Genomic DNA, 70,636 nt, shown 5'->3' with positions numbered 1-70,636 from the left:
GAGGAGAGGAGAGGAGAGGAGAGGAGAGGAGAGGAGAGGAGAGGAGAGGAGAGGAGAGGAGAGGAGAGGAGAGGAGAGGAGAGGAGAGGAGAGGAGAGGAGAGGAGAGGAGAAGAGAAGAGAAAAGAGAAGAGAAGAGAAGAGGAGAGAAGAGAAGAGAAGAGAAGAGAAGAGAAGAGAAGAGAAGAGAAGAGAAGAGAAGAGAAGAGAAAAAAGTTACAACCATGGGTTATAATGAAAGCAGAATTTGGAGCAGGCTGTAGCATACTGCTTGTTAAGTATTGTCCCCGAGCCAAAGAGAGTTAGGTATCTGGCAATAATTTAAACCTGTTCTAAAACTTCCTTCAGGAAAATTTACTAAAAGACCACCTTCTCAAACCCTGAATGGATTTGTGGAAAGATGTTTACTCCCAAGAAAGCCTCATCTTTTGCCTGATTATAGAGACAAAAAAAAATCAATAACATACAGTCCAACATTTTTCTCTTCAGGATTATTTAAAGCTATAGAGCTAACAAACCGAGTTTCCTCTATATTTTTGAGGCTGGTTAGTGGGGTAGTGACATGATTACGAGGATGCAACACTGAAAAGCTGAACGAAATGTCAGAAATATTTCCCAGTTTCTCAGGAAATCCCTGTGGTCTGTTGTTATGAACTTTTCTGTTTCCAACATAATACAGCATTGACTGCATCAGCACAGGGTTAAACAAGCTGTGGCAAGGTGACTAGGTACTTGTTCAGAATGGCTCAGACTCTGCACTAGGGAGGTAACTTACGCAGAAAAACTAAAGATAATGGTAATTTGCAAGGAAATGCTGAGACTCAGAGAGAAAACCATAGTCTCAACCTAAGAAAAATTCTCAACTATCTACTCTGGGGAGGGTTAGACAAAAAAAAAAATCTGTCTTCCTGCCTCTGACTTCGTTCTGTAGCTGCTGAAGTCAAGAGCAATATTCCCATTGACTGAAGATGTGCAATTATAAGTCTTGACTGCCTTAGAGATAAATCATCCATCTTCACTCTGCTAAAAAAGGAGCTTACAATACCCTTTCAAGATTAATAAAATGTATGTACCAAGAAACACCTGGCCATTTCTGGAATCAACAGAGAAGAATACAATGGTTTTTGAACAAATTGCATCACTCAAATGATTTGACTAGAAGTCAAAGGCATGGGTCAATGTTTTACATACATACCTTGCCAGAAAACCAGTTAGTTTTCCTTCAGTCTTAAATAATTCATAGCACAAGAATTAGATTCCTAAATAATACTGCCCCTTCTGAGTGGAAACTATTTTAAAAATAGGTTAAAAATAGAAAACTTTATGAACAATAAATTCTTTATATAGATTGTAAATGGAAACATAGTATTTAACCGGTCATCTGCAAGCAAATCTGAGGCTACTTGTATATTGGTGAATATCTCTACCAGTATGCAGCTTGCCACAGAAGCAAGATCCTAATATGAAAACCATGGATCATTTCCGTTGCCTTTTCTCCAGTAAGACTGCCATTTGCTTTCAATAAAAAGTCGTCTGAGTAAAAACAATAGAAAATACAAATACAAACCAGGAATGACAAAGAAGGAGTCAAAAATAAATAAACTGAAGGAAAAAGAGCAAGAGAAACAGAATGGGAGCAAGAGAATGAGACTGGGAGTATGGAGATAAAGACAATTTTCATGCTAGTTTTAAACCCAAATTAAGAAGAAAGTGATAAGTATTTTCTAAAAAAAAATCGGTAGACATGTTTTGGCATATCATGCTTTCCTCAATATGCATGGGGACTATCGCCCTGTTTGGTTTAGGAGGCCGAAAGAGATGTTCTTCAGTGTGAAAACATCTTTGAATAAATCACATTATCATATTTGCTAGACTCTGTGTTTTCTCCTCTATTTCTCCTCTACAAGTTATGGGCTGGGTTTGTGAGCCCTACAATCAGCCTCATGATACCTCTGTCTTCTCTAAAGCAGTAGCTTCTGAACACAGTTTCCATTTATTTCTTGAGTATTCTTGGCATGAGTGGGCAGAACTCTCTTGATTTTGGCAAATATTTAATAATGAAGACAGAAGAAAACATGAAGAGGCTGCAGAGCCTTTTCCCTACCTTAATCAGAACTACAGTCTCAGGCACTTTTCTAAGTGTATACTAAACCAAAAATCCATTAAGGACACACATGAACACCTTCCAAGATAACAGTGCCCACCCATCCTCTCTGTTTGTCCTTTCAATACAGCTGGGACACACTCACACTGCATAATTCCTCTCCCGGACAGAAAAAAAACCCCATAACAATAGTGGGGGAATGGGTATGAAACCAGCCCTGGAGGCAGGGAAGGAAGGAGGTGAAGAGAGCCTGAATTGAAAAGAAAAAAAGAGCATAAAGTCCTTAGGACAGAAAGAAAGAGCATAAAGTCCTTAGCATAAGGAAATTGGGGTCAACTGAGCCATGAGTAGGAAAAATGAGAGGAAGGCAAAATCCTTGCACTGGGTAGGAGGGTAGATGGCAAGGGAAAATGGTATGGACAGAGAGCTTTTGGTGTGGGAAGAGAATTGAGATCCTAGCAGAAAAATTGGGGTGCATTGGTGTGTGTCTCTGTGGCAGATGGGAGGTGGGCATGGTTATGGTACTTCTTAAGTAGGGAGCAGGTAAAGAGGGACACTGAGCCACCAGCAAGGTAGTAAAATAACGACTGCTTGATGTCTTAGGTATGAAACATGGGCCTGAGGGAACCCTGAAACTGAAATGGGAGGGAGTTTTTTTATGTACAGTATGAAAGGTGGCTTTAAAAAGAACAAATCTTACAGATTCATGGAGTGCGGCTCCAGCTCAGCTGGGTGTTTCCAGGAACCAGCTCCTCTGAGGCCCCTTTGCTTTGTCGTAAATTCCCCCCCATTACCTTAAGGGGACTGGGGACAGGAACCTGCTGTCCTCAAAGGGCTCTTCAGTCACTGAGGTGGGAACAGTTTTCAGGCAGACCCTCACGGAGGATGGTTAACTCTAGCCACTTCCACAGCCACCACAAACATGAACTTGCCTCCTGGCTGTCCATCTCCCCCAGGGAACAGTGTGTCACTTTGGAAGACGGTGGGCAAGGATGCGCTTTGCTGGGGCAGTGCGTCCTGACGGCCTGAACAGCAATTTTTTATGAGCGATGGCAAGTTGTGTTCAGTCTGTCCAGCACTTTGGGAGTGCATTCACACAACAACAGAATGAACGGATGCTGAAAAGACAGTTTACAGGGAGCAATTTCTCAGCACTCCACCAAACCAGTAACCCTGCACACATGGCCTGTCCATCCATACACCAGCATGCCCCATTTTTACCTCTCTGACAATGTAGAGGCATTAGTATCTTTTCAAGTTTCTTTAAGCTTAATGTTACGTTATTGTCACACAATGGTTTGTATATTTTTCTAATCTAACACATTCGGTTTGAGTATATACTTGCACTGTTACCAAAACACTTCCTGAACTGCACAGCTTCAGGCACCTTTCTCTCCACCACAGAGCAACCACCAAATACTCAGCGACACAGGATCTTTTTTTAGCTCTGTGGTTCTAACCACTGACTTCACCTAACAGGTTCATATCTGCCTCACAAAGCACCATCACAAGAGTGAGACTGTGCTCTCAGTACCTTCTCAAGCTGGCTGTTCTACGCTTGGGGAGAGACATGGGAAAGGCAGATCTGGCTGGGAACTTTTACTACCTGTATGTGCTCCAGGCAGAGGCTGTCCATTTGGGGGTGAAGCAGTAGAAATCTTTTGGGGTGGTAGGTTTGAGCAGCCTGTTACGGTGTGGCTGTAGCACTTTCATAGGCCTAGGGCACAAAAGTCCAGTGTAGGAGCCCTTGAGAAGGAGGCACGCTATTGTCCCAAAAATTAATGAGAAGTCAAGGAAATAGTTTTCATTCCCCATCCCTGCAAGGTTTTGCTGCTCTGAGTATAATTTCATACTCATTTAGGCAGGGGGAGTAGGATTACACAAAATATGATTAAACATTAGAAATGGAGAATAGCAATTAGGATCAATCAGATGATTGCATGCATTTTTAGAAACCTGAAGCGATGGACACAGGACACCATAGTGCTGCGTGCTGTACGGACACAAGACAGAAAGTCCCTACCTCTCAGGACTGAGCAGTTAAGCTTAAAACTAGAGACAACAGAGCAGAACAGACCAGCCAGACAGGAAAACGACTCAGGCATCATGACAGACCTGCATGACAGTCTAAGCACTGTTGTCAGCTCTTCTCACAAAGGATCGTTTTGAGGAATGCAATGAAGTACTTGAGTGGCAGTGTAAGATGACAAGCTTACTGATGTTTGTGGAGAAAGCCTTCCTGGGAGAAAGATGTGGGGGGCAGAAAGCACAGAGATCTCCGTCTAACTGAGCCATGGCATTAGCAGATTCAGTGCGTACGTAGCCTCTTTGAAGGACACCTCAACTAGCTTTGTGTTGGCCTGATCAGTTCAACTGATAAAAAAAGTGGTTGGATGGAGGGAAGAAGGAAGGAAGAGAAAGAAGAAAAGCCACATCTGCTGTGTAATGAGAGCCATGCCATGGGTTGGTTGGGAATCTGGCAGCGTATTGCAAGTGTGCGCTACTCCCCACTTTGAAGCAATCCCATTTTTTTCCTCTCTGGCTGAGATTAAGGTTGGATGGGGAGAGGGAAATGGACCTTTGCAGAAAGGCTGTGTTTTGCCTGTCTTGTGACCAGGCACATATGTAGCTCTGAATCTGAACTGTGTCAGTCAACAAAGTAGGATGTGTCAGTAAATCCCCCTCTGAAACTGCTTTTATTCAATCCTGTTCAAGTTCTTGCATGGCACCCATTGACTTGATGCTGAGTGGCTCTGTGGTAAATGAAGCATTTTGCATTTCCAACTTGGGACATGGCAGAAAATAAACAGGTTTTCTACTTAGAAAAAAAATTAACCTTGTGCAGGAAGGAAGGACAATCTGAGCAGTTCTTTCACAATATCTCCAGGCAAAGGGGGGACCCGTTTTTGTCCCTTAGCACTTCTCCCCTCCGAGCTGGAAACCAGCCTTGACCCATGGGAGCCCCTTTTAGGCTCCAGCTGTTGGTTAAGCTTGGATGGACTCTTCCCTCCCAGTTTTCTTGAGATGCCACGTTTGGCAACCACGTTTATTTCCCGCCTGCTATGAAAAGGTCAAAGACTGGTCATGGTGGGGAGATACTTGTGAGCCAGAGGTGGTGTGTGAAGTACAAAAGAAATAACAAAATATGTCTACATAGCACACACAGAGTATGCAAACTTTTTGACTGTCCCAGATGGATCACCTTGAAGCAATTTCCTGATGTAAATTAGCTCCCCTGAAACATCTCAGAAAAAAATGCCAGTCTGCTGCAGGGAAACTGAAATACTTCTCATAGATGAAGAGTAATAACAGAACTACAAACTGAAAAAAACTGTGATCTATACATGAGTATCAGGGACAGGAAAAATGTGGCTGTAGAGAGAGATTATAGATGAACTCATCATAGGAAGGAAATTTGTTGGTTTCTCAGATTTACAATCATACGTTGCTTTCTAAAAAGGAGAGTTTAAATTGCACAGAGTATTATTTTGCAACTGTAATATGAATATGTAATATCATAGTAGTGAGTGGTTCTGTAGCAGCAAACAAACAGAAATAAGGGAAAGAATGATCCTGGAATAAGATCAAAACCCTGAATCAAAAAAATGTGCCCCAGTCCCATATTTGCCAGGAAATTCCTTTATCTGGACCCCAGCGCTAATGGGAGTTTTCCACCCTGCATCTCTACTATTGTTGTTAACAGGCGATGTGTGGGGTACTATGGGTTTCATGGTGTGTCCCTCCTTTGTCCTTTCCTTTCCCTGTCCTCACTCCTGTTGTGATCCTGTGCCTGTCCAGATGGAGACCAGTTGGAGCACATTGTAGATCCTTCTTTTCCCATACACCTGAATTTCCTTCCAGTGGAAACCAGGATGCAAGAAGGGGAAAAAACTGTACATCAGAACCTTATCCCCATATGCCGTTACAACGTTGCCAGGGTACATTTTGCTAACTGAAAAGTCTCTGGTCCCACAATTTTAGACACACCCAGAGGGTGCAAGTTGCCTGATAACAGCTTTCAAAAATTAGGGCTTAAACTGTGTTTCTTACTGCCCTCCTCTGTAAAACAGGAATAATACTTTGCAGCAAAGCAAGGAATGCTGACAACATCAGCTCTTTTCATGATCAGATGAGTGCACCAAGAGAATGAATTTGTCTGTAAGCACTTGATTCGCAGGTGGCTTCAAAATGATCAACAAAAGGTTGTGTTAATATAGATATTCTGCACACCTAAATGTTAAATGGCTGCTGTTACAATTAAAAGGGCAAAGGAAGTCTACGGAAAATTGATAGGTAAATGTCTGGCTGAGATTTCTGTTAATTAAAGCATGTAATTTATTAAAACAAAACAAAACACGGTGAACTGATTCAAGACCATCTGTCTATGGTAATTATAAGTATATATTCCTAGCATTGCATCGTTTGAGTAATAACCATAGTTGAACAAGCAATTTGAAAGGAAGATAAACACATCAAACATAAGTTCTTTGTGTAAGCAAAATGAGGACCCTAGTCCTCAGTCAGGACTAGGCCTCTAGATGCCTTGACAATATAAAAAATATCAATAAGGAAAGGGAATGAAAAGTAATTGAGGACTAAATAGCAGGTTTTAACATTTTTACAACTGTTGACTAATACGCATCTATGACTAAGAAAAACAATGTATTGCCTTCTCAGTTACTCAAGTTTTGCCCTTTTTAAACAGCATTTTATTATTTTTACTCTTCCTCCATAGACTTCTATCAGAAGCAGAATAAACGATGATCAAAATATGCACTGGAATGTTTTCCTTTGGGGGAAAAAAAAAGGAAGAAAAGCATCTTTCTCTTATGACAGTGTCTGAATTTTAATGTAAAATGCATTCTGAGCTAATCCTCTCATACATAGGCTTGTTCTTGCACTGAGAGATGACAGGCTTTTAAATCTGCCAAAGATGAGTTCAGGCCTTTCTTTCTGGATCTGCATTGCTTCTGCAATACTTGCTGACATCGCTGCTACTTAGGGGAGCGTAAGGAGTCTACCTTAGTTTAAGGGTGAGATGTGGAAATGGGAAATGCTGGCAGCTGGGCCTCAAAGGTGAAGGATGAACTGATGTTAAAACCACCTTTAAAAGAACAAGATGGATAAGCAAGAGTAGCAAATAATTAGTCAGACTTTAAAGGAGATTCTCTCCATACTGTAAACCTCACAAATTCACATCAGCTGTATCCATGTTAGCAATTGCAAGACACTAAGGCTATGCCTGTGCTAGTAAATTAAATGTGCTCATGATCCCACTGGGGCCCACTGTGACTACCCATTTTGTTAAACTCTCTTATCTCCCAAAACAGGGTGGCTGCTTCCAAATTGCTTATTGTGAATGGTCCCTGACTGACTACCACACAGCATCTAGGAACTGTGTGGGGAAGGGTTTGCACGCCCTAAGTCAAGTGTCAGAAGATCCTTCTGACAGGATCCCTTGCCAGGGATCCTTCTCCAGTTTAATAGTTTGGATGCTCAACTTCCAGTTCCAAGGAATGTTCACTGTTTACTTCACCAGTATAGGGACGACAGTGCATTTGTCTACTAACAGGAATAAATGTGCTGAAGTCAACAGAATAACTCATAATAATGAAGGTATAGTGCTAGTACATTGTACTATATATGTAAAACTGCAATAGGATTAGTAATTATTACAACATCAGTCTCTGCATACTCATATGTATTTGTTCTGAGAAGCCACAGAGCTCCAAACACTTGAGAAGATCTGGTGGCTATTTATATGTGTGGAGTTACTTGCATACTTAAGGGTTTGACATACTGTGGCTGAGACAAAGAGAGACAGTAAAAGCCACCAGGAATGCACATAAAAACATTTAGTTTATTTCTTTTGGCAACTGAAATTTGTATTATATTTCTGTTAGTACTTTACCATGTCCTGCTTCAGAAAATTGGTAGTACGAATCATTCAGTTTTGGGAAGGTAAGGCCCTCACCACAAGATAGGAGATGTGTGGATTGTTGAAAGTAGCTAGAAGCCCACCAGAATTTTAAAGTTAGCACAGTTTTATTCTGTTTTTCTCCACTAAAGCCTTTTAATTCACCTATGGGGATAGTATGTTTTATAGTTTCAGTGATGGACATACCAAACATGCAGTGACCTGCTAAGACCTAACCACTGTGGGGTTAAGGAAAAGATGTACAAGACTATGAGAAGTAAAATGTTCCTTGTTCAAATTCAAAGGATAAGTTTCACAAACATTCTCTTAACATTAAGCCCTCTATCCATAGTTATCAACCCTCACTGCCTGGTCACACAGGATCTGGTTCTATATTACAGGCCTGCAGCAAAGAAAGCAAAGCAAGAGAGCAGCCAAGAGTGGGAGACAAAATTAGTGTTTATTTTTTACCCTCCTAAGTAATCAAGTATTTCCATATACCACACAGCAAATAGAACCTGGTTTCCAACTCATTTTCAACTGATGGTGGGATCCTCTGGTGGTGCCACCTCTGATGAAAACTTTTCATGAGGTTGGGACATACAATATTGCTCTCCTGTGTAGATTCTTTGATGCCTAACATAGCTTGGGTTGATGGTATATATTTTCTTCCGTATAAGACTGTAGGCTTTCCCTTTGCTACATTCAACTGTCTGTTTTCATGAAATATGTAGGGGCCCAGCATGTTTGAAACCACTAGCTTTAAGTGAAACTGGGCTGAAAATGGCCAGGAGTTATTTGCAAAGGGAGGACAGACAGACAGACAAGAGCACACATATGCTCAGAGCATGACTGCATCACTGTAATTTCCATAGTAGCTAAAAAAAAAATAAACACAAAAGTCTGATTTCACTGCACAATGTCTTCCTTAACTGTAAAAGTTCAGCTGGGCTAGAAACCGAGTTAACCACATGTTAATGTTAAACATATCTGAAGACTCATGCTGCAAGCCTACGGCAAGCATGTTCTCAGAAAGTAGGCTCCACACCAGGCACTGAATGCAGCCACAACAAATAATCTTCCTTTGCACAACTAGATCCTGAAACGGGGTGCAAAGACCATGCACACTGTGGCATAAGTGTGGAAAAGCAGAAAATGCAACCACCAACCTGAATGAAAATATGGAAGCTCTGCTGCACCACCGGTGACTCAGACCTGCTTCTTTCACCCCTGCCAAGAAACTCAGGACACCTCCTCTTCAGAAATCCCTGGCCACGTTACTGAAACACATGCACTGCCCAAATTCTGTCAGGAAGTGCACACATCCTCCTTCCAGATCTTGGCAGCATAAAAACACAGCAGTTGAATGATTCTGTGAGGAATAACCTGGAGTCTGGGGTTCCTATGGATCCATTATATATTCAACAATAGTTCAGCAAAAGATGCTGTTGGTAGGAACTCAATGTATATACTGCACAGAGGAATTTTCACTGAGGCCAGTCGACTTCAGTGTGAAGGATGTGGGAAAGCTCACATGTTGCTTATGTGTGGGAGGGGAAGAAAGGTTCCCATGTCTCCACCACAGCTTCTACAAAATCAGTAGGTCTCAAGTGCTCTGAGTGGATCCTCTTGCCTGGGTGTCTCGGTTCATGGACAGAGTTCATTGTTTTTCTCTCTGAGGAATGTGGATGACTTTGTAGATTGTAATCACTCAGACTGGATCGTGCTGCTCCTCAGGGGCAAAAGAGCTCTCCTTTCTGCCTGACTATTGGCCAACTGAAATCACTCTTGTTTGGGGAACGGGGAAGGGCCCAATCCGTGACCTATGAAACAGATCTGTGAATATAATGGCTTATAAATACCAGCAGAGAGAGGCTGGGCCCATTATGACAGCTGCCTGTAAAAGCTATCATAGAATCATAGAATGCTTTGGGATGGAAGGGACCTTTAAAGGTCATCTAGTCCATGCCCCCTGCAATGGGCAGGGACATCTTCAACTAGATCAGGTTGCTCAGAGCCCCATCCAGCCTGGCCTTGAATGTTCCCAAGGATGGGGCATCTACCACCTCTCTGGGCAACCTGTGCCAGTGTTTCACCACCCTCATGGTAAAAAATTTCTTGCTTATATCTAGTCTGAATCTTCCCTCTTTTAGTTTAAAACCATTACCCCTTGTCTTATCGCTACTGGCCCCGCTAAAAAAACTATGACCTGACAGCGAACAAAATGTCAACTCCTCTTAACAAAGGAATCGCTAGACTGCTGCTCAAAGAGAGGAAGTCCTCAAGTAGGTATTTTGTCATTTAAGTGACATTCTTCCCTGCTGAACTGCAGGCTTCATCACAGCATTTCCTACTATTGTTGCCTAGCATCTGGATTACTGCAGCTCCCCTCCAGGGGGCTGGCGTTACAGATTCTCCAAAAGCTTCAAGCACATAATTAGATTGCTCCCTTAGCAAGCAGAATTTCCCGGAGGGGAAGCACATTGCACCACTGTTCCACAACTTGCCTGAGCTGCCAGCAAGAGCCAAGAACAAAGCCGGTTCTTGAATCTACAAGGATCTGCAAATTCATTTGGCCCATAATGTGTAGCAGTAAAAGTTTGGCAGGGCTCTGACGCAGGAGTTGTATGCATTTAATAATGTGCTTTGGATAGCAAAGTCCAAGAGCTGGGCTGCAATTTGGCAGGAAACTGAGCCAACCTAGCAGCTCGGTGTTGCCAACGGGCTGTGATCCTGCTCCCGCCTCCCCCTGCACCCTCCTGCTCCCAGCTGGGCCTCCTGCCCCTTCCCTGGAATCACTCGGTGTGGCGCTCATCCCACCAAGCCAGGTGACCAAGAAAGCTGACTCAGCTCCTAAGCCCAGTAGACCACTCAGTTTTTTGCTGGCTTTGTTTTCTGATGCGGTTAGCAAGACAAACTGACCCACTCACTAAGCACAAGATAAATGCTGGAGTTGGTGCAAGGCAAGCATTAATGGCATGTGCCTGTGGGGGAGGAAATGCAGGAGAAAAAAAGATGAGCAGCCCCCTTCCAGCAGCAGCAAGCTGTTAAATTGCATTCAGCATCACATGAAACCCCACCCTTGGGCCTTGCTCATTGCCAAGTCTTTTTTTTTTTTTTGAATCACAAAACCCTACAGTGGGTGATATCTAATCTATTTTGGGACTCAGTATGCAGTTCAAACAGATTTATTTTACAGGAGGTATGGATGATGGCAACCCACCGGGCATATAACAGCCCAAACCGTACCTCGGAGTATGATTCCAACACAGCATAAGCTGCTCTAAATTTGGGCTACTGCTCCCTGATTCCCCTCCTTCCTCACTCACATCGTTTCTTCCTTTCCCGCACGTTTTGGCCTTGTGTCTTGCATGGCATTGGTGCCAGTGGGACCAGAAGACGAACCAAGTTCAGGGAGCTGATGTAGCTAGAATCTAACCTGTCAGAAAGTGGTTTGTTTCCTCAGGAATCTGTTTGCTGAATCAGACCACTGCACAAGTCCATGTCATGCAAAGGAAGGGGTACAAACATTTAGCTGATGGCATAAACGAAGGAGAGAAAGATACTTTGCTTTTTTAACAACGTTGTAGTTTTTTAATATGCATGGTAGGCATGTTTTCAAGCTTAGGCACTAGGAACAAAAGGGGAAGATTCACAAGGGACTCAGGCTGAGTATTTTATCTCTAAGCAGGTACTCGAGGACTGTAATTCATGAGCTTGATTTAGGCATCTCTCTCCCCTTCCGGACACAGAGGGAGTTAGGCGGCGGTGCATCCTTTTCCTAGCAACAAAACCTCTGAATAAGGGAGAGCAGCATCTGTTGAAACCAGCCAGTGGGAAATGACAAGGCAGAGGAGAGCTGAGATTCTTCCTTCTCAGATTTAGACTTGTGCGTGTGTGAGACTGGAACATATTTTGAGCCCTCCTTCCTTTCATTCGCTTCTAGATTTAGGTAACTAGCTCTTGCCCTGGGAAACAAATGTGTCTTGCTGAAAAAATGGCCTCCAAGGAGAAATATGTAATAGTTTGAATATCCACCCGAAGAAAAAAAGAGATCGGGGTTCTCCTCATGGGGATGCTGTTCAAACCTGCAGCTCCCTTCTTCTCAAAGGGAAGCTTCTTACGCCAGAGCTAGGAGGCTAAGCTGCACGAGCCTTCCCTCCCACAGTAGAGACCACGGGACAAAAATGCACTGAAGAATCACAAAGCCAGGAAAAGCACAAGCAATAATAGGAAGGCCAGCTCTGTACCTTAATTATAGAGGTGCTCCCCTGAGAGATGGAGGTCTTGGCCGCCAGTCCTTAATTCCAGCAGCGATTACATTTTTTTATCCAGTGACTCCTTAAAGCAAAACGCATAGGCAAATCCAGGGGCAGGGCTATAGGGAAGGTATTAATTCTCCTTACTCACTAATTCCTTTGATTTTTCAAAACACAAGACATTTGTACAGTTGCTAATAACACACTGTAAATGCTCAACAGCTCCAAGCAGGAGAGAGAATGAACGCTTTGTTATTCTAGGAAAATAGATGTGTATTTTTACTGTAGTCATAACAAAGGAGGCTTCAAGCATTCCCCTACATGCCAGTTGGGTTGTTTTTCTCATCACAGATATTCATCTCCCTGCAGTCTGTAATGTCTTTCTGTGTTCATATGTGATACATTCTGACAGTTTTTTTACAGTTAAAATTTGATACTTCAAGAAATCCATTCACAGTCTGGCTTTGAATGTAGCACGTGAAGTTACTTTAGCTTCCGCATCACTTTCCATTTTATTTTCAGCAAACTTTGGCTAGCGTATTCCTGTAAATGTGTGAAACTTCAAATTGGAAAGGACTTGTTTCAGTTCTCCTTCTGTTAATAGAAGTTTGTCATCTCTCCAAAAGATAGAGGCAATGGGGCTTGACTGAGGGTTAGATTCCCTTCCTACATACTGTTACTTCAGGAAAATCAGTGCATGTCAGGTGTTTGGAAGCGAACACGTGATGTTGTTATTCCCCCGGGAGGTAGGATTGCCAGAGGTCAGTCTGAAACCAGGGACATTGCATGGCTTCTCCAGCTACCCTACCTCTGATGTTCAGATGTTGAAACACACCACAGCATTTTGTTTTGATAAAAACAAGCCTTGAGGTAATCAGGCACATGGCATTAACAGCAAATATGAGCACTGCAACAAACAGACACTAAAATAATGTAAAAAAGCAAAACTAAAGTCTCTGCAAAAGTTTTAAGGTTTAAAGATTTTTAAGTTTTAAAGGCAGAATTTATCAAAGTCTGAAAGCTTTTTCTAACTGCTTATGTCAGGACAGAATTTCTGTATTATTTCCTTGATAAATAATCTTAAAAACCTGTATTGAGTCCTCTTGTTTACAAAACTCTGTAGCTTTAGGCTATTATTTATAAAAGCACTATTCCCTCCTTCAAATTCTGCATTTTTTTGTTTTCTTGGCATCCGTGTTCAGGCCAGGAAGAGGAACCGGGTGAGAAGGAGGGTTATGGACTGAGGATTTTATTTCTGCAGAGTCTGGCATGGTCCTCTCTTGTGAGGCTGCACCTTGTGTATTTTATATTTTATATTGTGTGTTTTCATGAGAGAGAGGCACTGTTTGTCTAGGAAGATGACAGAACCAAAGGCACGTGTGAATTCACAAGACCGGAGTTTTACGTGGGTCCCTAATGAGCAAGGGGCACTTTTGCAAGGCATCTGATAGCCCGAGAGAAGTAGATATCCCACAGGGATGGGATAGCCTTTTCACAGAGACAAAAGCAAGCTTGTTTATCAAATACCTATGTTTCATGAAAAATACATTTTTAAAAGTGTATTCCAAGACAGGTGGTGTGAGTTAACAGAAGGAGAAGGCCTTAAGTCCCTAAAACAACACAGGGCATGCGGCTACATGCGGAATGCAGGTCTGGAATACCCGACAGTATGTTCCTTGCTTGGGGGTCTGGAAGAATGTGTCATGGTTGTCTTTTGGCCTGAGTTTATTTCCCATGAAATGAAGGAGTGAAGAAGTGGGTGAGGCAAAAGGATAGGTTGGTGCACACCCAAGGCTCACCCTGACATACCAGAGACATGTGTCTGGACTTGGGACTACCGTGGAGGCACTCCTGGGTTCTGCAGCTTAGACATACCCCACGAGATTCTTTGATTTTGCTTGCAGCCGCATGTAACAGAAAAGTATAGTCAGTGCTGGCAGGGAGAGTACAGCATAGTGCCATCTCCAGCGCTAACATCTAATCTATACTGGTCGTGTAGGGAGTTTGAGCTGTTGAGTGAATGTGGAAGGATACTCTCCTCTGACCGTGGAGTGGTCATATCAGAAGCAAGCCAGGTAGTCCACACAACTGCCCACAATTCTATAAGCATCCTGCCTGCAACCATGCTGGATGCAATTCCATGCTTGTGGAAATGCTCCAGGAACAGTAGAACTATACTGTATTTTACAGGACAAAATGTCACAGCTTGGAAGGCAGGGTATATAGAAGCACTTGGCAGAGTTATCAGCATCTAGAATAAATGTACTTGTGCAGCCCTAGCACAAATGTGTCCCCGAGTACCCTCTCCTGCAAGACCGGAATCTGCCAGGTACTGTATACTCAGGCCACAATCTACCAAACAGCTTAAATATGTGCTTAATTGCAAGCAACGAGTCCAAATCTTAAAGCTAAACACAGGGAGAGGCATGCTATTGAACTGAGGGCAAAAATGCTCAGCACTTCACAAGGTCAACCCTTGGCAAAATTGGGCCTTAATTTCTTGAAGTACCATAATTGTTCATGTGCCTTTGAGGCTTGAATTTCGAAATGAGGCTGACTGTTATTTCAAGGTGTATGACTCAGGCCCTGAGTAACCAGAACAAAATCAGAGAGAAGGGAGAATTAGAAGCACAAGGGATACTGTGGGGGAAGGAGCAGACGACTGAGTAAGAGGGTTCCCTGGGGTGAACTCCTTGCCACGCTACCTGCAAATGCCTATAACTCACTGCTACGGCATCCTTTTCGCTGCCAACTTTATTACCAGATAATCTAAGTGTGATTTATGAGGCACCTGGGGACAAGAGTTACATGCGATCCCAGCCTGGCCGCCTTCCCTCCTGTTGTAATGACTGTATCTCTTACCGGGGTGGGGGCAAGGCAGGTGAGGGATTATGAAAGGGATTTGGTGAGGTTAAGAGAAACAACAACATGTAAATTATTCTCCTGTCATGACACTTTTCAGGGTCTGTAAAAACGTGACAGATTGTGCTGGTTGCTTTTCATATTCTGTATTCCACAGTGCATTTTGCGTATATGCTTTACGTGCCCAAGTGCATGCCTACAAAGCGGCTCTTAACGAAGCATTTTCCAGTGCTAGCGTTGCCATATATAACGTATGAAATTCTGACAAGCAGCTTGGATCTGAGCAAGACTTTGTGTCCTTACAAGGCACAAGAGACAATTCCTGGCACAAGAAGCTTAGATTAAACAGGCAAAACACCCAGGATTGTTTCAAAATGCCCTGGATATCAGCGATACATTTATTTTAATTATGTATGAACTCTTGGCAGATTATTTTCTTGGACTGCCACCTGTCTAGATCAAGGTGGCATGATAAGACTTTATGACTTTTAATGACCTCATGTCAATACTATGTTGCAGTTTGAGCTAAAAAGGAGACCAGACACCAGTAAAGATGAACCGTAGCTAGGATGTGTCTACTGGAGCGAGGTTTGGTGTGAATTTGAGATGCGGTTTCTGATTCTGCATTGACAATGCTGCTGAATGGCTTCCTCCCTTTTGGAAGCAGGTGAGGTGACTCTCTGCAGGCCTCTCGGCCACCTGAAAGCATCCACATAAGTCACTAATGAAGAATGACTGTTCAATGTGCTTCCAGTATCTACGTTGGTGGATGATCAAAACTACGGAAATAACTCCTCACCTGGCCCTACCGCTACCCCTTGAACAGCTCACCTACAGACATCATAAACCTGCCAGCACTTAAATGAAGAGCGGGGTTCCTTTCTGCGTGGTGTGTTACTGTCCAAGGCAACGGCACAGTCCCGAATTAGAGATCCATCCATGTAATTGTACGGCCTGCTTCACACGGGAGAGACTACTACTGATCGTAATAGTCTTTCCCAGGCTTAATAGCTATGAACTCTCCCCTCATTTCACATGGAACCAGCACTGTTAGTAGTTTGCTAGATTTCAGAATCTCCCATGAGATCCTACTTGGCTGCTGAGTACAAGTCATTCTGTAATTGTTTTTGGAATAGTTTATCATACTGTTTTCTCAGCTGCTAATAAAAGCTTGCCTCACTTCTCCCAAGACTCATCTTTCAGAAGGAGTTTTACCTCTACCCATCTCCAACTGCTAGGAGAGAAACCGCTTTTTTCATTTTTGCTCTTGTAGGTTTCTAAATAAATCTTCCTTTTTATCTTCACCCTAGAACTCAGTCCTCACAGCTAATTTAAGCCAGGTACCTCTATTTCTGGCTGGTGTTCTGCTCTTTCTGAATCTCACGGGCAGAAGCTGACGTCAGTTGCAGGTACGTGAAAACCTGTCTGGAAGTTGCGTTACTGTGAAGCAGGTGAAAATCTGAGTAGCATCTTGGAGATCAGAAGATTAACTCACCCAGTTAAAAGACAGGTGAGCTAGTCTAAACGGGAAGAGATGACAGCTTTATCTTTAGCAGGCAATGGGGCACAATAAAAGGATGAGGGAGGTGTGGGAAGAGATTCATCCTAAGTAAATTACAACTCCTATCAGCCTAGCTGGAATTCAGCGTGTGGGAGAGCAGGGACTGCTGCTGTCATCGCTGCCCTTGGATTTTTTTGTGAGGGGAAGTAAACAACTCTAAATTTCAGCCTGGCTTCTATAGAAGCTTGTGTGGGTGTCCCAGTAGTGTTTGGTAAAGAGGTTGCAGAAGGAGCCGCAAGGAAAATAAGATTTTTTTCCAAATAAACAAGTTTAACTTAATGAAGACTCAAAATTAATATGTGTTGGGGGGTTACCCCAGGAGTCTCATTATCCCTAATTGGATGTTTTATTTCATGAAGTAGTCAGCGTTAACTTTTAGCTTGGTGAGGGAAAAGATCTCATATTTAATTGCCCCCAAATTTTCCTTTATTGCTGGGAACACTTGGCAGGATTGTGAACATCTCTAGTGGCCAAGCTGTCAAACAAGCTTTCCCTTTTCAAAGGACATTCCTTTTTTTTTTTTTTTTTTTTTTCCTTTTTTCCTTCCCCTCACTATCCAGGGCCAGTTTTGATTCTCTCTCTCCCACTCAACACCTCCTAGTTCACAGGCAGCACCGGTCCGAACAAGCCCTGAAAGCTACGACTGCTTTCTGCTTGGGTGACATCCTGTCTTGAGGGCTCTGTGCCCAAATTTACACCAGCAGAAATCAGTGTAACTCAGGTTTAATATAGCTCAAAGCAGAGCTAATTTTGTGCTGGAACAGTCTGGAATGGCGTATCAAACTCTGATTTTGGCCATATGTACTAGTGTTTCACACTCCTTCCACAAAAAAAAATGTAAGCTTTGGATCATAGTGTTATCTATTTTTACCTCATCTTTAACCTATTCTAGAATTACACCGGCTAAGCAAAACCACCTTTTTTTCCTTTCTCATCAGGCTAAAATGGCTATCCGACATAAATGAGCAGGGAAATAAAGACTTCTTTTTAAATAGCAATAAGAAATGGATGATTTATCAGAGGCATTTAAAAATATTAATGGTGTAAAGACAGCTTGACAAATAAGGGATGATGATTATTCTCATCTCCACAGGCCAAAGTACAGCTGTGGCATCCTTCCAAGCAGTGCTCAAGATGTTTGATTTCTATTTTAGTTGATATTTGACAGAAAGGATTTTATTTTTACATTATCTAGGGGAAGTGGAAATGAGTATTTGTTCTGTCCTTTTTCCTACTTGCTCTCCTTGCTTATCCTCCTGCTTTTTTATTTGTACTGTTTGCAATGTTTTATTACACGTGGTCAGACACCTGAGAGCCTTCAGGAGTTACTTATCTTCTGTAGTCAGTATTTTCCATTACTGTTTTAAGGAGTGGTATACCGAACACTTACTTACCAACCAAACGCTTGATGTTTAGTGTTTGGAACACATAAATAAGAAGACAGCTGAAAAGCACTGTGGCCTGGAAAAGATACAGACTGAAACTGAAACACGTATCTGCTTTGGGCTTCTTGGTTGAGGTTCTCTACAGCTCAACTTCCAAGTTCCAAAGCGTTCATGAAAAGTAAGGTAGTAACACCAGGAGTTAAGAAATCACAATAGTATGTTGGAAGAAAAGGCTTTGCACCAGAGGAATCCTAGGACTGAATTTCACTTCACTAGGAATAAGAGTAGCATCCCTCGTTCCCTCCCCTGGCCACATACTCCCTTGTGTCTAGTGACCTAGCAACGGCTAGCCCTGAAGTCAACTGCTCCAACGAGCTCATCTGACGGAAAACAAACACGCCAGAAAAACGATGGCTTTCCATTGAACTCATTTGCTCACCCGATTCATTCTGCAGCCTCACAGTCACTGGAACTCACGTAAGGGGGAGCGAGATGGAATATGTGGCTGGAGAGATGGAGAAGACTGAACTTTTCAGCATTAGCCCACAGTCACGCTAAATTATCATAGAATCATAGAATCGTTAAGGTTGGAAAAGACCCTTAAGATCATCGAGTCCAATCATTAACCTAGCACTGCCAAGTCCACCACTAAACCATGTCCTCAAGCACCACACCTACCCGTCTTTTAAATACCTCCAGGGATGGGGACTCAACCACTTCCCTGGGCAGCCTGTTCCAGTGCCTGACTGCCCTTTCAGTGAAGAGGTTTTTTCTAATATCCAACCTAAACTTCCCCTGGTGCAACTTGAGGCCATTTCCTCTCGTCCTAAAATTAGTTGTAACATAAAACCATACTCTGAAGGCATGGTTCCATACGATGTTAGGTTTCACTCACTAACCCAGAAGGAAATTAACACCCCCTCCCAAATTAAATATTCCTCAGTCTTGTTATTGAGTTGAAGTGGCTGGTGGAAGCATATGGCAAACACCAAGGAGGAGCTAAGGCAGGGTGAAAATCTGCGGTTGGGAGATGAGGAGTCAGCAACATCTCAGCTTCTCAGCGTTGGTGAACTCTCAGATCAGCTCAGCTGCTCACGGATCTGTCTACAGGAATCAGTTTGCTCTGCAGATCATCACTTAAAGGCCCATTCTGGAAGAAACAAGACTCCACTGAACAGGATAAAATAAGCCATTTTTGCTTGTGCTAACAGGTTCTTAATAATACATTCCGCATGCCATTGAAAAGACAATCTGAAATGAAAGAGCTCTGAAATGTCTAATAGTCTCACTGTGGACGGAAAGATACGTTCATGGCCACACAACCTAAAATGTTCTCAGACTAGTGAAAAAAATCGGGAACAATGCTTAGTTATTCAGGAGGGGCAGGAGCTTTAAAGAAGCAGGTCTGGCTCAAAACCAACATAACTATGAAAAAAGTTTACTCAGGGGAAAGAAGGCCGAAAGCACTGAAGAACTGAGGAAACGGAGGAACCAACATGGGGGAAACAGAGGCTCTGTTGTTTTGTCCAGGCAAGTGTTTCAGAAGTCTATTCAGCAAATTATCCACTCAGTCTTAAAGCACTGGGCCCACGGGGCAAGTTTGGGGCGCGAGCCTGTTTCACCCACCCTTTCCCTTTGTCCTGAAGGAGAAGACCCCTCTGACATAGCCTGAATGACTTTCTGTGTCTTGGCACAGGCAGGCATTCCCCGATGCCGCTGGTCTCACCCTGTCCTCCCACGCAGAGGCAGGAGCCCAAGTCTCTGCCTATGAACCTGTGCTTCCCAGCCACTGCTGCACCCCCAGGGCAAGGAGAGGGTTAGGACCGGGCAGTAGAAAACAGGCAGATGTCCGCATTGCCTGGAAGAGGGGCAGCAGTTTGAGAAGTGGGGAGAGAAGGCTGGCTGCTCCAGTGGAAGACTGGTAGTGTTGGCCTGGTTGGATGCTGTCAAAAGGAAGAGGGGGAACAGGCTCCTGGACACAAGGAGAGGGAAAGATCAGCCGACAGGGACCTCCTACAGCCGATACTCACTCAGCCTGTCAAGTCTGGGTGTCCTCTTAACGCACCAAGCTTTTAGCTCTATTGAAACTGGTATCACGGCCCTGAAATATATCAGAAGTACGTCAGGTCTAAGTAATTCAGATGTCAAAATGAACATGAGGAAGAAAATGATTTAGCGGAAGGATTGCTTTGTTTTCGAAGTTGCTATTTCTTTCTGTTTATGCACCCATCAGACACTCTAACAGATCAGTGAACTGGATGCACAACTAGACAGCATCACTGATTACATCTTTCCCTGAACAAAATCAGGGAAATACTGGGGGGAAAAAAAAAGCAAGCAAAAGTTATTTAAAGGGCAGAACTATTTGATGAGATTTTATCTGCTATGTAGTTTAAAGAGAATCCCCAAACTACCTACAATCAGAACGTTGAGGGTTGTTGTATATTGTAAATGAATGTTAAATAACTCCTGTTGGCAGAGTTATCTTCTCAGGGTTGCCAAATCTCATTGCTTTATCACAAATCTCATAATGCTGAATCGCTTATTTAAAACACAATTCAAAGAATCACTGACTAATGAGTTTCTTGCCTTTTTTTATTTTTAATAAGTGTAAATTTCTCAGGGACATACTTATTGCAGAAGGTAAAAAGATAATCAGAGTAAATACCAGAAGAGTCAGGGATGCTATCATTCATCTAGTGCTTTCTCTGATCAGGAGAGAAGAGACTGGCTGTTTGCAGGCAGGTTTTGCAGCTGCCTGCTGAGAGCAGAAGGATGCGGCGTCTGGGGACTGCCTGCTCTCCCGTGGAAGGGCTTGCCCCGGTTATAAACCCTGGCCCCAGATTAGCTTTCACTCCGCGCTCCCTCATCTGCCCTCCACCCCAGCTTCTCTCTCAGTCTCTTCACGTTATGGAGAGTTAAATGAATATAAAAAATTCCACTGGCTTCACTGTGACCCCACCCAGAGCTGGAGGCCTGTTTACAGCACCAGCCCATATACAGCAACATTTAAAAAAAAAAACCAAAAACCAAACCAAACTATTTTTTAATTATAGCTTGACTGCCGGCAGGATCAGGGGCAGGATTTGCATCTGTTACCTGCCCCGATCGTTGTGTGCAGACCTCTGCAATGGAGGCAAAGCTGCCATTAGCCTCCACGGAGAGCCAGGTCTGCGTCCGCAGGCCCGGCAGGTCACTGCTAGGTCCTGTCACTTAAGGGACAGCCAGCTCAGGTAAAAGGAGCTCTTGGCTCTGTCTGATTTAAAGCTCGGGTTTTTCTCACATTTTCGGTATCGGCCACTGAACTTTCTTCAGCCATTAGTAAAGCAACACTTCTTCCTCCACCTGATAAAAAGCACCTAAAGGATTTTTGGACATCAGGGCCCTCAGACATTGAGTTAAAAAAGTTAAGACGTAATTCAGTCGCAAGCCCTTTCTCTGCAGTTTGTTTTCTGTGCCTTTAGCGTACATCTGAATCTCATTTGGAGGCTCTTCTGTGGAAACCCGGGGACTGAAAACGCATTCAAAAGAGCAACAAGCGCAGATCGTTGTGTAACTACCCAGCTCCAGGGGAGGGCGTTTACAAACACGCATCTGGCCTTGCCGAGGCAGATGTGACCCCCTTTCCCCTCACACCCACGGCTCTCCGCGACGAGCACCGCTCCCCTTCCCCAGCCGCCCAGCCCTTCCTTCCCCGGCCCTGCCCGGCCCCGCCGCGCCTCACGGCGGCCGTTACCCCTCAGCCCCTTCCCGCCCCCGGCTCGCGCTGCGCGGGGAGGGGGCGGGGGAGGAACCGCCCTCCCGCTCGTCCGGGCCGCGCTGCGCATGCGCCCGCCGCCGGGCGGCTGCAGCTCGCACCTCCGCCGCCGGTGGGGGGCGGGGCGCTGCCTGCCGGCCGCGCGCGCGCCCGCGCGCGCACGGGCCTGGCGCCGCCGCCGCCGGCGGGAGGCGGGTCTCGCTCGGGTCCGCGCCCGGGATCGTGATGGCGGCGGCGACCGGGGGAGGCGGGGAGCGGAGCAGCACCCGGGACCGGCTCCTGGCGGCGCTGGAGGATCTCGAGCTCTTGGCCAGGTACCGCGCTCTGCCCCCCCCGCGCCCGGTGCCCGGATGGGACGGCCCCAGGCGGCGGCGGCGGGGCGCCGGGGGTGGGGAGAGGGTGCTCGGCGCTGTAAGTGCGCGGAGCCTCCGACGGGGGCGGCGAAGGGAGCGGGTGCCCCTGGGATTGGGCTGGGAGGGGATCGGCCTGGCCCGACTCCTCGCTGGGCTGCGGGGCGGGAGGAGGGCCCGGCCCGGCCCGGCCCGGCCCGGCTACACGCGTGCCCCTGCTCCCCCGCCGACCCCAGGCCGGCTCCGGCGGGAGGGGGCTTGGTGCTGCCCCGGGGGCTTGGTCCGGCCCTGCCCTCCGCTCCGCAGCGCTCACCCGAGCAGGGAAGCATCGGCGGGGCTTTATTTCCTATTTCCAGGGGAGGAGGAGAGCAGCTTCCTTATTCTTCCGCTTGCCTTTCTTTCTGGGCTGACACCTGCGTTTGCTGTGACATGCACACACACACCGATTTTAGGCTTTTTATTATTTATTAAAAATTATGTTTAAGTCAGGAATTTGTAGATGGTGTTGCATGACTTTAAGCCGTTCTGGTCATTGCCTCTGTTAGTGTTAAACTCGCTCAGAGTAGGCTGCAGAGCTCGTCTTTGGAGTGATAGAAATGCTCAGATACTTAGTCCCACGCTGTTGAGGCTGGGCTGATAACCCTCGTCCAAGTTGTCCACCATGTTGTGGAGGCACAGCTGGCAGCGCGGTTAAACTGGTTGCTGGTTATTTTCCTCCTCTCGAGGAGAACAGGCGCTTAGGAAAACTTTTTTCAGAGGGAATAACCCATACTATCTACGTGGCTGGCACACTCTGTATGATTACCACTGGTAGGACAAGGGAAATACCTACCAGTATTCATTGCTCTTGTTGTTTCTGGTTCGGTTTTGTTTTCAGTTTTAGATTTTATTGTGACATATGGGTTGCTGGAGGACATGTATTTTTGGAAGAAAAAAAGACGACTTGCTTTTTATCTAAACTTTTTTTTTTTTTTTTTAATCTTGGGACTAATATTCTGCCATAATGAATCCGGAGCGACCCTTGGCAGCATTTAGCAAATCTTCCTTTTCATTAGCAAAGTGTTGCAACACTGTGGAGCTAGGCCTTTCACAGTCATGGTTTGGGGGTAGGGGCAGAAATTAAGCAACATGTCTAATCTGTAGCCCTTGCATAGTTTTGAGTCTGCATCTGTGCAGTATCTGGCTAACACAGGACAGAATTACAGCCCTCCATGACATCAACCTTGATGGCGGTAGTTGACCTACTTACAACAGGTTTTGTTTGCTCAGTGTTGGTCAGGTATAATAAAGCTTTAGTGATAATGACAAGTTTCTTTATTCTCTGTTTTAAATTATTTTAGTGTTCAGGAGTGACCAAGAGACATAGACCAAGATGCTGGTTAGAGCTTTACTGGTGAGGGGCTTTTTCAGGCATTTTGGAAAGTACCTGTTCTCGTTTTAATGTTGTGGTCCCACTGCTGTATTAGTCATACATCCCACTTGAGCTGCTTGCACTGGACCAAGCAAAGAACCAGTACTGTTCCAAGGACAGTGTCTTCAGATAGACAGTTACTCATGCATAGCGTTGAACTGCCATCCATAGCCTTAGAAGCCAAGTAAGTTTGCTGAATTTACAGAAAATGCCTTTTCGCATCGTGGTCTTGTTGTTTAGCAAGTCCCCTCTTGATGGCTTTTCAGAATGGTGACAAAGTCAATGGGTACCTGGAAGCGTGATCAAGAGGTTTGTTTGAGAAGCACTTCTAACCTAGCACTAGAATATCATTTTTTTGGCATTTGCGTGTGTTTGATACACAAGTGATATACCATTGTGGAAATACTTGTTATAAAAGTAGTTTCACAACAAACTATTTAGGTGTTTGAAAGTGTAGACTTAATTGCTCTAAACCCAAGTGTGAGATTTGCTCTCTTGGGGAAAAAACATAGGGAAAGCAGAGAAGTAAAGTAGTGAAAAGAACTTTCATGCCCTCTTGCAACAAACAAAGGCAGTAGAAGTAGGATGTGAATGCATTTCATTGTCTTGTTTCTTCTCCCAGCTTATGTGTACGTCTTATGTAGTTCAGCAGGAACTTAGCACATTTCATGAGCACAAATACACAAGCACTTCATGAGCTCAAAGAACAAAGAAGAAAATGTGCTCCGATCATGAGACGATTGACAGGATTACTCTTAGTTGAGAAATCCCTGCCAACGTTGTACTGTAAAACTATAAAATACTCAATTCCATGAATACCTTTGTAATGATATCAGTACTCTGACAATTTTGGGATGACTTGATGTGATTTACAAATGATGCCCTAGAAAATTGTGCAAACACAGAGTTTTCCTTTCAGGGAACTAATTGAAATTTTGGCAATTTCAAGAAACCAGAAGCTTCCACAGCCGGGAGAGGAGAGCCAGGTAAGCTGACTTTCTAAACTGTATTTTTTTGGGTAAGCACAATGCTTTACTTCTAATGTTTTCCTTTTTTTTCCTTTCTTTCTCCCTTTGTCCTTGCCTATACTCAGGCTAATGGTGATGATGAGGTTTTGGCCCCACTACAGAGGCAGTCTTGGTCCTCATGATGGTGTTTGTTTGTTCATTTATTGCACGCTTCATAGGCTGTTTCTGCAAACAGAGGAAGAAATTTTGTTTCATTTTTCATGCAAACAGAAATGCTCTTATGGATCTCAGTTGCTCTTCTTTGTAGCACGATTGTTGTTACTCTAGCTAAATTAAAAGTTCTACAAAACTCTTGTTCAATAGATCCTGGAACTGCTGATTCAGAGAGATGGAGAGTTTCAAGAGCTAATGAAGTTGGCAGTTGATCAGGGGAAAATCCATCATGAAATGCAGCTTTTGGAAAAGGTAGTAGAAAAGAGGGATAATGATATTCAGCAGCTGCAGAAACAACTAAAAGAAGCAGAGCACATACTGGTAAGTTCATAATGATGTGTTTGCTTTTGAGCATCTACTTGTGAAAAAGGTGGTTCTGGAGAAAGTGGTGTTGTGTTAGTTTGAGAAGATTTTAAGTGTTTAAAAGTTCATAAGAGCTTAGTGGTTTGGTTTTTTTTTTTCAGTAGTCAAATACTGTTTAGTTATCATGGTATTCAGTTTTGTTTTATAATGCTAATTTTCTTCCAAACCTACTTCTGTATATTTTGAAAATGTTCACTGAATAGTTTCTCTTTTAAAATGCAATTAAATGCAAGGGTTTATTCACAGAGCCGACTTTATGTAGAAGTTTACAAATTAAAGATGCATTGAAGGTTTGGTTTAGTTTGTTGTTTTTTTACAACTAGGCAACAGCTGTTTATCAAGCAAAGGAAAAGCTGAAATCAATTGAAAAGGCAAGAAAAGGTGAGTATCCGTGATTGTACATGCTACATAAATGCAGTTTTAAAGAAAGTTGCTAGTGAGCTCAAGTTAGGGTTATTTTTTTTTTTTTTTAATTCTACTATCACAGATTTTGGATGCTTTGTGTGTAAACAAATTTCCATTTCATTATGAACCTGTAATCATTTCCTCAGAATAAAGGCAGGAATGAATTACTTTTTGTGGCAAACATATCTTAATATTAAACTTGAATTCAAGTGTTTCAACACTCTTCTTGGACTGATGATACTATATCTGATTACCTAAGTGTCTCACTAAATTGCCTCAGTAGGTCTGCTGAGGAAACGGAGAGAATGTGTGCATGTGCGTTGTATTTGAAAGACTGACTAGCTGGTGATACTGTTTTGTATTCATAGCAATTCCTGCTGCTCTGTGGCACTTACCAAGCTAAACTGATTTTTTTTTTTTTTTTTTTTGTGGGAGGCATGTTCTTGGTGGGTTTTTTTACAGTGTCTTTTATCATTTTGTTATACCTCTTTCATCTATGGAATCAAGGAATTCCATAAAGTTTCTATTACTGTTAATAGAGGCACATATTTAGAAGGGCTGCTACATGTGTGCTCTATGATTACTAAACAAACAAAAAAAATTCTTTACTACATAATAAAGCAGGTGCTGAAGTCTTATAAATTGTGCTTGTCAAGTACACTGATTAAGAGATTGGTTTGTGTTTTTTTTTTTTTTCACAAGGTTGAAGAACTGTTGACATTGAAGGGGTACTGAACTCATGGCTGTAAAATGAGTTCACTGCGAAGCTTGTCCTTGCATAATCTAAGAATCCTCTAAGCAGTCATTGCATTTGAAGCATGCTCTTAATGTTTGACAAAATGCCATTCCCAATCTTTTTGATATTAGTGTCCAATATTCTGAAATAATTGAATGATGTAATCTCTTGAGAATGTAGTAACTTTCCTTCCCTTTTTCCAGGTGCCATTTCCTCTGAAGAAATAATTAAATATGCCCATAGGATCAGTGCTAGCAATGCTGTTTGTGCCCCTCTGACATGGGTACCAGGTAACTATCATGTTTATTACAATAGATTTTTTATAATAAAGCATGGTCAGTGTCTGGTCTTACAATGCTTTTATACAGTAAAAAACACTGCAGTTTATTAGAGTAACGTTGTTTTCAGCTGTTATATCTAAAGTCCTGTAGACTTTATATACATCTTCAAAAGGCTATGAAACTGCATGCCTCCATTACTGACTGGCCTCTTCTGCTTTTTTATAAGTTGGAACCAAGTATGTTAAAGACTTTTCCATGTGCTTGGTTGTGTTCCCTCCTGCCCCTTAAAATATTCTTTACAGAGGATATTAGTAATCAGTGGAGTCAGAAGCAGGGTTTTCATTATGTCAGGTTTCAATTTTGGGAACTATCCTCCTTGTCCAAAATGAGAATGTGTTTTTTCCAATTCCCGTCCTTGCTATTTAGTTGTGAAGGAGCAGGGAGAGCAAAGATATCTTCTAAACAGGGGTTTGTGTTTGTTTGTTTTTTTTTTTTAAATGTGCTTTTTCTGCCAAGTTTGAATGAACAAAGAAAGTCTAAGTGAAAGGCACAGACTTGGATTTTAACAACACAGGTGTGATGCTCATTGCTGATCCAAACAATCACAGTATGGGGTTTTTTGGTCAGGAAACTAGGCACTGAAGAAAAAGTTAATGTCTGCAAGACAATCATGAAATATTTAAAAACATTTCGTTTTTTGTTTGTTTGTTTGTTTGTTTCTTAAAGGGGACCCACGTAGGCCATATCCTACAGATCTGGAAATGAGGAGTGGTCTCTTGGGTCAGATGAACAACCCATCCACCAATGGAGTTAATGGACACTTACCAGGGGATGCACTTGCAGCAGGCAGACTGCCAGGTAAGAGAAACTCAGTTCTGGTTTGCTTTTCTTTATTCTTTGTACAGTCATAGCAATTATATGTTTCCCTTAGCAAAGGCAAATCGGAGTTAAAATAATGAAAATTATGGCTAACCTTGTTCCCTAGCAGTGAAGATCTAGTAAATAAAGTTAACACTTAGAAATTGCATAATTCTATTTCATGCTAAATCATATTGCAGATACTACAACTAAGTCAATATAAACAAAACTCACTCACCCTTCAATTCGCTTATTTTAAATTGTTGTACATTAAGTGATATCAAATCATATTAAAAAGAAGCATTTTCAAAGCAAACTTTTCTTAGCAGTGATGACAAAGTATGGAATTGTGAAAGCTGTATTCAGAAGAAAAGGGAGCTATTGTCATCCCCTAGCTTCCTTTAAGTCTATGCTCTATATAGGAAGACTGTTTGCTTAGAAGTTCTGGATTGAAAAGGCATTGCAAAGGACAGCTGGTGAGGTAGTACCTTGAGTGTAGGAATCAAGCTTTAATCCCTTAATTGCTTACTGAAATGGGCACTTCCACTGACTCTAGTGGGATTCATTCATTCATACTAAAATAGAATTTAGCAGTAAGTTACAGTAACTGAATCAAGAATTCCATGGTTCTGTACCTGTGCAGCATTAATCTACCATGGTTAGACTAAATTGTGGAAAAATTCTTAGTTTGGATTCATAGGAGATCTGTAACAGTTCTTACCTGTCTGTTAAGCCACTTGCAGGTGTTACAGAAACCTTGTTTTCAAAAATTGTATTGAATAAATTAAAAAAACCTGTATCGCGATTGGATCTCTCTACTGGAGAAATAGCAAAATTGGATTTTGTGTTTCTGGTCATCTGCCTAATCCTCTTGTCACCTCTTAGGAAGTGACTTAAAGTTCTGCATCATTTCTTTCTTGGGTAAAATGGGTCAGTGAGCTGAATAGGAGTGGGGCCCTGACATCTGTCCGTAGCAACCCACCAGGGAAGTGCTGAGGATGGACCCATGTATCTTTTCTGTTCTTTTGAAATATGGTCAGAGGAGATGTTAAGGTTGTGTCTTCCTCATGGCGTTGTTTCAGTAGAGCCCATGCTGGCTGGCTCCTCTGCCTTAGGGGATGCAGACTTGCTCCTTTTACTTCTGGGTGCTATTTCTGTAAGAACTGAAAGCCCACTCTTTAGGACTTTTCCCTGAGAAGCTGGAAAATGTGGGGTTTAAACTCCTCAGAGTTGTTAATTGAATCTGGGTCTCCTCTGTCAGGGAAATGCTCTAATTACTGGACTGTGAGGTAAGAGGGAAACATCAAAACTTCATTTAAAAGAAAATAGAGGCTTCCCCGGCATTTTGTGTAGGGATCCTGAATCTGTTGGTGTGTGGAGGCATGTCGATGAGAGTGCTAACTATGGGATCTAGTCCTTTTAGAGACTTCTGCAGAGAGATGCTCAGTTACTGAGCCCTTTCTGAGTCTGCAAGCCAGCCAGTGGGCTGCTTGGTAGCCTGAAAACTTTGAGGCTGCTTAGCACACATACTGGTTTCATATTGGACTGGTTCCAGCATCGAAGCACAGCCACAGGATGCAAAACACTCGCTTACATTCTCAGCTGATTCAAATAAAGTTGGTTAACTTCACCACAGCTGGGATGAGACCACCTGGTAGTATCGCTGGCCTTCCTAAAGCAGGCACAGGACTGGCATAAAGGCTGCATTATGTCCTCGCATCCGCTGGTGGGTCCGATTCGTACAGCGAGGTAACGCATCTGTTATTAGGGGACTGTGGCTGTAGTTCATATGTGGAATCTCAGTGTCTGCAGACTTGAAGATCAGAAGCTACAATGTGTGTGGAGTCTGTGTGCTTCTGAGTTAGGCAGCACCTGGGTGAGAATAAGTCTACTGTATATGACCCCCTGCTTAGACAGTGTCCTCTTTTTCTGTACTCAGAGTCCCACGTGGGTGGGCTTTTGTTCACTTCTGACTGCCTAATTATTTTTAATTCTTGCTGTAAGTGGGAGACAGCTGGTTTCTTCTGTGGGATAGACTTAGCTACAGTGCCTGCTTAATAAGTGGAGGAGAACTGAAGCACTGCAGTAGGGAGTGTAAAGGAAGTAGGGAGAATTAAAAGGAAGGGAGCAGAAATGACATATAGATGTGTACTGCATCTTTGAAATGGGAGCCATTCTGGGGGCAAGGAAGGGAGAGCCTAGGAAGTGTTGTGGGGAAGGGTAGGTCGGTAGGGAGTACAGTATGGGATGGCTTTGGAAGTGGGAAGAGAAGAAAGAGCGAGAGCTGAGAGAAGTCAGAGGCAACTGAGGCTGGCCTGGCTGGGGCACAGTGGGGCATTCCCACCTCCCAAGTATCCCTGTGGCCCTGGTTTTGTAGTAGGACACTCTTCTCCTTTGCACTTGATGCACCATATTTGCTGTTGAAGAAATGATAACCAAGGTGTTGCAGCCCGAACCTTCTACTCGGAATTTCTGAGGTCTACCTTAAGTATTTGGTTTTTGATCTAATGTTTTCTTCTATTTTTGCACACAGACAGAGGGTGACCATTCTCATTACTGCCAATGGTTGTGAATGTGAAGTCAGTTCAAACTGTGCTTTGAAGATGAAAAGCTCTGTATGAATATATACTGTTTTGAAGTGGAGTGATGAGAGATCAAGAGCCACTACATAAATGGGCCTCTCTTGAGAGCAGGCTTTTACAGTGATAGAATGGCTCTATCATGATATATTTTCCAGCTGTTACTGGAGAGTTTAATCTGTCGAGGAAGGATTTTAAGATTTGTTTTAATTTCGGAGTTCTGTTTGAGCTGTCTTGTTGAATTTGTTGATGTACAAAGCTGATAGTTGGATTGATTATACCCCTTTTTTCCAGATGTGCTTGCTCCTCAGTATCCTTGGCAGTCAAGTGATATGTCAATGAACATGCTACCTCCTAATCATAGTAATGACTTCATGTTGGAGCCTCCAGGACACAATAAAGAGAATGAAGATGATGTAGAAGTTATGTCAACAGACTCCTCAAGCAGCAGTAGTGACTCAGACTAGGTACAAGAGGGACAGTATCCTTAGTAGACCTTTCCTGTGGTGAAGGTAGGTTGGATGCTGTTCGTCACAAACTGCAATACCCTTTTGTTATGCTGGCATCCCTGTGTAGGGAGAAGATAACGGCTGGCTCAGAAAGAGGGTGACTAATTTAAAACCATGGACTTTTTTTTTTTTTTCCATTACAGAATTTTTTTTTCCATTACGTGTTCAAGTAAAACGACTGGGAGCTTTCTGCTGGAGGAGAGATGTCAAATTTCCAGTGATTATGTAAATGTGTGAATGTGTATGTTTGCAAGAGACATGCCTGTATATATATATTTACTATACATTAGATGACAAAAGTTCCTGGGAAAAAAGGTGTAAGGGGAATCCCCTTGTATGTTTCTTAGTAACTTTACTCTTTTGATGATAGCCTTTTCTATGGCACAGAAATGGGGCATGAAATTTCTAATTTTAGTATCTTTTTTTGTTACTGCCTAAATCCACGTTCTTGATCATCTTGTGTGTGCCGAGAACAAAAATATGGCAATAAGGTGTAAAAAAAAAAGTTTGTAATTATTGTAATATATAATGAATGATTTGTCATAAATAAACGCAGCTTTGATGTAACTTTGTTTCATTTTGCAAACTTAAGTCTTGTGTAACTTCAATACTCAGCACATTTTATCCCGGTATTATGGTTGAATTCTGATTCAGTTTCAGAAGTTTGTACTCCATTTTCCCCTTTGCAAGATGTCAAGTCAGTACTAGAAGCAGCTGAGCAGTCAGGAGCTGAAAGTCTGTCCTTTTCAGCTGAGCTTTATCAGGTGCATGCAGAACTGGGCAGACTCTGAGGCAGTGATGTAGTGCCCATTTGCAAGACTTCACCAGTGCTTTGGTTAAGCATCCTGGGACCCTGGAGATGACACACTTTGGGGCACGCTGCAGGTTCAGCTCCTTTCAGTTCAAAGTGCTCACAGATTCTTTATTCTTGTCATCTATAATTTTTTTCAGTTCTTTGAACCTGCTAATTTGTTTACTTCAGCAGTTGCATCTCCTGCCTCAGCTACAGTGTTCTTTCATCTTTCCAAAGACACTTCCCTTGGCTTTCTTTTCCTTGTTCTCTTGCTTAAGGAGTCATTTTATGACAGCTACTTTTCTCTTTAGTTTTCTGATTTGATCAGAGGGTTACTTATGTGAACTGTTGCTCACGGCAGTTACAGGGTTCTGCCCTGCAACGAGGCTTCCTGAAGCACAGATCACAATTCTCTCCACTTTTCCATTTTGTAGATTCCTCGCAGGAAGTATCTGATAAATCAGGTACTGCTGCATTTGCTCAGACAATCTTTCAAATATTGCTGTCAGTAAGGCTGCCACATATGACCAACATATAGACAAATCCCATAAGGATGTAGAAATGAAAAGGACCTCTTCAGTCAGGTTCAATCATACAATACGAGGCAGTGGGTTTGGTTTCAAAAGAGAAATGGGGAATTTGGTTTTGTCTGAGCTGTTCCTTTTGGAAGTATTTTCAGAGTTACTAAAATTTCACCTCTATTTTGCAGTCTGAAGTTATTAATATACATATATATTTTAACCTTTACTCAGTATCATCTTTTCCTCTTTGGTGTTTACCCCCAATGTCTTTATAGAGAACTGCATTTCCTCTTTAATTCATGTTAATCCTAATACATCTGGCCTCTCAATCATCCTAGTTAACCTTGCATACCGCTGTTCCAGTTCACATTGTTTTTTCTTAAACTTGTGTGATCAGAATCATACACAATATTGCAAAATGCAGTTTCTCAACGCTTTGTACCATGGGATTAGTATTTTCTTCCCTAAATGCCCTTCTCTTAACACATCTTATGACACAGCCACTGTGCTCTACTCTCTTTCGTCTTCTAATTTATAAGGACATTCTTTTCTTGGAATGAAATACAAATAGAGATAATTAATAGTCACTGAAAGTGTAATGTCCAGTCTGCCCAAAACCGTTTTATGGCTATATCGTGATTCACTAACTGAAATATTGTGGAGGTGGGTGGTTGTTTCCAGACATAAGTAAGAGTGAACAGAAGCAACGACTGATTCTTTTTCTGGGTTGTTTGCTAGTCTGTTAAAGGATTAAGTGGGACCAATGTGTTACATCTAAGAAACAAGTAAGACAGCTCTGCCCACTGTTCACTTAGCATAAAATCAGACACTGGGTATAAGGTGCATCCTAACCATATTTTTACATCAGTGCACCAAACTCTGTACTGTTCAGGACTGTTTCTCAATGCTGGATAACTCTTAAGTCCATTTTAGCTGAATTCTGTCTATTACAAGCAATTTAGCAAACCACAAAGTTTTAACTGCGTGTTCTGCTACTCAGTGGCTTAGATGCGTACATAATAAGATTTTCCTGTTTAGCAAAAGTACCAAAAATCAAAGTAAACATAACATTTAGTTGAAAGGACCAAGTCTTAGCAGCTAAGAACTACCGAGAATCAAATTTTCGGAGTGGGGGGAAGTACAAATGCGTGATACATACAAACCAAGTTATTTAAGTTAGGGATTGCTGACAGCTGATTGCAGTAATGCACTGTAGTGATTTAATCAGTCCACTTAGAAAGTATACAGAAACCCTGACATATGGAGGTACTGTTTGTGTCCTCATTTCAGGAACTACTTGTATATTTACAACAGATAGAATGAATATAACCATTAATGGTAACAAAATATTTATTGCATGACAAACCATTTTACAGTGACCTTGGTTTTCCCATCAGGAGGTAGATGCCTTCTAAAATTTAAAATTGCACTAAATCATCTAAATAATTTTTTTTTCTTTATTCTTTGGGACAGATGGGCAGGACATCTGTCAACTCTTCCTACAGCCTCTTTGTTGACAGCTGAATGGAATAATTTTCAGAGTACGTGAAGTTGCTTTCAGGAAGAAAATCTCCACTTTTGAATAGAAAAAATAAGCTTTCTACAAAGATACAGTAGTAAAGGAATTTTCAGTGATATTTCCATTTCAAAACTGCTTTATAACATCTCCTTTCTTCACTTCAGACAAAGAATATCTGTCCTAAGGGAAGTTGCGCATAGTTAATACTTCAAATTCTAAGCAGGCTTGTGATCGTCAGTAGCATCCTTATACCTCCTATCACTCTGTCTGCTTCTCGGCAAAAAGAGCCATCTCCATTTAAGAAAATGTATGTGCAAAGTAAGGAAGAGCTTTAAACCCTTCAAGCTCATTTCTTTTAAGAACTGACAAGTCAATTTCAGACAATTTTAATCTTTCCACATTGTGCTTATGTTTTATGCAAAAGAAATTAAAGGTATCTCAGAACATTTTGTACAATAGGTATATCTAAAGGAAACAGACAAAAACTGTGTTTTAAAAGAACCCTGAAGAGAGAAAAAATGAGCCAATTAGTGATTTATTAGAAGTCATATCCTAAAACTAATTGCTGATGACTACAGCTGGGAAAGAATCAAGTTGGGTTACAGAATCTAGAAAAATGAAAAATTAACTCATTGTTTTTGTATATATCTTTGTGTCCTGTGATTTTATTCACTACCAATTCAATCATTTAGTCACACCAAACTGAAAATTAACAATTTATCAAATCCCAGTAGCCATACAGAATTACACCCGCCTGTGCTGTTCAAGACTGACAACCCTCTTTAGCCAAAAAGTATGCCTGTCTGCCATAGAGCTACAACTATAAATGAGATTAGTTTGTACAATGTTATTTGTGTCAGCCTAGTAGAATGCTGTAGGCACCTCTCCATTAAACTATTAAGAGTTTAGTAACACGATCAGGAATTAAGATCAACTGTAGCAATCTGAAACACTTCTGCAGATAAATTCTGATGTAACTGGGGCTGCAAACAGAACTCTGTAACGAAAGGGGGTGGCAAGAAGGGTCAGGGAATTTTCGTTCCTTGCAACAAGCCACCACAACCTTTTCATGTTCATAATATTCTCAAGTATGTACTACTGTCTGCAGGAGAACGAGGCATTGTCTGTAAAATGTGACTCTTATTCATGACAGTATCTTAACTGAAGCTATGAGACAAGGCTAAGTTTAAAAACCGGTCCAAGATTTATAATTACAGGAAAGCAGCACGGTATACAAAGTAGTTTTACATAGAAAGCAGGACAGTGGTTTAAACAAATCCGTTTCTCTTGGGCCTGATGCTGCAACTGTTTCCAAGTAAGCGTCTCTGACTAGTTCTGACTTCCAAAGGGCGATTCATCTATCTAAAGATTAACCAGATAAAACACGAGGAGTTTTCTATAAAAGAAAACATTAATTGCTAACCACTAGAGCTAGAAATAGCTCTACAACGAGAGACAACCGTCGTGTGAAATACGGTAAAAGCACTGAAACATTTGGCAGCTTTTTGGCTTTGGGACGGGTAACATTTCCACGCGGGCAGAGCGAGCACGATATATCCTTTCCTCTTTTACACCAAAAAAGCAGCTCTGTCCTGTGGTTTGCTACGGAATGTCCAATTAGTTTTTTACGCTAGTTGGTGACTTCCCGTGTACCCCTTTAGATGATCGAGCTCTTCTGTAAAAGGATTGTAACCTTGCTCTCTTAAGCAGCGTAAGGCCCAGAACAGTTGATCCGCTGGAGGGAATTCGTCCCATTTAACCCATTCCCAACCTGTAAGGGGAAAAAAAAAAAAAAAAATAATAAAAATAAAAAGCCAGAGTATAAAATGAATGGCGTAGCAATTCGGCCTCTGCAAGCCTGGGCGGATTGCGCAGGAATTGCCAACGCCGATCCGAGGTCTCCGTTGCACACACAGCTCCTTTGAACTTATTACTCCCCTCCCCGTAAGCCCTGACGCTACGGGACACGAGCTGCAGAATAAAGGTACCTGCGGCCGCTCCCTGACCTCGCTGTGTTGAAATGACGTGGTAATAAAGGGAAAAATACAATAAATGAAGCCGAAACGCGCATCGCGGTACAACCGAGCGGGAGAACAGCCGTACCCCGGAGCGACACCCCACACAACCCCCCACCGCGCGCACCCCCTCACCCTCGTTCTTCTCGGGCTCGCGGTTGCGCGGCTCCGCCCCCGGCTCCGCCTCGCCCTTCATGAGGACGGTGACGTAGTGGTAGCGCGCGGCGGCGCAGACGGCGTTGACGGCGGAGGCGAAGCGCACGTTGCGCAGCCGCAGCGCCGCCTCCTCCAGCGTCTCCCGCGCGGCGCAGTCCGCCAGGCTCTCCCTGCGGGCGGGGAGGGCACGGCCGCCTCAGGGGAGGGACGCGCCGCGCCGCGCCGGGCCGGGCCGGGGCGGGCAGCCGGCTCTCCGCGCCGCCGAGGAGGAGGGGGAAGGGGAGGGGGGGCTCGGGGCTCCTACCCGAACTCCAGGTGGCCGCCGGGGAGCTGGTAGGTGCCGGCCCCCAGCGAGCCTTTCCTCTTGCCCAGGAGGACGCAGTTGGGGTGCGCGGGGCTGGTGACCACCACCCCCACGCCGATCCCGGGCCTGGCGGGCGGCGGCGTCTCACCCATGACAGCCGCGGGCGCTCGGCGAGGCTCCGCTCCGCTCCCCTCGGGCCCCGAGCGCGGCAACGGGCGGGGGCGGCTCCTCCAATCAGGCCGCGACCCGATTTTGGGAGGCGGTTGCCCGGTGAGAGTGTTAGGCATGCGCGCCGCGGTGACGTCATGTCGCGGCGAGGCCTGTGGCGCCGCAGGGTGAACGAAGAGTTAACGCGCCGCGTGGTGGGGGACGCTGCACCCCGTATTTGACGACGCTGCTCGGCGTCACTGCCAGGGTTACGAGGGCAGCAGCCGTCACGGGCGAGGAAAGCAACGAGCTTCCCCGGCCGGCTCGCAGGAGGGAGAGAGAGTGCCTGCATGGCGAAATGGCTGTGCGTTTTGTAGTTCCGTTCGGGGTTGTGTTTTTTTTGGCCTCTGAATACAAAGGGGCTGATGAGGTCACCGACACTTGAAAATGAGCATGTGCGAATGAGGGGCACCTAAAAACGAACAAACGAACCAGTTACAACTCGGTCTCTTGGCGATCAGGGTGCCAGTTGGTCCCTGACTGCAGATTTGTTCAGAGCTTGAAAAATGGCCCCTCTTAGATTAGCCCACAGTTCTGCTGGGTGAAGACTGTGACTCTGAAGCGTCACTAAGAAATCATTAAAGTACAAACTACAGCTTTAGCTAAGCAGAGATCCAGAGGCAGAATAACAGTTCCTGACTGATAAAATCAGAGAAGAAATCAAAACTTCTGCTGGCATATGTTTACCTCCATTTTCACAATTTTTTATCATAGAAAGATAATTTCTATAATTACATCATAATGTAATGATAATAATGTAATGATAATAAGGTACAAACTTTAATGTTCCTTATAAACCACTGTAATATTTGTCACATTTTCCCTTTCTATCCATCAGCCTATTGATCACTACAGGGATGTGAAGTATTATTCCTTTGCAGGACTTTAAAATACCTTTTTGGTAAGGTTTTGAAATACTTGTTTACAGATGTTTTTATTTACTTACGAAGGTCATAGGGCCAAATTGGCTGAAAATTAATCGCTGTGTTTTGTGGGATTAGTTTTGTGGTGTTTAATTCCCTGAACCGGCTCTGTACGGCATCAGATGAGTCCCAGTGTTGGCACGAAGGAAACATCAGAGGAGCGTGCGGCTGGGTGCGTGAGAAGCAAGGGTTCTGTTTAGCTGTAATGTCAGCCTGCACCCTCAATTACTGACATTAGTAAATAAAAAAATAATAATCTTGGGCAAACTGCCAAGCTAACTGACTTCCTGTAAACCAAGCTTGCTTGTTTATATCCATCCTCCAGTACAGCTGGAGTATCTTAATCTCCAGATTAAACATCAGTTGGTTATGTCACTTCTGTGTTTACCAATTAAGATGACAGCGATCTTAGAAAAATCTTACCAAAGACTTTTCCTCACCCACTAAGCTCATGCTGGTCCAATATATCAAAACACCACAAGGCGGCTGACCTGAACAATGAAAACATTCTACTTTCTGTGTCCACCGTTTTCCTGTACCTTATACCAAACAGCATTTACAAACAAGTTTGAGGGTCATTCTCCTCATACCTTTTTAAATACAAAACAAATATTCATGCAACCATTATGCTTGTCAGAATGGTAGCAGGATACCATTTCTTACAAATATTTTATTGTATAAAGATAATTATGTAGAATATAAAAACTTTCACATTTCTTGTAAACAACAGTAATATTTGTTATTACACTAAGATTTTCCCTTTCTCTCTACCAGCTTATTGATCACAACAAGGACATGAAGTATCGTTCCTTTACAGGACTTTAAAATAGCTTTTCTGGTAATGTTTTGAAATCTGCTTTTATGCAGATGTTTGTATTTAATTGTTTCCATTTCTTCATCTTATGTTTGTGGTCATTAAAGAATTCTGTGTGGAAATAAAACACACCTTGTTGACTGAATCTGTTCTGACCGGCTTCTCTTCAGGATTTATTTTGGTTGTGGGCATGCGCTCAGAGGTTTACACAGATCATGAAGTAAATATAGGCCAGTATTTCTGAGTGTGATGGTGAACAGACATCCACTGAAGAAAAGAAATGAGAACAAGCAAAGAATGAGAAAGTAAAATGCATCTATTACTATAGTAGTATGTTGAAAAACTTGCAAGGTTACGATTTACGTGCTCTTGTTTATGAATATTTCATCTGACAAAGTACTTCTGTGACATAAACAGCTAAACCAGCGTCTTTAAACCAGCATGCATCCAGGCTGCTATTGAAAGGGAGGCACCTGCTTTTCAGGCCCAAGCACTTGTTCCTCGTGCTAGCGCTGTTATTCAAGTGGCTGTGCCGTGAACTGGATGAGTGAACTGAGCTGGCTCCAAAAAAAAATCTTTTTTTAAATGAACTAGCATGCTGTGGGCAGCACAGGGAGGGGATGGGATGGAGTTAGATTGGATTAAACATAGCATGAAGCCAAACCTAACTCGGCCAACTGGGAAAAAGATTTTTTTCAGCAGGATGAGTTCCCTGATACGGTTTACAGCTCAGGTACGTGAGTGATTGAGTTGGCAGAAGGGAGGCAGCAAGTGTGAGCAGCTGGGAACAAGAATGATGGGACTAACCATGTTAGTGACACGCCAGATTTATGTCAGATTAAAATGACTACGCAGCCGTTCCTTAAGAAGAACACGCGTAAAGAAACCAGGTCAGAACAGCACACAGTGTACAAAAGCTGCTTGAAAAGCAGCTACGCAACCAGAAAACATCCGTCTTTCTGAGAATCTCATGCACGCGGTTCCCTGGCTGTGGAATTTACTACATATTCACATTCGCTTGGCAGGAGTATGAACTGGAAGATAAAAGGATTATGTTTAAATATATTACATTGCAAAGCTGGCGTTCAGAAGCTGGGTGGAATGTGACAGCAGGACATGGTATCAAAGCCCTGCCAGCAGGCTGACTGAAACGTGAGCTTGGAAGATGTATGGATTTTCGCTCACTTGCGTTCAAGGAGCTGGTTGTTATCCTGAACCCTAGTATTGAAAATTTAAAGTTTAACACTGTAAACTGTTTCCTCACTTGTATTTTAGCAGAAATATTTCCGTGACACCCCGTGCTTCCACTAAATTGCCAAGTCTCTTAGCATAAATCATCCCTTGATGTAATGTTCCAGCTTGATAGAAATTAATACCAGAAATTAGGAAATGTATAATACATTGTTTTTATGTTGAAACATAAATAAGTTTGATCACATGTACATAATAAAATCCTGTAAATTTTTTTCCAAGGAAATCAGTAATGCTCTGTTGCAATTTTAGTTGGATGGAAAGTGCATTTCTACCATTATGTATTACTGTGCAGAGAGCTGAGCCTCACCTAATGAAGCAGTGCCAGAACTCCTTTGATTTAGGAGCTGAAGTGAGTCTCCTGGAGACTGACTTGTCCCCGCTGCTGCAGAGTGTTGGGGTGAGAGTGGCAGAGCACTAGAGGAGGTTGCTCGGAGAGGCTATGGAGCCTCCATCCTTGCGGAGACTGAAAATCCGACGGGACACAGGCCCGAGTGAGCTGCTGGAAGCTGGCCCTGCTTTGAGCAAGGGGTGGCACGAGGGGGAAGAGGAGGCAGGTGGCCTTCAGAGACTCCTTCCAACCTAAACTGTCATATCGTTCTGTTCTGGCTGCCGGTAAGATTTCTGCTTACCAACTCATGTACCCAGGATTTGCAAAAATAGAGAAATTTGTTAAAAGGTCTGCACCTTTTGATTTAAATAATGGTTTTACTTTTTAATTTCATGGAAGCAAGTAGCTCCTAACTCTGATATGAGCAGCTACACTAATTTGAAGGCCATTCATCTCCTTAAAGCCAAGAAAGGATGACAAAGCTGGTAAGATCACAGAGGCCTGGATCTGTTAAGTCCTGTGCGATATCCTGGGACATACAGAAATACAGACATACAGTGCTACAGAAATATGGACATGTGTGGATGATTTTTATTTCTTGTGGAGATACCAGGTATAGTTGAAGTTGCTTAGTAGTTTCTAATGCCTTGCGTTTAGTTCTTGCAATTTTACTAAACTAAACCATAAATATTAATCCCATAATTTTCTAGCATGTCATCTTTGTGCATTAACTTCTGGGTGTAATTTCAGCAAAGCCAATTCAGTTATTTCTAGGAGATACACTGGGGAAATATAATTTGGGTTCGGGAACAAAAAAGCCTGTCAGGAGGAAAACGATGCTCAGTCGTCAAAGGATGAAAATCTATTCAAGTTAGTGTCAGTAAATCCCCGTGCCATTTGTGCACAGAGCTTTTTAAAGGCTTGCTGTTACTACCTGAGTATTTCACCTGACATGGCATATTCCAGTCCCTTCAGCTTAAATTTACCCACTTAGTTTTCCTTGAGATGCTGTCAGTTAGCACTGGGCAGTAGTTTTGCCTCACAGCTGAGAAATCAGGACTATCTGCCCTTGTCACGTTCAGTATCAGCAAGTGAGGTAAGTCACCAGAAGTGAGTGTTCAGTCAAAAACCGCTCACATAGTCAATAAAGCCGAGGCATGATCTAATGAGCTGTCATCCGCTGCCTCTGAGATGCGGTGATGGCAAGAGAACATCTAGTCTCCGTGTTTCTGGGTGAAAATCCTGGCCTTTTTGCCACAGTAGGACGCTGCACGCTCACTACTAAGACAGGAGCTCTTGTCCCCTTTCTCTGCTGGGCTGTTTTATTGATATTCAGCTTTAGTTTCCTCAGGTGCCAGAGTCTTTTCCACGAGGATGGCCAGCCTGATTTATGCAGCTGTGGTTCTGCACTGACAATGTAAATATAGCAAGAGCACCACTCCAGCTATGCCACTTTTCACATTAGGAAAGATGGTAATTAGGAGAGGTTGATAATCTACAGCTCCCTCCTTCTATGGGGTAATATAATTCCATGCTGATATTTTTCCTTTTTTTTTTTTCTCCTCAAGCTTGCTATCTTAAAAACGTATGAAATTGCACTAACGATAGATACACATTCTACTAGTAAGGGTACAAAACTTTACACTTGAAAGTGCCAATGCAAATTTTACCTACACATTTAATTTGCCTGTTTCGTTTTTTTATATGTCAGTCCAAACGTAAAGAGTAGCTGCTTTAGACAAGGAGAGAAACTGAATGCAATTTTTTTGGCTTGCCTTTTCCATTTATATTCAATCACTAAATTGTCCTGATTCAACAGGAATAAATGCTGCTGTGCTTATAAGCAGAATCTTGCAGGGAGCCGGTAGCTATATCTTCTACCAGGATATTGTGCAATAAGTGCTTTGGAGATTTTAGATAAAACACGGTTCTCTAGTAGAGTCTGGTTCTACAACAGTAAAACAGACTTTGCTCTTTGCCCTCACATAACTTAAAAGAACTCAGATTCTTGTAAGATATGTCTGAATATTTTATATATTCTTATCATTACTTACGTAAAACAGCACACAATAGCTGACAGGAGTTATTTTCTATTCAATAGCTTGTCATGCATTTTGTTAAGCCAAGATGCACTACCATGCAAGTGCATCTACCAAGACAAATGTGTTGTCTTTTGATCACTAAATCCACTCTTTTTTTCCCCTTATACATATGTGGCAAACAACAGTTCTTGTGATCTTTAGATCTGCTTTAGTTTGCTTTCTTATAATTTGAGATCGTTTCATTTAATTTCCTTGATATTAGTTCTCTGCAGTTGCAAATATGCTTTCATACTGATAATTAATATTAATTGCTTGTCAAATAATTTTTTCCCCTTCAGTTTATAACAGATTTGATATTTTGTATGTCTCCATCTAGAATCTCCTGAAGTCCACAAAATGCATTTTAACAGTAATAAAGAAAAAGGAAAGAAAATGGGTGAGAAAACAGCTTTTGCTCCAACTCTTTACAAAAACCCCAACACTAAGAACTAATACCTTTATTTTTTAGTACTTGTGCAGGTCCTCTGTGATAATGTCTTGCAGTGAGTCTTACCTGCAAATAGACAGCATAAACAATAAGCAGTTGAATGTTGACCCTGAACTATGTACCTCTGATCTGATTTCCAAAGCTTAGATAGGATTCAGGCCTAAAGATGTAGTCAGTGCATTACCATTATATGCATTACGAAGACCAGCTTCATGGTTCAGTGCTGCAATGTTTATGCAAATTTCACTGCAGGAGAAGAAATGAACTTGATCTGCCTGCCTGAGCCTATTGGGAAGTGGAGGAAAAGAAAGATGGCTTGATGTGGCAGGGTCACTGGTTAGGTCCCATGTGGCCTGACTTCCTTTCCAGGCTTTGCTTTTAAACTTGATCTCTTCCTTTTCCATGGCTGTCAAATAGTATACTGCTAGTGAAATTCTTTGTTAGGAAATCTGTGGATAAAAAGTAGGCAAGGGTTCACAGTATCGCTAGTGTGCCACTGGCCTGTCTGTCAGAGTAATTAGTGATTTGATGGAGTGACCAGCAATGAAGCAATGGAGAATACTGAGAAAGAAAAGAAATAAAGACTGCTCACCTGCAGCTGAAATACTGGAATGTCCACAAACGATCTCTCTGCTTAAAAAAGGATCCCCAAATAATAGAAGGGAAATTTTGCAGAAGTTAGCCTACTTTACCTTTGCCTATGCCCTGACCTTACCTTTATTATAAATTTATGATGATCTGCATCATTCTCCACAATCCTGGCTTCACATTAAACTCCAAACAATGTTTTTTCATTACCTTTTCATATCAGAATTTATGAGACCTACGAGATTTTCGACATTACATAGTACCTTAGCATAGAACAGAAAATCCTTGCTTTTAATATTGTACATCAGAAAGGGCCTAGCTGAGCAAAAAAAAAAAAAGGTTGATTCCTATAACCCTTACTGACTATCATGAACTCTTGTACTTTTTTAATACCGGAATATTCTTTTTTATATCAGTGATGGAATTATCATTCATATCTGGTTCCATTAAGAGCACTCTTTGTCATCAAGATGTGCTGTCAGCCCAAACGTGGTCACTGTCTTCACAACTATTCAGAGAATAATGGTGTGCATATGCAAGAGCACTAGGACAAATCAGAGCTGCACTGTGATGAGAGTTTTATTGTCTTCATTGCTTGTTAATTATTTCTTTGCTCTGCTGTTTACAGACAAGACTGAGTCATCAGAATGATGTAGTAGGCGGTGACACAATTCTGTTTTATTTGTAGCTTTGCCCTTAAGATTTTAAGTGACCTTGGGCAACTCATATGCTGGCAAAGATGGATTGTGCTCCAGCTTCTATGAAATTTCTGGGCGTATTCAATCCCAGGGCAGACTGAGATGGAAAAATATAAAAGTATCCGTTAGCTCAGGACAAAAGTCCATCTAGGACAGTACCTGGTGGTCCAGAGTGGATGTCTGGAATGTAACAGGCAAGAAATCACGGGAGCGCTTTGGACTACTCTTCTACAGCCATCTGTGGCTCAATGACTTCTTGAGGCAGAGGTGGCTTCTGTGTCTTTACTAACCCTCTTCTCTTCTTTAAACCTACCAAGACTCCTCTTGAGCCCATGTAAACTTCCATCATTTGCAGCATCCATGGCAAGGTGATCCACAGCTTAACTACACACTACGTGAAGAACCACTTTTGCAAGCAAAATCCTATTGCTTGCATTGAACATTTCACCTACCAGCCTTCAGGGGTGTTCCCCAGTTCTTGTATTGGGAGAGATGGTGAGCTGGTACTTAACGTTCATATTGTCCCCTGTAGAAAACTGCACCTATCCAGACCTGAGCCTGCGTACAAATGCCTGTTGCAAGAACAGCTGAAGATGTCACAGTCTTTGCAGGAGAGACACTGGAGCACTTTCAGGGAAGGACCCTGGATTGCCTTTTCTGTATGACAGTCATTGGAAGAACAGACGGAATAACCTGTTCATATTGCAAATGGGTGCAGTAAATAGCTTCATGTTATTAGATGCTCCTGAGGTTCCCCTTAGCAACCTGCAGTTTGTCCACAGTCAACCCTGATGGTACTCTGCAGACAAGCAATGCAGAGAGAATTCACTGGCTGCAAGACGTGCTATGTAAAGCAATGTAAACGCCACTGAAGAATTCTTCCTACTTTGCTTCAAGTCAGGTTTTTTGCTCTGACCTTGGCTGTTCTGGCAGCTAAATCAGTTTGGTCACCTACCGTACCAAAAAAGTGGGCTCCTCCCTCCTGTCTTCCACTAAAAGTGTTCTGGAAAGCCCAGTGAGGTTTTCTCCACAGGTACTGGGATAATTTTTAAGCCCCTGCTAAATCTCTTCTTTTGTTCTTGGAAATTTTATACCCTCTAAACTCGTGGCCTTGGCAGAGGCCTTGGCTTTCTCACTGAGATGTCCTTCTTGGCAAGACCCTTTGTTCTAATGTTTTTCAACTTAAATGGCAACCAGTGGAGCTTACAAGGTCTGGGAAGCAAATCAGATTGTACCATTGTCACTAGGTAGATGTGGTAAATCCATAATAAAGCAAATTAATATCTATCTATCTCATAATGCCTGAGCCTTCTGGGATGCTTTATTTGGCCTCAAACAGCTGGCTGTCTGTTAAAACATCTTTGCTCCTTCTACTTCATTTGCAATGTACCTTTTTCCTCCTTCTTTATAGCTTTAAATACAGCTTCAGAGAGGGCCTCAATCTTGTGTTAAAAACTGTATTCTGACTTTAGAAAGAAATCTCACCATTTCAAACTTCAAATAGGAAGGAATCTATACCTAGAATTTTCTGGAGATTTAGCTAAACATCTGAATATCTATCAGAATCCTACAGTGCATTCCCCGTTCCTTGTACAATCTCCACAAGCGTGGGTCAGGTATTGAACCAGGCTGAGCCTATGCAAACCTGAGTTACTTTAACTGGACTCACTAGGAATTGCCTGGTTGTAGCCAAGATCATTATCTTTTCCTCTGTCTAAGAAAGCAAAGAAAAGGTGAACATGTCATTTCCAAGAACTGATGTTTTTTAAGGTTTGAGTTGTGTTAACTCCCGACCACCTTGTACTGACAGTCTGAGCCGGATGGTGGCACTGGTGATCAGATAGAAAGCAGACAGAAATTCATGCATTTTTACAACGAATCCCAGTTAGATCAGTTCTCACAGCTGACAAGGAAATCAGACAATACAACATCCGAATAATTAAAGCTCTCCATACAGCTGGTTATCAGACTGTAGACAATGGCAGCAGCTGCCACAATCTTTCTAGAAGTCCTTCAATATTGCACGACCATGTAACATTTCTTGTTTTGATGTATAAGATAAAACTCTTCTTCATTTTAAAACTGGAACAAGTCACCCCGTAGTGAGAAGAAGAATATAGAATAGTAATTGTAGTCTGAATGTCTTACAGCTCTTTGCAAAGGCAAGAATGAATTCTAAACCCAGAGAGATTTGTCCAACTTTTGCAGTAGCAAGCGACTGAGTGAGGATCTAAGTCTGGTTTCCTGACCTGCAGCCAGTACTGGTCTCTGAACAGTAGCTTTGGGCTTTTAAGCTTAAGGTTTTAAGTTTTGCCAAGCTTCATTGCATCATCTTTGTAAACTTTGTTGCATACCCTTTCTTCCCCTTTCTAGGGGGGACACCATTTCAGAGAGTCTCCTGGAGTTGTGAGATTTCCTGAAGTTTGTGTGTGGAAATGACATATAAGTAGTGTCCTGTGACGGAGCCACACGCGGGCCTGGTGACTAGTGAAGAGCCACTGTGTGTACAGAGGAAAGGTAATTTGGTGGAGAAAGAGCACAGAGTTTAAGTGCCTTTTTTTTTTTTTTTCTCTTTTTTCCCCTTGGCAGAGGGAAGTCTTTTATCAGCTGTGGTGGAAAATTTTGGACAGTCTATCAAAATTTTGCAGCTGCTTACAGGTTCAGTGACATGTAGGCCTACCTTGCATGTCTGAACATCAGAGGTGCACACGTAAGCACTCTGCTGAGCTCACCGCAATGCTACCAGGTGACAACACGACTATACACAGACAGCAGAGGACCAGAAGCAAAATAACTGAACCATGGTTACTCTGTCTTTTGCAATACTCGCCCAAGGAGAAGCTATGATAGTGCATTTTCAGTTTCAGAACAAAAAAAAAGCAACTTGTCCGGTTATTGGGTAATTCCAGTTACAAAACTCACGAGAATCACAGCTCCAGCGTGGCTTTCCTTCAGATCAAATCTAGCTTTGACATCTATGATGTACAGAAATAACTGTATTTTCCCTTATTATTGGTAGAGGACATTTCTCGTTCTGGTTTCCCAGGCCACTACTCTTTTCCTAATTACTGTTTTCTTTTAAAGGAAAAAGCTTCGCCTCCTTGTGACTTGCCAGGTCTGCTTGCTGGTTTCTACAGAGACGTCTGTCCCACACTTAGGTTCGTTAGTGCCGTGGCTCAAGGCGGCCACGGTAAAAGTGCACGTACTAAACTGCAAAGGCAGAGGCGCAGCTTCGAGCTGTGCAAGGCAGAAGCGGTTTTGTGTCAGGATGGAGGAGCCTGGTACAGGGGGAGAGACGATGGGCTGCAGAAGAAGTACTTAGAAATATTGGGTCTTCAGTTCAGTTTGATAATTGATGTGCTTGAGTTATTGCACGAAGACACCCTGAAATACAAAAAAAAAAATTCCTCAGAGTAAAAATATTGACAAATTTTCCACTTCGAAGCAGAACCAGGGCAGGGATGGCAGAAGGGAGCTGGGGCCCTCTCCTGTCGTCTCACAGGCACGGCGCCAGCCGGAGCCGACGTGGGCGGGACGGTTGTGGGGGCATTAAAACCTTCTTTAGGATCCCTGTCGGAAAAGAACCTTTTTTTAAAAACAAAATCATTGAAAAACAACAGCCTGGGAAGGCGGGTAGGTGCCCGCCCGCCCTCAGTCCGCCCCGGCAGGGGGCAGCACGGCCGCTGCGGGCACGGGCGGGGCCCTGGGAGACCATCGAGTCGCCCCTCCCCGGGGCCGCGGGCCGTTGTCACTGAGGGAGAGGAGTCGCGCGAGCGTTTCCTGCTCCGCCCCGTTCCCTCTGCCCCCCCGCCCCGCCTCGGTGGTGGCGCATGCGCGCTGGGAGGGGCACCTGAGGGCGAAGGGGCTCAGCTATGGCGGCCTCCATGATCTGCAGCCGGGTGTCGGCCGGGCTGAGGGGCAATGGCCTCCGCGCCACGCTGGGCACCGCCACGGCGAAGGTAGAGGCCGCTCGGGAGGGGGGGCGGGATGGAGCGGGCCGGGCTGGGCCAAGCCAAGCCAAGCCAAGCCAGGGCCGGTTGGGGTTGGGGTTGGGGTCGGGGTCGGGTTGCTCCCTGCGAAGCGCCGGCGGGAGGAGCAGCCGTCTCTTCCCACTCCCGCCGCCGTCCTGCCCTGCCCTGTCGCGGCGGCGGGGCTGGCAGCCGTGTGCCCGCCTTTGGCGTACGTCCCCCCGCAGTTTCTGTTCTTGCTTGTGGCAGGTCTTCCCGGTGTGGTTCCCTTTTCTTCTTTTCCAAACCCTCCTTCCCTAACTTGCTTGGAAATCCCAGTGTTTCCATCTCCGCCGTCACCTTACTCACACGAGGGGTCGGGCTGTGCCAGTAAACTCTTCTTCCACCTCGCATCTCCCCAGTCTCTGCTCTTGTTTCTCGTGAACGCTTTTTCGGGTTTTTGGCTGCAGGACCCCTGGAAAGCAGTGCAAACAAAAGAGCGAGGGAGTCTGAAGTGTGTAACTCCCCGTGCGACTTTCTTCTCCTTCCACATATGGAGGAAGGTCGCTTTGAGTTCCCCTCTCGCGTTACAGACAGCTTCCCAGGCCCGGCCGGTCAGTCAGCGCCAGAAACAGCAGCTACAGCGGTCAGCACCTTTCGCTTGGGTTTCATGCCAAGGAAAGGGCCTCCTGTTTGCAGAAGGAATCCTTTGGAGGTTAAATAGGCTCTGTCGATTCGCTAGCTTGAAATGCCATAGTAAAGCTCTAGTGTTGCCTGCGTGTTTACTTTATTTAAAATGAAACAAAACCTTAAAAATTCAGTCTATTAGAAACTCTTAATACAGACTGATTTTTATGGTACTTATGCCAATGGTACATACTAAAAAAATAAAAATAAACGCAAAATTTTCCTTGTATCTCAGTTTGTTTTGTAGTCTTTTTACCTGGAATCTTTCAGTGCTAATCTATGGTTATGCGTTAGCTGAATTCAGTAGATTTGCTGTTTCATGCGTGTATAAAATTAAGGTCTTGTTCCTGTATACTGAAATATGAAAAATGCAGCAAACGTTTTTTACTTTTGTTGTTGATAATTTTCTTGTTGTGAAATACAGTTACTTTACAAAGTACCCTTTGGAAATCTATGTTGTCTTAAAGTTCGTTAGTAGCTGTTCTTTTTTAAAAGGCCTTGCTCATGTAGTACTGCTTCTGATGTTTTATAATCAAAATCAGTTTCTCCCTGAATTGCTTTATACAAAATATCTATCATAAATTCTTGGAGTTCTGTACATCACTTTTGAAGGTGAAATTAAGACTCATTCCACACTGGAACTTCCTGGATTGAATATTAGGCATGTTATATTTTACTTAGCATTTGAAATGTTAAAGTTATTTTGCACTTTTGGCAACCCTCTGATTCAGTGTAGATGTTTGAAACGGGTCATAGCTAGTTTTTTTTCTGTTTCACGATAGTCATATGAAGGCTGAATAGTCTGTTCTGTAGCAAATTAAGTTCACCACATAAAAGCACTGAAGGTGGTGTACCTTAGTTTCTGCTGCCGCTCCTTCCCAGGGCTTAGTTCTTAGTTTGGCAGACAGAGGCAGTCTACGAAAACTTTTGAATGAACCTATTCTGTGTGCTTTTCTCTGTTCTCTTATACTTCCAAAATTCCTCAAGGTTCTTTTCCCTACAGATATATTCCTTGAAGTACTTAAATGCTCACTAAATACTCAAGGGTGTTTTAACCCTGCCAGTCCTTGTCAGTGCTAGCAGCTTCACCAGCTCTTTCCCACTGCCCCAATAAAACCTCACAAAACCCGATACCAGACCCTGACATGAATGACTGATGTGGAAGGGTAATGTACAAGTCTAGGATTAAGTGTTTGGGCATTTGCACTGGTACACTAAACTGTATTTGTTTAATACATAGACTTTTTTTAACCTGAACAAAGAGAGCAGTTTTTCACAACACAGTCATGTTCTTTTTTTTTTTTTTTTTTTCTTTTTTCTCTCTTTTTTTTTTTTTTTTCCTTCAGGTACTTGGTGGAAGTCCAGGAATACTCAATAATCATGGATTTCAGGTGCAACAACAGCAACAGAGGAGGCTGTCGCTACATGAATACTTGAGCATGGGACTCTTGCAGGAGGCTGGCATTTCTGTTCCACACGGCCTAGTTGCCAGGACACCAGATGAAGCTTACAAAATAGCAAAAGAAATAGGTATAATATTAAAGAGAACATATACAATATAGGCATGGGATTGATACAAGGTGTAACTACTTTTTCTGTCTTTCCTGGTAAGACATTTCTTGCAGTTCTGAATATACCTTCTCTTTAAGAGAGCCTTTCCTGTGAAGCAACTTTCTTGCAGATTTGAGTATTTACTTTGGAGCTGACATTTTCTTAATTTGAAGTTTTCTAATGCTTAAAATTGCTCAGTGCAGAAGTACACAGTGAAATCAGTTAAGTGACCTAGTTTTAAAGACGCTCTCCATTGTGTATCGAGACTTGTTTGTGAAGCTAAACTGTGTCCCTGAAATTCCAGTGGTGAAGGACTTGATCCTACTTCCATTACAGGCTGTGAACGTATATTTCAGGCACCATTATTCCCATATCCCAAATGCTGCAGATACTTTTTCTGTAACTTGTGAGCCTTGTTTAGAAGGAATGGGGCAGGTATAATTGTATTAGCCTAGACTAATACAACTGCCTAAGCTTCTTTGAGATGAGTAATGGACTCTGCTTTGTGCAAATCCTGGATTTCTTTTTGCTCTTAAGCAAAGTTAGAGGAAATCTTGTGTGAAGAGCTTCAGTGGTGGTGGCAGGTAAGGCTTCTGTAGTCCAAGATCTCTTATAGAACAGAAGATGCAAAGCATACTTACCTTTAGGCTGCAGAAGAAGAATAAAATGCTGTTCCATTGTGAACATGCTGTTCTGGCAGAATGCAACTACTTCATGTCAGAGGGGAGAATTTTGATGGCTTGTAGTTATATGATAAATTCCTGGCTTGATGAAAAAGCACCCAGTCTCCTTTTCCTGGTGCTTAAATACTTTATTTAATAGAGTTGAGCTTTAATTTTGGACTTGACTTTGCCACTTTACCTACTATGAGTCTTAGTAGAATTTTTTGTTTTAATTTGGATGTAATATAGAAGTCAGCTTCTGTCGTTTGAGGTGTTAGTACTGATTTTTTTTTTTAAATTAGTTTAAAGCCCCCCCCCCCCGCCCCGGCTTGTCACACAGTTCTAATGAAGGACATTGCTTGTCGTATTCCACTCTCATATGCAAATGACTTAATCTCTTTTCACCTCCAAATGGATGCATTTGTAGTGATACCTGGGGTTACAGGTTTTGTTAGATTCATTTCAGTTTCATGTGTACATTTAATGCAAGAAATGAGATCTGAAAAAGAAGATAATTTTTTTTCTAGAGCAAGTTTCGCTGCTTTGTAATGTAGAACGGAGTTGAAAAGCTGCTTTTCCTTTAGATCTGATGTCCCAGAAATTCAGGTATTGTCTGCCTGCCTTCTTTGTCTTGTTCCCATTAGAGAGTAAACGATACAAAATTACAACTTCATTAGTATGAAAGAAAGGTGTTAAAATACTTCTGTTCTGAGAATGGTTTAAAACTCAGACCCTTGCCTTCTGTTATAGGTGAGCTTGTAGCATGATCTAAATTTCAGAAATCAGGTATACCCCATTGCTTTCATTAATACCTGTACAGACCTGCTAGTGGCAAATGAGGCAACTTTTGCCTATGGCTCTTTAATAGACAGCAGGAAACTCACAGGTCAGGTTTCCTTTGTTTTGTTCCTTGTTCAGAGGGGAGTCCTATGGCAAAGTAGGTATGTCTGCTGGCTTATAACTTTGTGTCATCCATGTGATGTCATAGGTATGCCTTTTATCTGGAGTATGTGACCCTGTGCAATTTCTTGGGGGTCAGAAAAATGAAGTTGTGAAGTATGTGAGTTAGCATCCTTCAGTAACCTAAATGAAGGAATTCAGGGCTTCTGGTTGTCAGCTGTGTACTTCGTTTAAGTTGGTGTGTATTTGATGCTATGGCTTTCTTTGGTACTTGAGATGAGGAAGGGAAGACTTCCCAAAAGGAGAACATACTGAAGGAGCTTGAGTTTTTGAGGCATTGCTCAAACATTGTCCAGAACTCATTCTGAACGGTGACAGATTATCCTTTGCTCCAGTGTTTTGGATTTCTTTGTTATTGTAGCTATTTCCCCACTAGTTTTCATTTAGTATATACTTAAAAAAACCCAAACCAAACAAAGCAAATCTCTAGCAGAATGAAAAAAATCTCACTTTTTTGTCCACCTGCTCATTGTTTATTTTTGTTGTGTAAGAGTTGTTGCCAGTAGATACGAGATTATCTTTTGCTTCTTTTATGTGTTAAACTGTTTTTTCAAATGTTTGTCTAAACTGTTACAAAGATAATCGGTTTGCTTGCTGTGTCTCCCTAGCGCTGATCCACATGCTCCTGATAACCTTTAGTCAGCAACCTGCTCTCTGTAAATTTGAGTTTGGCATTGGATTTCTTTCCTTTTGCAGATACCTCATGCCAGTGAGAAACGGGTAACTTTTTATCCTAGTGTATAACAAATACAACCTTCTTATGAACAGAGATTATCATAGTTTAGCTGTGGCTGTAGCTAAATCAGCGTAACCCTGTTGTATGAACGAAACCAAAGCTTAACCATACCAAGGATTATCATCACTGCAAGGTAACTAGTGTGTGGTAGAATCAAGCTGAGGCATACAAATGTTGCAGTTTGTCTTGGAGCCTAGTTAGAAGAGTGCACTAAATATTCTTTAAATAACAAAAATAATGAAATTTGTTAGAATTTCATTTGAAGTTATGCTTATCTTGACGTCTGAAGTTAGATGAAATAATCTGGAAGCCAGAAAGGTTGCTTCCTCTCCACCCCCCCAAGTCTTTCTTGTAGTAAATATTTTTTCTGCTAAAGACTAAAGTGTCCTAAAGAGAGCAAATTGTTTACTTATATGTGAGGTAAGTTTGAAATGTATGTGAAGTAAAATACAGTATTTGAGCTTGCATTGTTTTCTTCCCTATAACATTTTTCTAATATTTTTCAAGGAAACGGAGATGAAATTAGCTGCTGTGAGGAACTTTTGAGCAATGATGACAGATCACTTATGGTTTGAGTCTTAAGGAGGAAAAACTTTTTTTTTTTGGCTATTTTTAAAAAACTTTATTTCTGCTGCAGCTCTCAGGTCTCTTAAAGTGCTGTTTTCAATTCAGATTTCTGTTCTAGCAGCGTTCTGCAAGTGATTATTGTTTTGCTTCTATTTTATTAAAATTTTTTCTGTTGTGTCATGGGAAGGTTGTCCATTGTAATTATTACAATATTAGTTTGCATATAGCTTTTTCTTTTCATACTTGTCTGGCTGTTGAGAGTCATCATTGGAATCTGTTACTTATCACAAGCAGCTTTTCCCTATAAAGAGCCCGCTATCTCATTTCAGGTAAATTGTTATCACATACTGATTCATGAAACTATTATTATTTTAAAATAACTACTGCTGAGTAATTCGGTCCCTGGGAGTAGGTTTGGACCTCCTGTAAGTGTCACTGCTCACTTACTTTTCCTCCAGTAGTTCACTGTCTCCATTCAAGACCTCCAGATCTCATTTGTGCCACTGAAAGAATGCATTTCTACTCAAAGCTGAGAAGGCTTGTATCTGATGAAGTCTTTAAAGACTTTATTGATTAAAAAAAGAAGTGCTTTTAGTTACTTGTGAGCTTTGCAATATGTGGCTCTTCATATGTTACATGAGCGTCTCACTTAAATTTTGAAAAAGTGAGCTGAGTAAATTCTGTTCCAGAATGTTGATAAGAGGCTGCAGTATGTCTTGATGATTGCCTCTAAGTTTATGGTTTACTTTCAGCCTACGCAGGCATTCCAGCTAGCACTGTGACCGGTGCTGATTTAGAAGCCGATATGCATTCATTATCAAGAACATGACTAATGAACCTAAAGACTATTTCTTGAAAAACAGATGCTTCATCAGTGTGATAGCGGATAGCTCAGCAGAACACACTCTTTGAAAAGTATAGTATTGCTTTTTGTTAAGACAGCATCTATGAAAGTGTATGCATTGCTGTAACTGAAGTTTTGATGCTTCCTGACACCTTCCTCTGTTAACAGTTGTGTGGAAGGGAGTGACATATTGTACGCCTGTAGAACAGCCTGCTTTTCTTTTATAGCATATATTTCTATTCATGAGTATTTGAGAGGTAAGACTTCTGAAGTGATTAATATCTTGAAGCAGCTTTTGTGTTCCAGTGGGATTTTAAGATAGCGAATTCCAAGGCTTTATGCTCATGGCAGACTATCAAATTTTAGTAAAATAAAAAGCTGTACAGAATAGGAGGCGTTGAGAAACTGAGTGCCTAACATTTCACCTTTCTACACCAGAGTTCTTGAAAGGAGACTGAAAGCAATGGAGTCTGCTGCTACTTCTGCTATTGCAGTTTAAGAGATCTAGTCCATCTTCTTATCCGTGTGGTTTATACGGAATGATCTTTTTTGGTATGCTTTCTATAGAATGACTCAAGGAGTTGGCTTGGCTGTATTCCTGCAGACAGTTCTGTGATTAATAGATGCTTCTTTGCAGACCGTTAAGTTCCTTTCAATGTTGTTGTTTTATTTGTCTGTCTATTGCTTCAACATACAACCTGTATCTGTTAAAAAAAAAAAAAAAAAAGAAAAAGTAATGTGTAAACCTGGGTAGATTTATGAGTAGATTTATTGATCTCAGGCTTGATTCAGTCAGAAACCAAAGTTTAGTACAATGTGTGCAGTGATTTTTCTTGAGTAAAGTACTAGCGTTTTCTTTATTAGCTCTTCAAAAGAATAGGTATTCCAGGCACTGTGGCATAAAAGCTGGGGTGGTTTTCTCCTTAGTGTATGCCACACTTTCCTTCGTAGTCTGTGATTAAGGTTTGGGCTTTTTTTGTTCTGTGTCACACTGAAAGCTCTCATCTAGTCTTTTGTTCCTAATACTTCTTGGTTGTTTTGCCATTATCAGTTTTCCCTGTTTGTGAATTATCTGCTTGACTATGTTAACTGATGTCTTTTAGGTCATCTGTAGACTCTGAAGCTCCAGAGTGTTTATTCAGGTGCTGTAGGACATGGATGATGATCTGAGGTGGCAAACTTGTGCAGAAATCGCCCAGGTGTTTAAAAAAAACTGCAGTAGTGGTCAGCATTAAGCAGTTTTTTTTCCAATTATGTTCCTGCTTACCTGGTCAAAATCTCTAGATAACCAGCAGTAGTAGTTTAGAAACAAAACATTTACTTGAATTCTGGCAAACGCTACTTTTTTGGCATCTGAAGCTTACATTTTGCTTCAGCCTTTGCTTTCTTCTATAGCACTTTACTACTTTGAAGTCCTAATATCGAAGTATGTTGTTGATAATAATTCACTAATTCAAATAACTCGTCTAACCAGCAGATTCAAATTTTCACCGCTGCATTTTAATTGCTTAACTTAAGCAATTGCCAAACCCAAACCTGTTTTGTGAGTTGATGAAAAACTTGATGCAGTTGATCAATGTCAGGAAGTATTTGTGTAGAAAATAATATTTTGTAATAGCGAAACATCTTGTTCGCTCTCCTGACTGTTATGGTCCTTTCAGTGAAAGTATGAAGAAAGTATGAAGTGCATAATTATATCAGTCGTCATACTTTTGATTTGTATGCAATGATTTTTCTAACACTCAAAAGTTTCAAGTGCTGAAAACATGTAATTTTGAAGTTAAATTCTAAATAATTATACTTATTAACAAAACGCAGACAGTATACTCTGAAGACATTCTCTGCCTGTGTTGGCAGAGTTAGGATCGGCATATTCTTGATGTTGACACTTCTGTTGATAATACATTGTTAGTTACAAGTCCATCTTTTCCCTCCCTAATTCCAGTAAATACAACTATATTGTTTAAACTTAGAGTTTTTATTATATCTGCAACAAGAAAAAAATTGGTTTGTGTTATAAATGGAGAGATTCTTGCTGGAACTAAAAATTTAAATACAGAGTAACTGAGGCAAAAGTTACGGGTTTCTGTCTCTCTCCCAGGGTAAGTTTGCAGTTGAATGCCAGTTGAGAACTTGATTGGCACTTGTGTTGTTAACCTATCACTGCCTTTTACTGTTGTCTGTTTTGTCAGAACACGTTAGGCTTGCACGGTTATCATGAAGGTGTTTGTAATATGTGGAAAGCAGTAGTGCTGCTACAGTCAATATTGGGCAGAGAAGTGGCAATTAAAGCAATTTGAAAAAGTCAGAATGGAAACTTGTAAAGCAGAACATTTTAATAAAGTTTGTCTGCCCTAATCGTCAGCCTTTCTACTTGCACGGAAAACTTCAGATACAACAGAACAACAAGCCTTCTTGCCTCTTAATAGGCTTATCATAAGATTGCTTTTTACACAGATCAATGCATGCACGCAGGGAGAAAGAGACCTTTCTCCCAGTTTGAAAGCGTAGGTTTTGGAATCAGCACTTATTCCTTCCAATAAATAAATATCAGTATTGCTAGAAATGAAGATCGGGCTGTGTCCTGGCTGTATGACTCTTTCACTGTCTAATTAATAAACTGTTGTTGAAGGTGAAACCTGTAGTGTTAGTACTGTATAGATTTTTGTTGTTCTGAACAGGTAGATGTTGACTCAGTGTTCTGCTGATTTCAGGCACTTGTTCTTATTGCTATCTACTCTTACTTTTCTAAACATTTTCTGATTCTTTTTGGGCTGTTTTACTTTCATATGCTTTTAGTGCTAACTGCCATTAATATGGAAATGCAGCTCCTACCAAATGCTTGTTCCGAGTTTTGTGCATTGGTCTGTAGCTTGCTTGCCTGAGACATCAGCTGTGCTAAAAGTTTGTTGTTTTGTTCTAGTGCCCTGTGTTAAGGCTTTACAGTTTGTTACTGCTGCTGAAAGCAGATGTTCTGCTTTGTGTCCTGCTCACTTCAGTGTCCCTGTGCATGTACTTGTCACACAGTGCACAGGCTTGCAAACGTACTGTCTGCTGGATTAGCTTTTGCCTTTGGCAGAGTTTCTCTTCTGATATGCTTCAAGGCATGATTGCGCAAATGCTTATGCTGGCACAAGAAAGGAGACTGGAGTGAAAAGCTGACAGGAGGCAGGATAGGACTGCTGCTGTGGTGTAGTGTTGGCTGGCATAAACTGTCCTAACTTTGTAATGTGGGTACCTGCTCTAGGACAGAAACTGCTATTTTTCATTGAAACAAAAGCTTAGCAGTATTTCAAAGCAGGGTAAGCAAAACAGAAGGGCACAACTGTTGATACTGAGTAGAAAACTATGTTGGCTGCTGGTTCAAATTTTTCCTTGGGTTGCTGTGTATGAGCAGTTCTGTGCTGTGTCAGATGGTATGATAATGCTGCAGCTGTAACACTGCAGTTGAGGTGTGTGACCAAACATCTCTGTCCTCTAGTTTTAGGGTCACTTTAAATAGGAGCTGTAGGAAAAAATGTTTATTGAACAATAAACTTTCTGCATGGGTTAAGTTAAGGTTTTCTGTGAACATGTTATCTTAAATTTTGTTTCAGGTACGTTTATGCAGCTTAATTGCTTGTAAACATAGCTGGCCAAGTAACCCTTGAAGTGTTATGTGTTTATGCAATCAAGCAGCTAGTTTGCTTGCAGTGCTGTAGGAGAACAAATTACAAATCATTAATAGCCTGCTTATTTAATGCCACAGTTGTTGTATTCTGTTGCATAAGGGATAATTCAATGACAAGTTTGTTATGGCCGAAACTGACTGTGAAAAGTTTAAAGTTGTTTCTCACACACTTCTTTTTGGATGTCTTTATCTGTTGCCAAAGTGTAATCATGCATAATAATTAAATTCTTAAGAAGTATCCTATTGAATCAGGGCAGTGGTGCATCGAGCCTGATACTCTGCCTCTCATGGTGGCAAAAGAACATGCTATTTATAAGGAAGATTGTTAGCCTGGCTATTTTCTGCAGTCCATACCCCTCATTTCCCCCCAGCATTCATAATTATTATCTTAGGAATATCAGAGGGAACATCTCTGCCCAGTTCCTTTTGAATCTCCTATTCTTCCCTCATGTCTCCTGGCAGGCTTCACTACTTTCTGTGTAAAGAAGCGTCTTTTTTTCTTGCACCTTTTTAAAACCGACTTCCCTTGGTAGGTGGCTTTTGTTTTTGGCTGGTGTAGAGCAGGAAACAATGTATGATGTATGTGTAGTTGTGTGTTCTTGCTCTGTCCCTCACCAGGTATGGCTAAAGACTATAATCATGTTCTTGCTTTGTTCCCCTTTGATAGTTTTAAAGAAGTGCCAAGCTCTTTTAGTCTCTTCTTATACAGGAAGCTCTTCATTTCGGTGATTATCTTGGTACCCAGTCTTTCCCATTGAAAATTACTTTTATGATCATGCCCAGAGCTAAACATAATGTTCCAGCTGAGATCTTACCAGAGCTTTAGTTGGCATCTGGTTCTGATTTGTTCAGATTCTGGTCTTTATTGCCAGGAGGAGTAATCGCTACAAAGAAGGTGCCTGTGGGTGAACTTCATGGCTTTCCTGAAAACTTCTCTGTAGAAGCAGCTTTTACCTTCTAGACTTAGCGTAGGAGATGAAAAGTAGGGTGGAGAAAGAGGACCCTCTCTTCTGAACTTCCTAGTCTTAGTCTTGATTTCTAAGTGCATCAGTTCTGAATCTTTGTCAGATATAAAACTTCTGTAGAAAGCTCAAAATAATAAAAGAATGCTGTGAATATTTTAAATCTTAAATATTTGAGTCACTTCAGATCCTTGTGAAGGAGCCCAACTGGATCCTTTGTGAGCAAGGGAGCAAGTGTGGGGTTTGGGTTTTTTGGTGGTTTTTTTTTTTGTTTGTTGTTTTTTTTTTTTTTAAATGTCTTCACAGAGAAGAATATATTTTCCTCTCTTTTATACCAACACTAAGAAGTCATGCTTCTCCAAGTTTTGTGTTTGTATGTACATATAAGGTAAATTGTTTTCAAATGGATGAAACTTTATTTTTAAGCTTGCATGTTGGAGTATGTGGCTACATTTATCCCTGAAGCTACTATTTATAATCTTATTCATACATGAGGCTTAGTGTTTCCTAAAGCAAACTTTGTACTTAAAGTAATTGCATAAAAGTTAAGTCTTGTTTTGCATGGCTCCTATAAAGCATGTTAACTTACTTGATTGCCAGTACTTAGCTATAAAAAATAGTTATCTTCAGGAACTGAACTAAATATTAGATAACAGACTGTAGTAAATCAACATATACTTGCGTGTTTATAACCTTCATGCTTCTTGTGCTAAAGAACTTTGTATCAGTTGTGGATTCAGAGATCTGTTGCTAGGTAGACCATCAAGAAGTAATATCTACAAGTAGCTAGCTGGGAGTAGTAACCTTGACGATTCCCTTTGCTTATAGCCACCCTATCTTGTGATATTATGCAAGTTTAATTTTATCTGGCCAGGCAGGATGCAGGTCAAAATAGGAATCAACACAACTTTTTTGTCTGCCATAACCTTTTTCAGTATGCATAGCAGCTAGTTTTGCTCGAGTACTGTAATTTTTCTTAGGCTTTTCTATGGTTGCCTTTTCAAGAGAACAGCAAGTTCTTTCTTTGCTTGGAAAGACCCACTGGTCTTTCCATTAGCTCAGCTAATGGTGGCATGAGAAGAGCCGGGATGTGCCGCACAAATGTGAATGAGGCAGCTCTTTAACATCTTGCAGTCTAGCTGCTCTCTGTGGTGTATTCAGTATGATTGAACTTGAACAGTAACTCAGGGCTTTGTTTTTCTTCATCGCCTTAAATGACTCAATGAACTTTCTTCTTTGCTTTTTTTCTTTCAATGACACTTCAGAATATTCCATTTGATTTTGATTATATTCTCGTACTTTACTTTTTAAACACAAATGCACAATCTCCGCTACCTAGAAGAATATTTTGTAAAGGATTTTTAAACAGTTAAAGCCAACTAAAGGGATTACTCTGCCTACTCTGGGAAAAATAGTGGATTTACTTAGGCCTCTGACTTCTGCAAAGCACTCAAGCTTATGCATCAGTGCTCTGCTGAATGGAAGCCATAGTGGACCTGCAAGTTGACTTGGGTAAGTGCCATAGTTCATATCATTGCTGAGAAGATAGTGGTTAGAGATATAGGGTATTTGTACTTGATTGAGGAAAATCTTGGATTATGGTGTGTTGGATATTCAGGTTCATCTTGTTAATAGTCTGTGAGATACTAGCCATTTCTTACTGGGTGCTTAATCATTTGTGATTCAAATCAGAACACTCAAAGTGTCAACACTTTTGGATACTAACTCACCAGGGTTTGTTCACAGAACAGGCTAAAGCTGCAATTTGTGGATGGTTTGAGACTTTTGGAATAACCTATGTGAGTTACAATACAGTCTTTGATTCACATATTTGTGTTTTGAGTCAGGGGGGTGGGGGTGGAGAAGGGGGGATAAAATGAAAACAGCCTTTAATATTCTACCTGGGGTAATTCGTTTTAGTAGTCACAGATGACAAATTTTGGGTTTTCTTTCATTCTAGGTTCAAAGGATCTTGTGGTAAAAGCACAGGTTTTAGCTGGTGGTAGAGGAAAAGGAACATTTGAAGGTGGCCTCAAAGGAGGAGTGAAAATAGTTTTTTCGTAAGTTGTTTCTAAATTATCCGACCAAGTGGAAAAACTTTAAAGTTTCACATTATGAATTGAACCTATTGCTTAGTTTAAAATCAGTTTTTTAATTATTAACCTTAAAATAACAAAAATTAGATAAGATTTTTTTATGCTACTTCTGTTTTTCCAGCAGTTTCTTTGTCACATTCTGAGCTTCTTTTATTCTAGTCCAGAAGAAGCAAAAGATATCTCCTCCAAAATGATTGGAAAGAAGTTGTTTACCAAGCAGACAGGAGAAAAGGGCAGGATATGCAATCAAGTATTTATCTGTGAGCGCAGATATCCCAGGAGAGAATACTATTTTGCAATAACAATGGAAAGGTCTTTTCAAGTGAGTAATATTAGAAATAGAAGTAAAGTAATTAACTTGTTATAGCTGAATTTAAAAAACAAAACAACAAAACTTTACTGTACTGGTCACTTGCTTTTGAAAATCAGAAATATACATGAGCTTAATTTTGTTTCCTAGTATCTCTGACTATATGATTGCTTTAGTGTTTAAATGCTTTAAAAATGTAATGCTACAATTTAAATTTAAGGAATAATAAATGACTATTGGTAGCCCCAACCGAAGTTGAGAGTCATATGGCTGAAGGGGAGATGGGTGGAATGAGGGGGTTATTTTCATTTTGGTTTTAGTTTGTGCTTAGCTACCAGATGCTCATACTAGAGTTTAGTTTAAAAATACAGCTGTGTGTGTGTGTACATGTACGCAGTATTTAAGAGTGTCAGGAAAAAGATAAGTAAAAGTCTTTTGGAAGAGCCAACGGTCCTGGATAAATGAAACATCCTTTTACTCCAATGTGTGGAGTTTCCTAGAGGTGCACAGGTGTGTCCCTCAATTTTGAAAGTGCTGGTAGCTTTCTTATGCTGATACTCTTCAGGAACTGGTAAGAAGATTTGGGCCTAGAGGTCTGTCTTCAGAGCTTTCAGGAGGATGAAAGCCATAGTCTCTCCAGCTTGTATGTTCTGTATGTGTGGGTGTGTAGCTTTTTAGGCTACAATTCAAACCCAGTTACTGAAATGTGTCAGTGTATTTTCTGACAGACTAGTGTGCCATTATGGACCATAGAGCATGAATTGCTAAACAACTTCAACAAAGCCAGAGTAGAACAGATCTTGCAACTTTATTTTTTTGAAGCTCAACAAAAACTGAGTTTGATCTATCCAGATGATTAAGAGCTTGCAGAGGCACTGCTCTTGGTAATTAGAGGAGTATCTCTGGCTTGAGTATCAAATAATTTTCTGTGGAAGAATGAGGAAACTAGTCTTACTCTTTTATTTTTTTTTTGTTGCAAAATTAGGAGTTAAATATTGTATTTGTTCCTTCCTCTTCCTCTGTAGTGTTCTTTCTGATAGGAAAGTATCAGTTGTGTTGGGTTTTAGTGCAATTATATGACTTGGGCACCTACATTCTGTTGTACTCTCTAACAGAGCAGGGAAGATCCAAATGTTACAGTACACACCCCAGATTTACCACAAGGTGGCATTAAAATACCGTAAATGGCTGGATTTTATAATCTTAAAATTGTGTAGGCAATAAACAAGCATTCTTACGGAAATATAATTTACTGTAACTGATTTAAGCAAATTAGATAAAGAAGGGAAGCATATTTTTCTGACTTGTTCTTGCTCTCGTATAAAAAAAATCTTATTAGTGTATATTGAGCATAACTTTGTGGGTTATTGTCTTTCAATAGGGATATGCTTTGTTTTTACTGCTGACTTTATAAATCATGGGTTTAGATGTGCTTGTAATTGCTATAACTTGTCTAGGATGCTTATGATGAGGAAATGCCTTTCAAAAGAAGGAGGTGTAAAGGTTGAATAGCACACTGTGTGTATTCCTGATGTTGTTGCAAACCTCTTCCTTTAATGGGGGGGGAAGTCTCTAAAATAGTCAGCTGAAAGTGGAACTTGATGTCTCTGGTGTTATTCGCCAATAGGGGCAAGACTTCTTATGTTTTCAACAAAACTGTTCACTTTGGTCAATTCTGTGGAACAATGTGTTATTTTTGTAATGTGTTTGTAGCTTCCTGACTGTTCAGGATATGACTACCCAGAAACGTTCATTGTGTTGAACCTTGCTATTCGATGTAGGATAATTTACCATCTGTATGTTTCCATTTGGAAGGATGGTGATGGGAGGGGAGTGGTGGGGTTATTAAGCATGTCCTCTGAACCAGGGTCACGCTTTCTGTAATTAATTGTCAACAGTTATAAGGCTGTTCAATGTTTAAGACCTGTGCTGATATGAAACACTTCGTTAGTACACCAGCTGTCATAATCCATGCATGGGTGGTGATAAGGGAAGGTAGGTTGGGATGATACAAGTGAGTATGTCTTTACTGTAAGCTGGCGGACTGTTCCCATGGGGAGAGATTTTTAGGCTCCATGGTAGTGAGTCCTTGATGCTTTTGTTGAGATTTAGAGAGCTTTTTTTAAAAATTTCTGCTGCAAATGTTATCAATTCTGGTTTCTTAATTTCTTTTATTACTGAATAATTGAGTGCTGTTTTGTCAGAACTCCGTGACTTACTTTCAGTGATGGCTATAGTTATTGAGCTTTGTGATCCTACTGAACCGCAGTAGTTTGTAGTCATTTGTCACTAGGTTCTGCAGACCTAGGTTTGTCCTTGGAGTTGGAGCGTGGCAGAATGAATAAATGTGTGCCTGGCATTCGATGTGTGTTTGTGTAGGGGTGAGTAGAGAATGGGGAGATAAACAGGCTGTTCTTTTTCTGCTGACAACCTAGAAGATAAAATACAGACGATTAGTAAGTTGAATCTTTCTATCAAAATTTAAAACTAGTATGTCTGTGTTAATTGCTCTGGTGCTACAGTGTATACAAAGGAAAGTTTTCCTTGTTAAAAGAAATTGAACCCAACATACACCTTAAAATTTGGAAAGGATTGTTAAAAGATTTTATATAGATGAATAGATAGTAACATTCCAACTAACAACCAGGTTTTATTGCTGTGAGGTGTCTTATGGGAAGATCTAAGTTTCAATTGTGTGGTGTAAAATTACTTATGCTTTTTTTTTTGTTTTCCTTTTTTTGTTCTAGGGTCCTGTGCTGATAGGCAGTTCTCAGGGTGGTGTTAATATTGAAGATGTTGCTGCAGAGAATCCTGATGCGATAATTAAGGAACCCATTGATATAGTGGAAGGCATAAAAAAGGAGCAAGCTGTTAGGGTAATTGTTAATGTGGAAAAGTACACGTTAGCGAGGATGGGAGGGTTGCTTCTAAACTTTGTAAAGTGTGCATGCATTCAACCTGCTGAGTTGTCTTAAACCCTTTTGACATTTTGAAACAGACTTGAACTAGATATTGAAGTATCTTCAGGTGATAGTCAATGTAAATCCAACTCTGCATGGCAGTGCTTTATCTAGCTTTTATATAGCTTTGTAAAGGCATATGATGATGACTTTTTACTAGCTCTTTTTTAGGATAAGTGCAGTGTTTTGTATTGAAAGCAATCTTTTCAAACCGAAGAGTTTTTTTTTTATCCAGGAAGACAGGAGAGGTTCTACATCTACAAATTCAATTGACACTGAAATAATAGCTAAACTGGGACATTCCTAATTTGTAACTAAATCAAACCTGGAATATCAGTTAACTGATAACCAATCTTTTACTTTCAGCTTGCCCAAAAAATGGGATTTCCTCCTAATCTGGTCGATGAAGCAGCTGAAAATATGATCAAATTATATAATCTCTTTCTGAAATATGATGCTACCATGATAGAAATAAATCCTATGGTGGAAGATGCATCAGGAGTTGGTAATGTTTCTTCTTCATATTCTTCATGTAACAGCTTCATATTTTTGTAAATCTTAGTTGCTTTGCACTGCTAAAACTTCAGCTGTATACAGCAAGAGGTCTCAGCATTAACATGGTATGTTGAAAACTGAATTTAATAAAGCATATAAACTTGAGAATCTAAGCATAGTAGATATCTGCTCTTAACTGCTAAGTAGGATCTTAAGTTTAAATAGCTTCCTTTTTAAAAATTTTTTATTTATTTAAAAAGAATACATCTTGCACTCTTGAGTGTTTGGCTGCCCAGCATAAGGCATTTCTGGAAATTGGATCTTTTCAAAATTCATGAATTGAAACTTTAGCCATCTTGTGTATTCAAAGTTGGTACTGAAAAAGTAACCAGAATAGTAGCACCTTCTAGAAATCTCCTGCCTTTACTACTCAGGCATCAGAATGACTGATTGTGTTTGATGTATCAAAAGACTATAGGTGTTTAAGTGATATCTTAATGTTTATCAGGTTTTTAGCATATCCAGTTGCAGAATGGTTAGTTAATATTCAATCACAGCCAGATCCCCTCTCAGCAAAAAATAAATCTGTGGAGAATATTTGTACTTGAACTCGGGTACAACGGTTTTAACTGTAAACATAAATGTAGCTCCTTCATTGAAGCTTACAGTTATTATACTGTTGTTGTTTTGTTTTGTTTTGTTTTTTTTTAATAATACTGCTTAAATGAACAGTGTGGAACAGTCTCTCGCATCTGTTTCTTGTGCCTTGTCATTTATATATCATCTGTAGTGAGGGGTAGAAATGAAGTCTTATATTTGTACAGACAAAAACCTAGTTCTGATATAAAGAATACTCTAGGTTTTCCACATCACCTGCTATATCTAAGGGAAGCTTACTTTTGTGTGTATTCTTCTGGCACCTTTTCTTCCAATTCAGATGTTTTTTCATTGTATTTCTGTGTGTTTACATGCATGCACACACACACTATATACTTAATCTAAAAGCAGAAAACTAAGAGGAATTAAAAAACCCCAAAACAGAGACCTTCTGTAGGGATTAATTTTATGCTAATTACTGAAGCATAATTTGCCCAGATTTATCAAACAGCTTGTTGTAAGCTTCTTTGTTTTTAGAGTGTCTCAAGAAATACAGTTATCTTCCCTTTTTGTGCAGTTAAAGGGACTTAACTGATTGTGTGGGTAAACTGGAGAGAATCTTGTATTTACATGCAGTGCTAAGTGTGTCTTTTCAGCAAAACTTTGTTTGGACTGTATGAGCTAGCTGCCAAGTTTGACTTAACATACTTTAACATATTCATGTAGCAGTTGAGCTATTATTCTAGTATTAAATGATGGTTGGGTTTTTTCCTTTCAGTGATGTGTATGGATGCAAAGATAAACTTTGACAGTAATTCAGCCTATCGTCAGAAGAAGATCTTCGATATGCAGGATTGGACACAGGAAGATCAAAGAGACAGGGATGCTGCAAAAGCAGATCTCAACTATATAGGATTGGATGGAAACATAGGCTGCTTAGGTATGTTTTATTTAATGAATTTTAAATGACCTAATGAATTTATAAACTGAATTCCTAAATGTTATCTTTATTCTCATGTAGTCAACGGTGCTGGTTTAGCTATGGCCACAATGGATATAATTAAACTTCATGGCGGAACTCCAGCAAACTTCCTTGATGTTGGTGGTGGTGCTACTGTGCAGCAAGTGACAGAAGCCTTTAAGCTTATTACCTCTGATAAAAAGGTGAGGGAAGAGTTGGCATATCAAGGTCCTACACAGTGGTAAAACAGGCTATGATTTGAAAGAAATGCTTAGTGCATGTTCTCCAGAAAACATGTTTTTATAAGCATAGAATTAAAAAGGGAAGAAAATGGAGATGTCAGCTTAATCTTGGTGCAAATGAAGAAGGCCTGCAAACCTGTTGAATTTTTTACCCTCTTTTAAAAATAGGTTCTTTGCTGTGTACTGAATAGGCAGTTTTGTGTCCTCTGGTTGAAGTTACAGCTGTATTTGAATCTTTCCAGAAATCTTTGAGTCAGAAACTCCCCTGCCTGCTGTTTAAACAGAAACCAGTATTCAGATGGGTTTCCACTTTTTTTTTTTTTTTTCTTCTTTTCTTCTTCCTTTTGGGCCCGTTTTGCAGCTGGGTCTGTTTTGTGCATAGCATTGTAGAGATGAATATTCACTGTGCTGTGCACAAACAAGTTTCTAAGGTACTAATTATATGTAACGTAAGATAAAATAACTTTGTAATGGGCTTGGAAGGGCATTAATATTTTATCCTATTGAAAGTTTATCAGAAGTGTTTGAATATTATTAAAATAGAAATTGTTTGAAACTAGAGGATGAGGTTTACCATCCCAGAAAGACAATGCAAAGACTGGATTGACAGTCTACATAAAGGTGCTGATCCCAGTGGGAACTCAGTGGCAATTTGGGACTTTTTAAAAAGAACGAAAAATATGAAAAAGAGGTAGCAAAAAAAGGTGGGAGTGACTTGCAGGACCTGGTAATGGTATGCTATTTTTGCACCAGAATTTCATGCACCACTTGCTCGTCTTTGGAAAGAGCCAGAAACAAATAGTGAGTGATGTTACAGAGGAGCTTAGTCTCTTCCCCATTGGAAAGATTTTTGTTAACAAATGCAGGGTCTGGCACACTCTCCAAGAGTGTCATAGAATCATTTAGGTTGGAAAAGACCTTTAAGATCATTAAGTCCAACTGTAAACTTAACACTGCCAAGTCCACCACTAAACCATGTCCCTAAGCACCGCATCTACATGACTTTTAAATGCCCCCAGGGGTGGGGCCTCAACCACTTCCCTGAGCAGCCTCTTCCAATGCCTGACTACCCTTTTGGTGAAGAAGTTTTTCATAATATCCAATCTAAACCTGCCCTGGCACAACTTGAGGCCATTTCGTCTTGTCCTATCACTTGTTACTAGGGAGAAGAGACTGACCCCCAGCTCACTACAACTTCCTTTCAGGTAGTTGTAGAGAGCAATAAGGTCTCCCCTCAGCCTCCTCTTCTCCAGGCTAAACAACCCCAGTTCCCTCAGCCGCTCCTCTTAAGACTTGTTCTTTCTTCACATTCTTTCAGCAAACTGAGGGAAAAGTGAGGGACACAGGCACAGAGCACCTGGATTACAGAAAGAAGAGGAGAAGAAACAAGGAAGAGTCTGGGGGTTGTTGATTTGGGACAGATTCTTGCAATGGACAGAGGGTGTCCAAACAGACTTCTTAATGTATCATTCCCTTTCTGCCTTCGTTCAGCTGCTTACTATTTTATCAAAAAATGATGACCGTAGCTGGGATTTGTGATGCTGAAAGTCAAACAGCAGTACAGCCTACTGGTGTTGTGGACTGCACTCTGACTGGCACTCTGGGTTCAATGTTATTTGGAACAGTCTCCTGGGGTACCAGTCTAAGTTGCTTCTACCCATTAGCAGCAGGAGCAAGAATGATGTCACACAGATGAGCTAGTCTAATTGCAAGATAATGAGAACCAAGCTACTGTTTATTAAGCAGTTGCACATTCATGTTTTGTCTTGTTAAGTTTGTTCTGTCCTCCAAGGCTGTCTACCCATTTTTGCTCCTACTTTATTCCATCTTTCACCATTGACCATGATCTTTTTACCCTTCCTTTTCACCACTCGAGTAGGAAAAGACTTTTCTTTAACCTCAGTCTTAGTCCTCCTGAATAAAACATATTTCAGATAGCTTACCTCTGAGTATGCTAGCTTTTAAGTAAACTGTATGAACAGTGTCTTGTGCGTGAGTTTTGTAAAGTCTCTGTGTTCTTTAGCATGGCTTCTTCAGTACGTGGAGGTATTAGTGTAGGAGGTACCTCTGCTGGAGTAATGTTAGAAATGGGAAGATAAACGGTTGACAAATTAAGTTGTTAAATGGCTGTACTGAAGTTTCATCTGTTTGATTTGCTTGAAGAAAGTCGAACAGCTGTCTATTAATCAAGCTCAGAATATTTGGAATTAATGTACAAGTGTTGGCTTTGTACAGAAAATGGGTGCGTGTTTTTTCATGTAGCTACACAGAATACGCGCTGGTAAGAGAAATGGTTATTGCCTGCAACTCATGCTGGATTGAAGGACGATGTGGAAGTTTCCTGGGATGGGTGTTTTTGCAATAGGGTTTTCCTGAGGTAACTGTTTTGCTGTATGTTACTTTATGGAACTGTACTTTTGTTGCTGATGTTCTCTAGAACAGAAATGTTCCTTGTCTTTCACAGAGTCCCTTATTGAGCTTGAATTTTCTGTAGGCTGAAAGGCTGGGTGGTGCTTTTATCTGATGTGCCTCTGGCCATTTTTAATGTAAATATTGTCATTGATTCTGTAGGTACTGGCTATTCTGGTAAATATTTTTGGTGGCATTATGCGATGTGATGTGATAGCACAAGGCATCGTTATGGCAGTAAAGGATTTGGACTTAAAAATACCTATTGTGGTACGGTTGCAAGGTGAGTGTGCTTCAGTACATGTTAAATATATTTCTGTCCATATTGACAAACGTTTTTGAGCTTATATATTGCATAGCGAGTTGCCTGTAAGCTGAAGACTATGGAAAAATAAGGCAAACCTTGAATTTAGATGGTGAGGGTTGGCAAGTTCATAAAAAGAGATTTCCTGCTTTTATAACTACTAAAGTTGTTGTTATTCACTAATTTACTTTTGGAACAGGCTTCTTAGAAAATATGAGAATACTCTGGTAGCAGTAGTCTCCTGTTCAATAAAAGTGGCATTTTATCTGTTTCTTAAGGTACACGAGTTGATGATGCCAAAGCTTTAATAACAGCTAGTGGCCTCAAAATCCTTGCATGTGATGACTTGGATGAAGCTGCAAAAATGGTAAGACAGCTGGTTACAAATACTCTTTTCAGAACATAGCACCTGTTGCAGAATATTGAAAAGTTGAAACTCCATTCAATCAACTAAAGGTAGCTTAGGATAAACCACAGTGCCAGTTATTATCAGGGCCTGAAGCAAGTGTTTTACAAATTAGTAAATACATATTTTGTAAGGAGAAGAACTGTGCAGTCAGAAGCTATTATACCCCAGAAATTTCTGTTTGGGACTTTTTTCTCTTTCCCCACCTCCCTCTGAAAAGCAGGTTAAAAATAGGTTTTAAAAAAAAAAAATAAAACAGGTTAATGACCAGATCGATCCCTCTCCTTGGTAAGGGAATGGCTAAGATCTTAGCTTTATTAATTGGAAGAAAATACTTAAATTGAGGTAGCTGAAAAATGTAATGTAACTCTTCCTTTGATAGACCACTATATTTCAGTGTGCATGATTAAAACCAATCATCCTGTTTCCTCATAAGGTAATTAGATATTCAGATGTTCAGACAGGTTTGTGATTATTTTGTGTGTGTTTTGTTTTGCTTTGTTTCTTGGGGTTGAAGCTCTAGAAGCAGCTGTGGATTGCTTCGAGGAAAAACGTGCTTAGCTTGACAGTATGGCCATCTGTTTTAAGGAATAGTATTAAGTCCTGCTAGGCTGATCGAGCTTTGGTTAGGTCAATGGAAATCTTCCCTAGCAGTACGTATGGGTCTTTTAAGCTATATTGCATCTACATAATGCATCTGCTAAAGCTGCTGCTGAATCTAAAATTCTCAGCTGAGTCAGGGAGCCATGCAACTGGAGTTAAAATTAGTTTTGTAATCTTAAATTATATGTATCTGTAGAAGAACTTTCTGAAGGAGTTATAGTTGGTTTTGTATGTTGCCCATAGGTAATTCCTTAAGCAGGTTTATGTAAGATCATGCCATGAGTGGGATAAACAAATGGATGGGGATAGATCAGAGTAATAAGCTGAGCATTTAAAGCAGTGATTATAACCAGTGATGTTAAAAGTATTTTTTTCCACCTCAATATTCAACAGATGTCTGTAAATTATTATAGCTAACTAGTATTTTAGGTGCTTTTGAAGTTAGGTAATGTGGACAAGAAAAACATACTACAAATGTGTAGCAACAGTGAAGATGAAAATTTTTGATGTGCAAAAAATTAGAGGGCATCTGGTGGATTTTGTATCGTGGGGAAACTTATAGTTCTGAATTTATTTTTTCATAGAGAACCACTTACTCAGTTTTAATATTTGATTCTAGGCAGGAAATAATTCATAGAGGTTTTGAGATGTTGAGGCTCCATAAGGTATCAAAATAAGATCCAGCAATGCTTGCCACAAAAGCTCAGAGGAGAAATAGCTTCTAGATCTATAAAATCTCTTGTGAGTGGGTACCCCAGTGCCTCCCAAGAAGACAAGGTGGCATATAAAGTTTAAAACTTGTAGCGTTTTATCAAGGTATTTGGTTGTAAATGAGAACTAGACATTGTATAACTGTATGAGATGTCTTCTAAAAGACTTGACTGATCTTTCGTTTAAAAGTGATTAAGAAGCATTGGACTAAATAATTCCCCCCCAAGGTCTTGTTGATGATTTTCTGGCATTACTTTGTTTAAAAAGATTGGTCCAGCGCACTCAAGTTAGGATTGTTTTGAAATTAAGTCTTTATTTTCTGTTTTTCAGGTGGTGAAACTCTCTGAAATAGTAACCTTAGCAAAACAAGCTCAGGTGGATGTTAAATTTCAGTTGCCAATTTGATCTGAGAAATGTCATGCTGGTGTCTAACATGTTCTCTGAAATACTGTGTTCGGTGGGATGTTTTTCATTTTTTTGTGTGGAGGTTTTGATTGTTTGACAGGCGCACAAACTGAAGTACCTGGTCTTTAATGTTAACATTCAGAATGGTCAGAGTTCTTGTAAAAGCGTGTATTGCTGATATTTAGTCCTTCTTAGTTGTTCTCAAGCCTCCAGCTTCTGCTGCAGAATGTCACTTGCAATATTCTTCTGCGTTGTCCAAAGTAAAGCTTCTGGTTGAAAAATAATTATTCTGAAAAAATTCTGAAGTTACATTACTTGTAAATTTGTATTAGCCTTGGTTAAAAGTAAATATGACTAGATTATATAGTTGTCCATGTGGAGAAAT

At 41.3% G+C, this 70,636-nt stretch overlaps 3 protein-coding genes across 3 annotated transcripts in view; 2 read left to right on the top strand and 1 right to left on the bottom strand.

The window, feature by feature from the left end:
• The first annotated feature begins 21,988 nt into the window (after positions 1-21,988).
• Positions 21,989-31,084, top strand: MED4 (mediator complex subunit 4). The gene is made up of 8 exons (XM_087757998.1): positions 21,989-22,158; positions 24,525-24,591; positions 24,937-25,107; positions 25,473-25,530; positions 26,494-26,580; positions 27,298-27,429; positions 30,303-30,520; positions 30,661-31,084. Exons 1-7 carry the CDS (start codon positions 22,070-22,072, stop codon positions 30,473-30,475), a joined length of 777 nt encoding a protein of 258 aa, XP_087614124.1. The 5' UTR covers positions 21,989-22,069; the 3' UTR covers positions 30,476-30,520; positions 30,661-31,084.
• A 2,079-nt stretch (positions 31,085-33,163) lies between these two features.
• On the bottom strand, positions 33,164-37,813 carry NUDT15 (nudix hydrolase 15). The gene is made up of 3 exons (XM_087757999.1): positions 35,826-37,813; positions 35,501-35,691; positions 33,164-35,121 (listed from the first exon to the last, which is right to left on the bottom strand). Exons 1-3 carry the CDS (start codon positions 36,110-36,112, stop codon positions 34,976-34,978), a joined length of 624 nt encoding a protein of 207 aa, XP_087614125.1. The 5' UTR covers positions 36,113-37,813; the 3' UTR covers positions 33,164-34,975.
• Positions 37,814-46,940: 9,127 nt separating this feature from the next.
• SUCLA2 (succinate-CoA ligase ADP-forming subunit beta) overlaps positions 46,941-70,636 on the top strand; it is a 24,048-nt gene continuing 352 nt past the window's right edge. Inside the window, exons 1-11 of the mRNA XM_087757410.1 lie at positions 46,941-47,125; positions 49,147-49,330; positions 59,713-59,812; positions 60,008-60,170; positions 62,906-63,034; positions 63,485-63,623; positions 64,989-65,150; positions 65,232-65,374; positions 67,985-68,105; positions 68,405-68,493; positions 70,177-70,636. The exon at positions 70,177-70,636 is cut by the window's right edge and continues 352 nt beyond it. Coding sequence (XP_087613536.1) covers positions 47,039-47,125; positions 49,147-49,330; positions 59,713-59,812; positions 60,008-60,170; positions 62,906-63,034; positions 63,485-63,623; positions 64,989-65,150; positions 65,232-65,374; positions 67,985-68,105; positions 68,405-68,493; positions 70,177-70,251 — 1,392 coding nt within the window. The 5' untranslated portion in view covers positions 46,941-47,038 and the 3' untranslated portion in view covers positions 70,252-70,636. The remainder of the gene's footprint in view (positions 47,126-49,146; positions 49,331-59,712; positions 59,813-60,007; positions 60,171-62,905; positions 63,035-63,484; positions 63,624-64,988; positions 65,151-65,231; positions 65,375-67,984; positions 68,106-68,404; positions 68,494-70,176) is intronic.

This window comes from Nipponia nippon, unplaced genomic scaffold, assembly GCF_047370975.1.
Source record: "Nipponia nippon isolate SJK-2023a ecotype South Korea unplaced genomic scaffold, ASM4737097v1 scaffold_2, whole genome shotgun sequence".
Classification (NCBI taxonomy): domain Eukaryota; kingdom Metazoa; phylum Chordata; class Aves; order Pelecaniformes; family Threskiornithidae; genus Nipponia; species Nipponia nippon.
Note: the sequence above shows the minus strand (reverse complement) of the source record. Positions and strands in the feature narration are given on the sequence as shown.

Coding starts and splice junctions, on each gene's coding strand:
- MED4 (XM_087757998.1), top strand. CDS start 22,070: ATGGCGGCGGCGACCGGGGGAGGCGGGGAGCGGAGCAGCACCCGGGAC. Junction 24,592..24,936: donor AGCCGGGAGAGGAGAGCCAG/GTAAGCTGACTT, acceptor CTTGTTCAATAG/ATCCTGGAACTGCTGATTCA. Junction 26,581..27,297: donor CCCTCTGACATGGGTACCAG/GTAACTATCATG, acceptor TGTTTCTTAAAG/GGGACCCACGTAGGCCATAT.
- NUDT15 (XM_087757999.1), bottom strand. CDS start 36,112: ATGCCTAACACTCTCACCGGGCAACCGCCTCCCAAAATCGGGTCGCGG. Junction 35,692..35,825: donor GGCGGCCACCTGGAGTTCGG/GTAGGAGCCCCG, acceptor CCCCGCCCGCAG/GGAGAGCCTGGCGGACTGCG. Junction 35,122..35,500: donor CGAGCCCGAGAAGAACGAGG/GTGAGGGGGTGC, acceptor TTCCCCTTACAG/GTTGGGAATGGGTTAAATGG.